This window comes from Festucalex cinctus, chromosome 5, assembly GCF_051991245.1.
Source record: "Festucalex cinctus isolate MCC-2025b chromosome 5, RoL_Fcin_1.0, whole genome shotgun sequence".
Taxonomy (NCBI): domain Eukaryota; kingdom Metazoa; phylum Chordata; class Actinopteri; order Syngnathiformes; family Syngnathidae; genus Festucalex; species Festucalex cinctus.
Genome location: NC_135415.1, coordinates 26,644,860 through 26,716,948, shown reverse-complemented (window position 1 = coordinate 26,716,948; position 72,089 = coordinate 26,644,860). Strand labels below are relative to the sequence as shown.

Genomic DNA, 72,089 nt, shown 5'->3' with positions numbered 1-72,089 from the left:
TCCAGGCCTCCTGACTAGGGCAGTATTAATTGTGTCGGTGAACGATGGTTGACGGTGTGTGTGTGTGTGTGGGGGGGAGAAACATGGGGGTTGGGAAGTCCAATTATTTTTCTCTTCTTCTCTTTTTCCGCCCCCAACCTTTTTTTCACCATGTGCTGCTAGCTGCTGGGGGATGGAGGTAGATTTCAGACTCTCATTTGCAGAATGTGGCAGGAGTTCATCATTTGGTTAATTGTAAACATAGACATGACCTATTTCTGTGATGCCATTGGCAATGGTAAAAAAAAAAAAAAAAAAAGTAGTTTTAAAGCCATGGACATATTTGCATATTTCTTTTCATATCCATCTGATTAGGAAATAATTTTTTGCATGTTTATTGGTGGTTGGTTGAAAAGATGATCGACTTTGCTAAGCATTTTCTGTCCCCGCGATTACAAGTGACAGACAAAAAGTTGGTTGGTTAAAATAAAGTTGGGTGATGTAATAAAAAAAAAGAAACTAATAAATCTAGAATCTTAGTATAGATTGTCAACCTCTGAACAAACCAGTGTCTTCAGTTATCTTATGTAAGGTTACTTCTATTCAATATTAGATCACTAGTTAACAAATGTGGTCTTCATGTCATTGGGCCCTATTTTCTGCAAGTCTAGTGCAAGGTGCAGTCTACGGCTATGACTAGTGAATCTTTTTTAAATCCATCCATCCATTTTCTTGACCACTTATTCCTCACTAGGGTCGCTGGGGGTGCTGGCGCCTATCTCAGCTGGCTCTGGGCAGTAGGCGGGGGACACCCTGGACTGGTTGCCAGCCAATCGCAGGGCACACAGAGACGAACAACCATCCACCTAGGGGACAATTCGGAGCACCCAATTAATCTGCCATGCATGTCTTTGGAATGTGGGAGGAGAACGGAGTACCCGGAGAAGACCCACGCGGGCACGGGGAGAACATGCAAACGCCACCCAGGAAGGCCGGAGCCTGGACTCGAACCGGAGTCCTCAGAACTGGGAGGCGGACGTGCTAGCATATGTATGTATGTATGTATGTATGTATGCCATCCATCCATCCATTTTCTTGACCGCTTATTCCTCACAAGGGTCGCGGGGGGTGCTGGCGCCTATCTCAGCTGGCTCTGGGCAGTAGGCGGGGGACACCCTGGACTGGTTGTATGTATGTATGTATGTATGTATGTATGTATTATTATTATTATTATTATTATTATTATTATTATTATTATTATTATTATTATTATTATTACTAGTATTATTATTATTATTATTATTATTATTATTAGTAGTAGTAGTAGTAGTAGTAGTAGTAGTAGTAGTAGTAGTAGTAGTAGTATTTTAATGTATTTCTTTCTTTATTTACTTATTTATTTTTGGTGAAAAAAAAAAAATTGAATAATCTTAACCAGAAACATTTTTATGAGCCATGTATGCTAAAACACCTCCCTCTGTACTGTGCTCCTTCCCTTCCAAGTAGGGACAAGCTCAAAGCCAGCGTAACAACACGTGGCTAACAAAACACGATTCTCTGCACATTCATCTCCACAGTTCACATTCAGTACTGGGAAGGCCACCTAAAAACGCTCTGATTCCCCTTGTTCATCCACACTTAGTCTTTTCGGCTTTCCTGTTCCACCTTCATGCTCTCAACGGTCAGCAACCTCTCATCCTCTTTCAGGCTCGGACTATTAGGACTTTCATCTTTGCTTTTTCATTTACGAGAGTGTTCACCAGATTGTGTTTTACTTAAAATGGGTGAGCCAGACTTTTTTTTTTCTTTTCTTTTTTTGTCTCTTGTAACAAGAGGACACTGGCAGTGAATATACGTACTCAATTCTCTGTGTGGTTTTGGGTCATGCTTATCAGTGCCACCTGCTCTTGGAGTAGCCTCTTAATAAGGCGATCAAAGGCAGTGAAAAGGTGCTAAGTGGTTAGAAGCTGCAGTGGCAGCTACTCGCCTTTGATCCGCCCAAGCCTCTCTTCCGGTCTCATTTGAAATACGGTCGGAAGCTGTTTTTTGAGTTCGCCACTTTACCTTTCATAGACTGCTTTTTTTCTAATTGCATTTGTTTTGATGCAAGTGACTCTTTATGCCTGACAATAGGCAACAGTCTTTTAATGTCATCGCATTGAGAATAACACAATACTCCTTTCGTGTAAAGTTGAAAAGGAATTGGTATTGCTAAGTAATGTGTAAAGTAGGGATGCACGATAGGGATGCACTGGCTCATTAACTCATTAGCTCCCAAAAACGTATAAATACGTCATATTTTAAATGTCTTAAGTGTCCCAAAGACGTATTTATAAGTTTTTTTGTTTTTGGTTTTTTTTATGCCAGAGCATAGAGAAGGCTTTTATACAGTCTCTCTACTGCAGAAAATGGTTGAGTGGCAGCAGAGTATAAGAGATCAACCAGGCCATGTTAAAACTCCCACAGTTTTCCCACAGTTCTAAGCAGAATTGTGAAAAACGATGAAACTTAGCCATGTTCTATTGCTAATTGCTGCACAGTGGAAACAGATAGGAATATACTTTTACCCCTGATAATAGAAGAGACTCTAATCTCTTTATTGGTATGTTCCATATTTTTATAGCTATAGAACATAATATTTCACGGGCCTTGAAAAATCAGTCAAAATCCAGGAAAACACTTAAGTGAAAATGGTTGGGAGTGAATGAGTTAACAAGAAAAAAATTGCAGGGGTCCCACTAATACATTCACTGTGATGGTGAGCAGTGTTGTTGGTAACGCGTTACTCAAAAAAATTTGCTTTCCAAAGTAACTAGTAGTCTAATGCGTTACTTTATTCTACAAAGTAGTCTGATTAAAGCTACTGTCCAGAGATTCAATGCGTTACTCCACATTTTCATGAAGAAGGCAAAATATCTCACTGTTGTAACAGTCACAAACAACTGCCACTAACTACGAAGATGAGGCGGAAGTCATTAATCACCACACTGAATTCAGCCATGGTCTGGTCGTGAATGGTTTGCACATTCAAAAAAAAAGGGATGATACTTTTACTACTAGTTTTATTAACCAACAGGCACACAACGCAACAAAAAAAGTGTACATTATGGACCAGAAAAGTGGTAAAAAAAAAATAAAAAATATTTCCATCCTCCGTCCGTGAAGCATTATGGGATGAGGTCGTCTCTGCCCTCTCGCCAGCGGAAGTGACGTCAGACAAGTCACGTTTTGATGCACGAGTCGACTCAAGTGTACACACTGGAATAGCGGAACAAACAATCGAGGAATTAAGGGGATTTTCATTTTCAACCTGGATAGATTTTAATTTTTTGTTTTATAAAAAGCATTTACGTTACAAGAAGTCAAGAAAACAACAACTTTATTTTCATGTTGAAAATGCACTTTCAATAAAGTATTTGGAACTCCGTTTCTACCGCATTATTTTTATGTTGAGATGGTGTTATCGGCAGCTGCTGAAAGTAACTAAAAAAGTAACTTTTAATCTAACTTAGTTACTTTTAAAATCAAGTAATCAGTAACGCAATTTAGTTACTTTTGAAACCAAGTAATCAGTAAAGTAACTAAGTTACTTTTTCAAGGTAACTGTGGCAACACTGATGGTGAGTTGCTAATGTTTTTTTTTTCTTCCTATGTCAGTCTGTCCAAGTATCGGTATCTCTACTTGTATATGAAAGCAGTCCATGGGTCCGAAATGGTTGAAGGTCGCTGTCTGAGAGTAAACACCAGACCTCGTGCTTCCTGGGTTGCAGACCCTGAGCACTGTCTCCTGTATTAAAGTGCTAAATCTGGTCTAGTCTGGCTTGTGAGCGTCATAGCACTTCTGTCTTGTATTAGTCCAGAGACTGTTTACGAGTAGACCGTGCAGACTTAGGTGAAACAGTCAAAGTCTTGTGTCACCAGATGTTTTATGGGCTTGGCGGCGTGGCGGAGGCACGCATTAAGCATGGAGGCAGAGGGGTGCCGGCGCTGGCTGGACCAGCCGTCAGGTGCTCTGCGTGCCCCTTTATGGCCCAGTCCCCTAATGAAAGTAAGGATCTGGGACCACTGTGGAACATCAGGGGCCACTCTTTCCCGCCAGGCCCGCACCTCCATCTATACAGGAATGTCATAAAGCTTTAAGAGACCCTCCCTTTCATTATTGACTTCCGTCTCCGTTTCCACTCGGCCGGCCCGTCTGCTGATTGATTGGTTTTCATTTCTCGTCAATGTCTCAGGTGCTTGTTAAAGTGTTTCCTCAACGTGACTGGGTTGACACAGGATGGAAGCTATAAGTTAGGATACAGCAAATGAAGTGTGAGAAAGCCCAGTCAAAGTTGTTTGATAAGAGAGGTGAACAGCACAACTGTGACAGAGTTTGGCATATGGTTGTGCTGAGAAGCCGCAGACACATATGGAACAAATCAAGGGGAGTGTTTTTGTGGTCAGAAGAGACGTGACACTTGAGAAAAATTTCGGTCACAAATTACAACCTAAATGAAAAAGGTAAGGTCCTATAAGCGTTAGAGTTGCACCACTAGACATTGCCAACTACCAACTAATTGTTAATGTTTCATATCTTTTTTTTAATTGGATGCAGAAGTCAGTGCACCAGAAAGTATCTTTCAAGGTAGCATGTTCCTGGTCAAGGGTGAGAAGCTCGGTCATCCGGAAAGGACTCAGAGTCGAGCCGCTGCTCTTCCGCGTTGAGAGGAGCCAGCTGAGGTGGCTCGGGCATCTGGTTCGGATGCCTCCTGGACGCCTCCCTGGAGAGGTGTTCCGGGCATGTCCCACCGGCGGGAGGCCCCGGGGACGACCCAGGACTACGTCTAGGGAACGCCTTGGAATCCCGCCGGAGGAGCTGGTTGAAGTGGCTAGGGAGAGGGAGGTCTGGGTTTCCCTGCTAAAGCTGCTGCCCCGCGACCCGACCTCGGATAAGCGGAAGAAGATGGATGGATGGATGGATGGATGGATGGATGGATGGATGGATGGATGGATGGATGGATGGATGTTCCTGGTCAAATACAATACAAAGCTTGTCAACATCCAACTTGATGGATTCCAAAACGATACGATATTTTGTGGACCCGTAGAGGAGCTACGATACAAAATTTACATTGAAAAAAAAAAAGAAAAGAAAAGTGAGTATCGCTGTTGTGCATTAATCAGACGGCACATACCAACACCCTGACACTTCCCGACTTCTGATGTCGGACTGGTGTAACGAGGTCTTTAAACAGCACTGAGCAAGATGGTACTAACTACCGGGAGGAGGGAAGCCAGTGAGACATACAGTATGCCAAGCAAATGGAGGCGGAGCAGCCGACGTATCAAATTCCACAAACGGTTGTAATCAGTGTGAAAAGAAATGGCAAGAACGATTGTAGGGGTAAACTAAACTAATTTGGAGCTGTCGTATTACAACTCTATGACACAATCAGCAATGAAATGAGATGTTTAAAAACCTGATTTGGGACTATACGAACATTAACTCATTAGCTCCCAAAAACGTATAAATATGTCATATTTTAAATGTTTTAAGTGTCCCAAAGACGTATTTATACGTTTTTTGTTGTGTTTTTTTTTATGCCAGAGCATAGAGAAGGCTTTTATGCAGTCTCTCTACTGCAGAAAATGGTTGAGTGGCAGCAGAGTATAAGAGATCAACCAGGCCATGTTAAAACTCCCACAATTTTCCCACAGTTCTAAGCAGAATTGAGAAAAATGATGAAACTTAGCTATGTTCTATTACTAATTGCTGCACAGTGGAAATTGATAGGAATATACTATTTTTCCATGATAAGAGAAGAGACTCTAATCTCTCTTTTGGTATGTTCCATATTTTTCTAGCAATAGAACATAATATTTCGCGGGCCTTGAAAAATCAGTCAAAATCCAGGAAAACACCAGTGAAAATGGTTGGGAGTGAATGAGTTAACAGAAGAAGATGTGAGAGGATATTGTTGAGTAATCTAATTACAACATTTTGAAAAATCAAGTTTTGAGTCATTTTAAGTGCGACCCAGCCAACAATTTTACAATGGCAAAGGCCAAGAATTTCTCAACATGATACGGCTTTGTGTACCATCCTGGATCGTTTCTATCCTGAACGTTTTTTTTTGCCACATCCTTCTCGCTCCCCTCACTTGCCCCAGCACTGTTGTGTGTAAGTGTGCTCAGGGGGTGTGGGGCGCTGAGGCTGAGGGAGGAGAAGAAGTCGGCAGTGCTAGGTCGGTCATGCGAGAGCAGCTGCAGTGCTTGTGGTCATTATCAGAGCAAGTCTCTCTGTTGCCGCACCAATTAGTTTTGACCCAGAAGGAACATTCTGTAGACCAGAGTCAGGCAACATTTCATTACCAGATCCGGATAGACAAAAACATATGTACTGTATCATGTACATATGTGACAACGTAACATTGCTTAGTACAAAGATGCAGGAATACTTGTATCATGAGTTTCACCGTTTGTCTCTACCTCTAATATTTTTTTTCTTATCTTGTCACTCCATTAACTCTCTGTTTGCATGCCCATTGACAGATTGAAGTCTGTTTTATTATGGAACTGCACATTTACCAGAAAGTATCATGTTCAAAACCTGACATTGGGCTTCAGAATATGAACTTCGAAATGGTATTTGAGGATTTTATTTTATGAAATAAACATACCCCCTTGATTATTAATAACAAAAGTTATTATAATTATTAATAATGAACACATTCAATAGTATATCATGTACATATATTCTCATACTTTTACATACACAGATATATATATATATATATATATATATATATATATATATATATATATATATGTATAATTTTATTTTTCTTGTCAATATCAACACTAATAATGCAGTAATAATAACAATAATAATAATGATAACAACAATAACCAATATTACTTTTCATTGACAAGCACTTCCTCTTGCCTATACTTTTCAAAAATGTTGATTTTATATTTCTTTTTGAACTGGTCTATATTTGGACATTGTTGTAAATCAATACTCAACCTGTTCCAAATTTTCACTCAAATATACAAAAAGTCTTCAGTTGTTCGTGAATACATTGTCTTTAAATTTGAGTTGTGCAGCAAAATCCAGATGTTTTTATGCATCTCATGGGGCGGCCATTTTGCCACTTGCTGTCGACTGAAGATGACATCACAGTATCTCGGACAATAACCAATCACAGCTCACCTGTTTTCTGAAGCTGAGCTGTGATTGGTTGTTACCTGAGACCTGAGCAACTGTGATGTCATTTTCACTCGCCCCTGAGATGCATAACTCATATTCCACCAATGTAAATATGAATCAGAATGTCATGCTTCGACGAGTGAGGTCACATATGTCATAGTATTGTCAAGATATCTTTAAGATTGACTGAGTTATTTTAATATATATAGCTTCAAAAGGACCCCAAATGCTACAACATCCAATGAATGTATTGATGAGGTTCCAAGCGCGATCTTGCTTCTCAACTCTTGTCCTTACTCCTGACATCTCTCATGGCTGCCAGCTTGGCCCAGACAAACTCCTCTCTGATTTGTTAAGGTAATGATCTAATCTGTGGCCATTAGGGAGATCAGCCTTTAGTGTTTAATGCGTGGCCAGGTGGTCCAGCTGCCAAGCTCCACAAATTAAAGGTCCCCGGCTCGGCAGTAATGAGTAATGAGCTGAATTTAAAGCTGCCTTACCTGAACCTGCGTGGCCGGGCCTCAATATGGCCTTTTTAAATGAACAACTTGTCTGATTTTTCATTTCCCCAGATGCTCTGAAAGACTGCCACACACGCACGCACACAATAAGATATAAAAATACCTGGGCAAAAACACACATACACAATGAATGAAAGTGCAACCTTGTGGGATTGGAGCATAAAGATAGGATAGGTACAGAAAATGAATGGATGCATGTATGGATGATTGTCTTTTTGCCAGACAAAATCTGTGCATGTGCGAGTGTAAAAAAGAAAGAACAGTCTTAGTCGCATCCTTTGAAAATACACGCTGTAATATTTCAAACCATAATTCCAGAAGAGGAAAAATTGGTTATTTGTAGATTGGTCGCCAGTCAATAACTCATCACATAGAGACTGACCTCCACTCACATTGTCACTCACACCACTACTGAGTTGTATCTGAACCCACTCGGCCTGCACAGAAGTCTGCAAATGAACCACTCCGCCATTCATGACACTGTAAAAAGCTCTATTGGTGGATTTTCTTTAGGTGCTCTGGTTTTGGACATGCTAAGTTCAATTATAAATTCAATAAATCATATCATGCATGTTCCTATGTCTCTAATGTGGCACGATTTAAAAGGTAATAATATATATATATATACATTAGAGCTGTCAAAAGATTAAATTTTTTAATCAGATTAACCACATTTTAGAATTTTGATTAAGCATAATTAATCACTGATTTAAAAAGGCTTTTTTTCCCCCCAACATATTTTGCCCGCTAAATTTGAAGCACACCTGTTATGTGTTAATTTTTTAGACATTTAATGTTATGGCGACATCTTCAAACATTTATATCCACTGCAAACGCTCATCCTGCTTTTTCTAATCAATTAATTCTTTTCAGAATTTAAAATGGGGGAAAATGACCTACGGCATATGTAAACATTTATTAAATGCATGTAGTTATGTTTATTGCTCAAACTCTAACAGCTACCTTTAACGTAACCATACGCTGTCGGCTAAAAAGGATCATCTGCGGTCAAAATTAATAGTGTGATTAATCTGTGGTAATACAATTATTAATGCGATAATTTTTTGTGATTAATTAACTAGTTAACGGTTTAACTTTGACACTAATATATATATATATATATATATATATATATATATATATATATATATATATATATATATGTATTATTACCTTTTATTTTTTTCTTTTTATTGTTATGTTCATTAAAAACAAACCAATAGCTAACCTAAAGTCGATCTCCAGCTTCCAGGTAAGATCACACAGTCAGTGAGAGAAATTCATGTTCAGTTAAAGACACTAAAATGGGCATTCAGTTTTGTTGCATTTAGTTATAAAATACCAAAAAATGCCACTTGTATAATTCTACAGTTTGTTTTATATATGAAATAATCGGATTGTCACCAAAATGTTTTGAGAACCTACCCATGATGAATGACTATATATCTTATGAAGAGGCAAACTAATTTGACATATAAGAGACGTAGTGAAGCACGTTTCTCTGTCTGGGTCAGTGTCTCGGCCCTTTGCAGGGCGTGTTTGAACTCCACTTGGATTTCATGCATGTATGGTGGAGAGCTGTCATTAAGCAATGTGATTTAAATATTCTGATGCCTGTTTTAATTGAAGAGAACAAGCGTTCACACATGGCAGGGCTGGCAGTGTTGTCGGATGCCCGAGGCCTTATCCCTGAGTGGCCGAGACCCATCTGATCACAGCTCAGTGGAGCCCACGAGCCCACCAACACTACGGCACAACCCTGACTGCTTTCGATGCCCCCAGGCTTCTCGCACGTTCACATCACCCTGCGCTCACGCACACACCTGCACAGCAGAGGGAGGGAAGATGGGAGGCGGAGGGGGTTCAATGAAAAAAAACAAAACGATACAACAAACATATTAACATGCATATCTATCTGCCTGTCTGTCCGAGAAAATATAATTAATAGTAATATTCATAAATAACTGTGATCTACTGCTTTTACGAACAAGTTTATTCCTAGACCGTGCTTGCAACTCAAACCGCTAATATCACACCAATATGTAATATGAAAAATTAAGCTTTATGTTTACAACTCGACATTATTGTCCTTTATAAAAACACACATTAACTCATTAGCTCCCAAAAACGTACAAATACGTCATATTTTAAATGTTTTAAGTGTCCCAAAGACGTATTTATACGTTTTTTGTTGTTGTTTTTTTTTATGCCAGAGCATCGAGAAGGCTTTGATGCAGTCTCTCTACTGCAGAAAATGGTTGAGTGGCAGCAGAGTATAAGAGATCAACCAGGCCATGTTAAAACTCCCACAGTTTTCCCACAGTTCTAAGCAGAATTGTGAAAAACAATTAAACTTAGCTATGTTCTATTGCTAATTGCTGCACAGCGGAAACGGATAGGAATATACTTTTTTCTTTTTTTTTCCCTGATAATAGAAGAGACTCTAATCTCTCTTTTGGTATGTTCCATATTTTTATAGCAATAGAACATAATATTTCTCGGGCCTTGGAAAATCAGTCAAAATCCAGGAAAACACTTAAGTGAAAATGGTTGGGAGTGAATGAGTTAATAACAATGTGTAAAGAATTAAGCAGTTTGTGCACCATGATTATTCAATGGGCATTGTGCTGCTCATTCTGGTATGCACGCCTTGGCCACCAGGGGGCAGTATGATAGAGATATTGTACTGCAGGTCGATAAATGGTAAGATGAAATACAGAAGACCGTCTAAAATAAGCTGCTATATTATTTGTTTTAGGATGAATAATATATGCATTAGCATATTATTATATGTTCTATTTGCATATGTTCATACCGTTTGTATCATTAAAAGTTAATGTCAGCCCATCTATGGCGATTTGCATTGTGTGCAAATTTGCATTGTGTGTTAGCATTAAGCCAGCAGACTTTAAGCAAACAAAATTAATGTGAGTTGGTCAAACACACTTTTGTTATGTTTAGGTTTGAAATAAACTCAAATAAACAGCTTTAAGCAGGCACTTGCCACCACACACCAAAAATTGTTGACTGCCCAATTAAAATTATGTTGTTTTTACGGGGGAAAACCGGAAAACCAGGGAAATTCTGTAAAAAATACAGTGGAGAATTGTAAAAAACTTTACAGAGCAACTTGTTTATTTTAATGGTATTGAATGTACAATAAACAGTAACTGTATGTACATTTTACAAAAATTCAGCAGCAGTTATTGTTTATTGTGCATTCAATACCAGTGAAATAAACAAGTTATTCTGTAAAGTTGTTTACATTTCCCCACTGTATTTTTTTTACAGAATTTCCTGGTAACCACAGCTGCTGGTTCAACGGCATTTTTTTTTTTTTTTTTTTTTTTTACAGTGTACTTGTTGCTAAGTTTGCTGGCTCCAAAAAATAAAAATAAATAAATAAATAAATAAATAAATAAATAAATAAATAAATACAATTGTTGTCTTTTACTCAGGATTAAAACTCATCCAAGCGAGTGCTTGCATTCCAAAAACTCAATACTGTCACTTGTAAATGAAGGCACAGCAGTATAATAATAATAATAATAATAATAATAATAATAATAATAATAATAATAATAATAATAATAATAATAATAATAATAATAGGGCGGCACGGTGTGTGAGTGGTTAGCACGTCGCCTCCCAGTTCTGAGGACTCTGGTTCGAGTCCAGGCTCCGGCCTTCCTGGGTGGAGTTTGCATGTTCTCCACGTGCCTGTGTGGGTCTTCTCCGGGTACTCCGGTCTCCTCCCACATTCAAAAGACATGCATGGCAGGTTAATTGGGTGCTCCAAATTGTCCCGAGGTGTGCTTGTGCGTGTGGATGGTTGTTAAGTCTCTTTGTGCCCTGCGATTGGCTGGCAACCAGTCCAGGGTGTACATCGCCTACTCCCCAGAGCCGGCTGAGATAGGCTCCAGCACCCCCACGACCCTTGTGAGGAATAAGCGGTCAAGAAAATGGATGGATGGATGGAAGTTAAGGAGAGGGGTGAGTGATGCTGTGGGTCTTCTTTCCAAGCACCTCGTCACCCCGCTGCTCTTGCGGCGCTCAGGCACCTCTTGTCCACCACAGATCACCCTCCCCCTTCCTCGACTGTATTAATTGGCTGTCAAAATGTGCTGAATTAACAGATTAATGAGCTTGGATTTGAATCTTAAATTTGGCAAACGCGGGGATGTATCCATGTTGCGGCACAAGGCACCCCGTGCCTCCCCTGCTCGTGTGCGTAGGCCTGTTACAGATATGCATCCAGGACATTTGAGCGGATTGCATTTCATTAGTTTGATTTGAGCGGACAGCACTAAGCTGCTGAGGGCTCTGCGCTGACAGCTAATTACAGGAATCAGCCCTGTCCACTGATAGAGAACAATGGGCTGGGATGAGCCCGCCTAGCCAGGGGGACTGGCCCTGCATACAAAAACAGCATTTGGCTAATATAGTACCCACAATAGAGAACCATTACTCCTTTTAAAAAGATATGGAAGCCTTAATTGACTGCTAACCTGCCTCCTCACTTCCAAGCTAGATGAAAGTAGATGAAAGTAAAATGTCCTTTAGGTCCACCTGAAGTAGTAGCCCCCCCCCATTTTAAAAACTCCCCTTCACTCACAGCATTTTCCATTCTTTTGTCCACGTCTCCATGCAGGCTGTGTGGATAGATATGTCTGCTGCCCTAACTTTGTCCATCTTTAAATCATCAACTTCACAATAAGCAGCTCACTCATGTGGACACTTTCCCCTTTAAAAAAAAAAAAATTAAGTGGATTATCGCAAACGTCATTAAATTTAGCGCTGCATTACCCTTGCAACGTTTACAAATGGCAGATTGCAGTCAGACAACTGGATCACTTGAGTTCCCGCTCAGAGTCTGACATAATGATTTGTCCTGGCAAATGCACACACACGCACACGTTGATAAATGTGAGTGGATGTGCGCACCCCGTTGACAATGACAAAATGTTGGCTTAATAACTACATTCAAGTATTTCTTTTTAATCTTAAAATGGCTTACCTTTACCAGAAACCAGATTTAGAGTGAATCTGCAATGGACAAAACATGTTCTACATAAGAAAGTCTCATTTATATTAAAAATCAACAGATTGATCACATTTAACATGCTGAAAGTTGGTTAAAGTTGAAGGAATTGTGTATTTTAATCGTTTTTTATCATCCATTTTTAACTCTTTTTTTTTTTGGTGTGAATTTGTTTGATTGTCCAGTCTGCAGTCATGATGTTTGTTATTCAACTCTACATGAGGTCACAATATTGTAATACCCCCCAAAAACTGTAAACAAACGTAATAAGTTTCATAATATATATTTTAAAAGAAGTTTTATGTATAAAACATACACAAAGTTGAAACTATATCCATCCATCCATTGTTTTAAATTATGATTTAAGATTAGTCTCTTTTTTCATCAGGAAAAAAAAAAGTATATTTCTATCTGTTTCAGTTTTGCAGCAATTAGCAGACTATAAATAAGTTTCATCATTATTCACTAATCTGTTTAGAATTGTGGGGAAATCAGCTTGTTTTCAACATGGCCCTGGTTGATCTCTTATACTCTGCTGCCACCTGCTGGCAATTTTTGTAATTACTACCATTGCTTCTCTGCCGTTCAAAGGCTGCATTAAAAGCCTTCTGCATGCTCTAGCATAAAAAATAAAATAAAAAAAATAAAACCGTATAAATACGTCTTTGGGACATTTAAAACATTTAAAATAAGACATATTTATATGTTTTTGGGAGCAAATGAGTTAATAGACACCCATGATGGAACTTTAGCGAATTAAAAAAAAAGTAAACCTTGCAAAAACCGTTTGAGAAATGTTCTATTTTCAAAGTCCTTGCATTGCTTTTTATAGCAAGGCTTCCCTATATTGTTATATGCCGACCATGCTCTGAAGTTTTCTTCCTTTTTAGACTCCAATTATCGAGCCAAGCCATTGTGGATCTGTTGTGCTCCTTAAAAGTTACATTTCTGGGATAAAGACCATTTTTTGACATGATAGGTTTTGTTTGTTCTTTTTGTCTTGTTTGTGGCTGCTGATATGGCCAGTGGCTAGTGGCCAGGTGCGCTGACATTTTTCAGGGCTGTAGCACCATCTCTGAGCTTTTTGTGCCATTTTCAGGTCAGACCTTTAGGTCATTTTCTCCTACTTTTTACCAGCCATTTCTTTCTATCCGGCTGATGGAAGGTAATGACTTGGGAGGATGGCTGCGTCCGCATGTGAGCATGTCATCTCAACTCAGTGACAGGATCTGTGGTGGCCGGCGTCTGCCGCCAGGAAACAGGCAACATCCCAATACATGGTGCAGGGGGTCAATGCGAGGTGGCCTCCGCGCTGACTGGCAGGACAACGCGGTTTGTTAGGGAGATTTGTCCCTGCCACAGATCCCCTGTCTGCCTGGTTGTGGCACTCGTGTCAATTTGCACCCCACGCGCGTCTCGAGTCCAGCTGACAGGTGAGCAACGGCATGACGCGCCGTCCCCCCTAATTGTATCCCGCAGTCCGGCCTGTATATTGTTCGGATGCCGAGTGGTAGTAGCGCCCGAGTTAGCCTAGCGGCCAGGCCCAGAGCAGCCTCCGCAAAGATGGGAGTTAATGCAAGGTGAGGGTCTGTCAGCTGGTTGTCGCCATACTATGACGAACCAAACCAGATATGCATTCGGAGCCTTCTGCCTACGCATGATGGTGTGTATAGAAAACTAGTGTTGTTCCGATACCAATACTGGTATCGGCAGAGGTGCCGATACTGCATAAAAACTAGGGGTGTGCTCAAAAAATCGATACGGCAATATATCGTTGCGGGCCTCATTACAATACACGTATCGATACGCAGGCGTCAGAATCGATATTGCTTGTTAACTTTGAATAGGCAGTTCACGTTTGCCTTTGCAGCTTGCATTGTACCTAAAAAATAAAAACCAGCAGCGTCTTTGAAGTTAATTGCCTTCAATTAATGCAAAAATAGCTCACCAGTGATTGGACACTGTGTCTTGCTAAGAAAAATGAAAGCAGAGGAAGAATATTAACATTTATTTACTTATAAACTTAACATGGCACGTGTCTCAGTGTACCGATTTTCCTATATTTTGTTTAAAAAAACGAAATAAAGTGTGTCTTATGTGGAATACATATGTATCGCAATACGTATCGTATCGTGGCCCCTGTATCGTGATACGTATCGTATCGTGAGGTTGGCGGCAATACCCAGCCCTAATAAAAACAGTGGTATCGGTATCGGTGACTACTCACAGGTAACGATACCATTAATTCCAATGCTAATATAGGATTTTGGATGCAGCATCTTGTGTCTTGCTTGTGCACAGCATTCACTGATATATGGCATGTTCACTGCATGCCGATCTAAGATATCCTATTGGCCCTTGAATGCTCTGAACCAATGGCAGGACAGCTTTTTCATGTTGAGGAAAAAAAAAAACCTTAAGTATCGGTATGGTATCGGTATCGGCCGATACTGCAAAGCTGGGTATCGGTATCGGGAGCCAAAAAACGGTATCGGAACAACACTAAACGGTATATGAACAACACTATAGAAAACATAAACGTAAACACAAACACCCACGCGTAACACATGCAAACAATAAATCAAACTGTGTTTCCATGAAATGCGCAGCGCGGTAGATATATACGCATGCATCTATGCCGTGGTAGCTCGATTCTTTAGGGAATTCGAGGATCTGCTTTAAGCGTCTGTGTGCTGGTGTGAGGGTAATTGTCAAATTGTCCATCACTGAATTCCCCATAGAACTGTTTATGTAAATATAGTCCACATAATTTTCAAACAGTATGCGTGATGAATGGACAAAAATAAATGCCACAGGACTCAAAACATACCCTCATTCAATAGACAGTAATCCAGAAAAAAATTTTTTTTACAATTTTGATCCATGTGCGTTAGTTGATGAGCAGTGTGAAAAAATGTGTGTGCATCTGTGTTTGGGGGTTAGGTGGGCTGTCGTCGTTGAGGTGTGCCATTTCCTGGCTCACGGAGGCCTTGGTGCCAGATGCATGGGGCTGGTGTTGCTTCCTGCGGGCAGATGCCTGCAGTGCTGCCTCCATGATCCCAGCGCTGTTCCTGTACCAGCCCTACAGTCTGCTTCGTGCCTCTGGGGGGGGCGTTTGGTGTCACGGGCAGGAGGGTGGGTGAAGGGAGGGCGCATCGGGTAATATACTCATAAACACGAATCTCTCCAGTGTGTCACACAAAAAGCACACATTACTGCAAGAATGGAAATGCACACTTGATGTATTATATACACATAAACACCTCTGAGGCTCTAAATAATTAATTTGAAGCCAGCCACACGTCTTCCCCTATTATATGCATTTTTTTCTTTTCTTTCAAGGCTATAAAGTACACTTCTACTTTCACAGCGCACATTACGGAGGATTGAGAAAGTGCAGCTGGACCCAACAGCAAGGAAAGGACAGTTTCATGACTATTTCTTAACATCAGCTCCTTTATTCCAACCAGTCCGAGCACTGAGCTCTTCCATGACACGTTCGCTGTCGCTCTGGCCTCTTCCAGCATATTTACTAGCACCACACTGGCATCCAGAGGCCATTTTGAGTACTGCACGCACTCAACCAGAGCGTCCTGCCATTATCCCAATCCCATCCAGTCTAAAAATAGACAAATGAAATACAACAGAGCACATTGAGAGAAATTGTTCGAAATACAAGAGTGTAATATGTTATCATTTAATCATTAGAGTTGGTGCGTTCCTGGCTGATGTTGCAATTACAAATAAAGAGTTCAAATGCAAGCACAGGCATCTCCATTTTTTTTCTTAAAGAATTGTACGATGCTTTTTACCTTAACATTGGTCATAATGGTGGTAGTTAAAATGCCAGGTATTTCATTTTAAAGCTTTTTTTTGTTTGTTTTATGTTTGAGAACCACCATCACAAAACAAAAGGAAGCAGAAAGTTGGATCAAATTGACCCATGTAGCGGATCGATCCAATTTTTGACCACAATAGGTTAGCTGGCAAAGTCATGTATAAGATCAAGTATAAAACATAGGCTAATTATTTTTAATATACACAAAAAAATCTATTTTTCACATTGGCATTTGGCATACAGTACAGGTGGCCCAGACTTTTATTCCCTCTTCATGTTCTTTGTCAATGAGACCAAGGAACACGGACAATTACACAAATCCCACTCTTTGAAGTGGAACTGTCAAAATTAATCAATTAATCAATCAAGCAATCAATTATCAAATTAATAGACAGCTATATTAATTGTCCAAATCTTCTGATTTCAGCATATCAATTGTAATTGTTCACTGATTTCTGTCATCCTTCATGAAAGAAGATTGATTATCTTCTGTGTTTAATCAAAATAAAACATTTGCAAACATCTGTTTTGTTTTTGTTTTTTTACTTTGGAAAACAATGACAGAACCGGTAACATAGTACAACATCAATCCCCCCCCCCACACACACACACACATTTTTTTATTTTTTTTTAAATCACTACACGAATATGAAGTAAAAAATAAACACCAATCAAAGCTACTGCAGAGCCCATTTTAGCGACTGACACTTGGACGTTGTAAACAAATTTCCCGCGCACTTTTAAAAAGATCTTTCATTACAAGGATGAGATCATGTGTATTGATTGAACCGAGTGGAAGTAGGATAATCAAAGTTTGGGTTTGTATGCTTTGAATGTGTTAGGAAGAAAAGCAAAGTGGCAAAAAAAAAAAAAAAAAAAAAAAAAAGATATTAGTAATTGCAATTAAAAAAAACTAAAAAAAAACTAAATTAGATAATAAGAAGCTACATTAATCCAGCGTGGTAAATGTTTGTTTGTTTTTGCAATGGGGCAGGCTGCTAAGGACTGTGGCGGCTGTCTGAACGTGTTTGCCCATGTGGGTCTGAAACGCTCATGATGAAGTGATTTCCAATAGGTCTTCACCTCCTCTGCTGTTCTTGGCCTGCGGCTCCTTCCGCTTTCTCCTTCTCTGTGCTCAATCAATTGACTAATGCTGCTGACCAGCTCCCACAGCTCATTGCCAAGGGAGAGATGTTATTGGATTCGTGTGTGTGTGTTCGAGTCCATAAAATATCTCCGATGGGGAAAATTCAACCATTAGACAGGAAAATAATGTGATTTTTAATTTAATATTGTATTATTCATGCATGTGATACAGGAGTATATGCTTGAATCATACATTCATCCATCCATACATCCGTCCATCCTTCCATCCATCCGTCCGTCCGTCCGTCCGTCCGTCCATCCATCCATCCATCCATCCATCCATCCATCCATCCGTCCATCCGTCCGTCCGTCCATCCATCCATCCATCCATCCATCCGTCCATCCATCCATCCATCCATCCGTCCATCCGTCCGTCCGTCCATCCATCCATCCATCCATCCATCCATCCATCCATCCATCCATCCATCCATCCATCCATCAATCCATCCATCCATCCATCCGTCCATCCGTCCATCCGTCCGTCCGTCCATCCATCCATCCATCCATCCATCCATCCATCCATCCATCCATCCATCCATTTAAAATAGTTTGGCCTACATTTTGTTACTTTTCACAAGGTATTCGTTTTCTTATTTTGTATTGAGCTGAACACTGACTTTATTTAATAATCGATTATTCACCTATGTCAATGCGTGTGTGAATATTGGTATCTTATGACTTCCACTTTTGACAGCACTCACAGTTACACCTGCAGTCTCATTGATTTTTCAGGTGAATAATGTTGGTGGAAATATGCATTTGCTAGTAGTAGTAGAGAAGTACATTATGACTGGCATTGAGATGTTTTTTTCTGTTGTGTCAGGTCCATCAGTGAGTCAGGGGAGCTGCCAATAGCAGGTGTGTGACATCAAATACCATCCTTGGAGATCACAAGGTGCCTGCTGTCATGGCCACGAGCACAGGTGTGTGTTAGCTTGTGGTCCCGCCCCCACCCTTGGGAGGCCCATCAGCTGTTGTTCCATGCCGAAGATTACATATCTTAATCAGGAAGATTGGGTGCAGCTGATGCTCAACATATACACGCACGCACACATTCAAACGTCTCACTTTGCACTCACGTTGGCCTCGTTACCTGCCCTGCACACCTGGGGAACATCAGATACACACCAGGTAAGCATTGCACAAGCCCATACGTGTACAGTGCCTTGCTCCACCCCCAAATGAATTAAAATGACCACTGTAAAATGTATTCATTCAAGCAGCATTTATTTATTTTTTAAATTAAATGAGGATATTAACACATTCACTGCCAGCCCAGCAAAAATCCCTTATTTGACGTCTTTTTCCGTCAATGGCAATCAATGAGTTAAGATGAGATGTAACCAAAATTGACGGATTTTTAAGCAAAATTTGCCTTAAAAAAAGAAAAAAGGATGCTGCAATATAATCACAAAATATATTGGCACATTGTGTTTAACACATTCACTGCCAGCCCAGCAAAAATGCATTATTTGACGTCTTTTTCCGTCAATGGCAATCAATGAGTTAAGATGAGATGTAACCAAAATTGACGGATTTTTAAGCAAAATTTGCCTTAAAAAAAGAAAAAAGGAAAAAAGGATGCTGCAATATAATCACAAAATATATTGGCACATTGTGTTTAACACATTCACTGCCAGCCCAGCAAAAATGCATTATTTGACGTCTTTTTCCGTCAATGGCAGTCAATGAGTTAATTACAGCAACTTGAGAACTTGTGCATAGGAACATATCTTGTACATTTGCAAATCACTTCTTAGTTTGTGACTAAATTTTCTCAAATTGAATTTATAAATTCAACAAAAAAAAAACATGTCGCTAACTAGCTGGTTGACTAGTTCGTTGCATCCGTCCTTCCCTCCCATCCATTTGACATTTATGTATCCTGTTCTGATTCATGAGGAAACTAGAACCCAAGATCAGCTGTGTCCATCACTACATTACCCATGAACACACGACACGACAGACACAATATTTCTTACACAACAATGGAATGTAATTGTTGGTAGCCCTATTAATATTAAAACATCATCAACTTTATCTGGTGTGGTATGGGAATTTTACTGGACAGGACAGGGATGCTCAATCACGATCAATCACATTTTTATTTATTTTTTTGCTGCTGCACGTCTCCTCCTCCTTTTTAAAATGAGCATAGCCAGAGATTTCTTTTGCAACACTGAAAGATACATCTTGGCAAGGTACAAAATACTGTACATTAGGGGTGTAACGGTTTTTGTTTGCCCAACTATCTCGGTTCAGACGTCACGGTTCGGTGCATACACTCAAACGACGAATACACAAGTTAATTGTTGTATTCGTCCTCCAAACCAGGTGGCAGTAATGCGCCTAAATCAGTTTGCCAACTAACAGTTAAAAAAAAAAAAAAAAAAAAAAACGGAGACAAAAAAAATGTTGTCGTCTATGCCAAGGGGGAATGGCCATTTTTCACGCAACGATAATAAATTGGCTCTTGGCTCTATACCTAAATCGCTTTGTGGTTATAAAGACTTGTTATCACCTCAGGATGCAGTTCAGACACAAAAGCGATTGGCCTGCATTTCTTTTACTTCGTGCAAGTGAACGAAGCGGTGATTACTGGAAATTTCCATTGCACTTTTGCGATATATTTCTACCACCTCCTGAGAGCGGAAAAACTTTTTGGCAATATTTGACAGTACTCCGGTCTCCTCCCACATTCCAAAGACATGCATGGCAGGTTAATTGGGCGCTCCGCATTGTCCCTAGGTGTGCTGAGTGGTTGTTCGTCTCCGTGTGCCCTCCGATTGGCTGGCGACCAGTTCAGGGTGTAACCCCGCCTACCGCCCATAGCCAGCTGAGATAGGCTCCAGCACCCCCTGCGACCCTTGTGAGGAGTAAGCGTTCAGAAAATGGATGGATCACTCAGCATAGTTTTTAGAGACATATGACACTTTGTTGAGTACTTAGAAATTCAAATGCAAATCTGTTTTTTTATTTTTATTATTATTTTGTATCTGTCTGTTCTTTTTTTTTTCTTGCTAGGTTTCCTCTATATTTTTCTTGCATATGCAGTAAGAATCGCAGGACAGACTTTAGCAGCAGCAGCCCGACCCGCCAGTCAAAACGAGATGCAACAGTGATGAGGTGAGGCGGTTGCCGGTACCTGCCAGGTGTGTACAAGTGTGAAATTTGTGTGTGCGTGCTGGCGGTTCGGGCCGAGCGAGTTGCAGTGGACTGTCAGATCTGAGTGTTTACTATTACTGTTATCGTCATAGCTGGAAGTGGAATCTGTGTGGGCTCCAGTCAATCTCATCATCACCAAGTTGTCAATTTACTGTACGCTCCACTCAAGAGGTTCCTCACGTGTCACTCTGCTGAAGACTTTCAGTCGCCTTCTGTCACTTTTTTTTTTTTTTTTTACTTGATTCATCTTTGTCCTTACTTTCTTTATGAACATTATGTGTTTGTGTGTGGGAGGAGGAGGTCAGTAAGGCTGGCAGTAGAAGACCAGTTTTTCAGGCCTTAATTGAGACACACTGTCAGAGTGACAAACACATTTGCATTTGGTGTATTTTTCACGATGTACTTTATCAGGCTGCTCTCTGTTAATAAGCACTCGAGCTCTCGGGCGAAATGTGGACACGCATGCACACACGCACAACTGCATAATGAGTTGTTAAGACTTCTTGTCTGTCCAATATAATATGGCAAAAAAGATGAAATAGATACGGATACGAATACGAACCATTAGCTTGATATATTGACTCTTCAAAACAATATTTTTCAACAAATCTGCCAACCGGCATTTTCACCGCAGTCGCAGGAAATTCAGGTAGACTAAAAATTGACACGAACAATTTTGCCTTCTCGTATGTCATCTGTGCTGTCCTCACGACACGGCGAGTTATGTGAAGCTAGACGACCAGAAAACTAATCGACAACACTCTGCACACAAGGCATTAATTTCTTGCTTCTGTGGACGGCTGTTGTATTTATAGATAATGTAATTTAAGGTAGTAACTGAAAAAAAAAATCAGAAAGAAATGCATTGTATATTACTAATTAAATTGAGCAATTGGTGGCTGAATATAGGTATGGTCATAAAATTTCACAGATAATTACACAAAACCAACATTATCAGACAGCTCTTTTAAAGATAAGCGCAGTAATATACAATAAGTATTGTTTCTCTATAACAAAAATAAAGGAAGGTAATACTCTTAACTCATTTGCTCCCAATAACATGTAAATACGTTTTTTTATGTTTTAAGTGTCCCAAAGACGTATTTATACGTTTTTGTGTTTTTTTGTTTTTTATGCTAGAGCATACATAAGGCTTTGATGCAGCCTCTCAACTGCAAAGAACGGTTGCAATGGTAGTTATTACACAAACGGCCAGCTGGTGGCAGCAGAGCAAAGGAGATCAACCAGGGCCATGTAGAAAAAAGCTAAATTACTTAGAATTTTAAATGGATTTGTGAAAACGGATGAAACTTAGCTCTCTTCTAATGCTAATTGCTGCAAAACGGAAACAGAAAGAAACATACTTTTTTTTCTGATGAAAGAAGAGACTTTAATCTTTCTTTTGGTAGGTTCCATGCTTTTATAGCAATTGAACACAATATTCTGTGGGCCTTGCAAAATCAGTCAAAATTCAGTAAAACAGCCGGGCGCGAACGGGATTGCGAAATGTGAAAATGGCTGGAAGTGAATGAGTTAAAAAGCAGTGAGAATGGCCAACTTAAGTCAATGGGGTCAAAATTTCAGTTATGAACCCGTAATTCAATTGAAAAGACTGCTGTAATTGGAAAACTTGCAGACAAACAGACAACATATAAAAGTGGTGGTAATTAATAATAATAATAATAATATGAATAACATTAATAGTTTGACAAAAGTCATTATAATTTGACTACTACAATGAACATTACAACAGAAAATAATCTGAAAATTTCCCTCGAAAACCTTAATTATAGACATTTTACTTTGGATGGCAAAAAAATGTTTCTTGAACTTATATGTAGTTACCTCGCTCTCAAGCATTGTGTCTCCCTTTTTTTTTTTTTTTTTTTTTTTTTTACCTCATGAGTGGAATGGATGTCCCTTGTCCCGTCGTCCAATTCTGAATCCAAGAATACAGACAGTTTGATACCAAATGGTGTTTTTTTTTGTGAGCTGCAACTACAGTCGTGGCTTTTCACACATGCTGTTTGAGATTGTAGAAGACACAGCAGAAGCGAAACTCCCAAGTGCCAGTTGTATTGATGACAGAGAAAAGCTGAAACTGAAGTTTAGGAGTTTAACTGCCCCTTTGAGCAAAGCCCACCATTCAAGAAACGGTAGGAGGCAGCTTGCTGCTGCCATCTAGTGGTAATTATTGGGAACTGGCACAAAACTGTAATTCTAAAACTCTTAGGTTGCAAACTAACTAGTGAGAGTTGTCAGAATGGGAAAAAAAAATTCAATATATATGCATGTGTATACCCTTTTGCACATATAACAATCTTTGTCAGATCCAGAAAATTAGTGCATGTGACACTCAAAATTACAACACCATTTTTTTTTTTAATAATGCTTGCTTGTCATTGTTGTGCTGCTGAAATTGTTCTTCTTGTGTTGGTTCATTGTAAAGGACCAAACGTGATGACAGATTGACACTAAAGCTTCAAATCTGGAAAATGGATGGATGGATGGATGGATGGATGGATGGATGGATGGATGGATGGATGGATGGATGGATGGATGCATATGATGGTGATAGATGTTCAAAATAGAGTCGTCATCAGGCCAAGTAAAGTGAGTTTCTGAGGAAGCCCACCTGCTTAACTCATTTACTCCCAATAACGTATAAATACGTTTTTTAATGTTCTAAGTGTCCCAAAGACGTATTTATACGTTTGTTTTGTTTTTTTTATATGCTAGAGCATACAGAAGGCTTTGATGCAGCCTCTCAACAGCAAAGAACGGTTGCAGAAATGGTAGTTATTACACAAACGGCCAGCAGGTGGCGGCAGAGCAAAGGAGATCAACCAGGGCCATGTAGAAAAAAAGCTCAATCACTTACAATTGTAAATAGATTTGTGAAAACTGATGAAAGAAGAGACTTTAATCTTTCTTTTGGTAGGTTCCATGCTTTTATAGCAATTGAACAAAAAAATCTGTGGGCCTTGCAAAATCAGTCAAAATCCAGTAAAACAGCCGGGAGCGAACGGGACTGCTTCTGTGAAAATGGCTCGGAGTGAATGAGTTAAATGAAATGCAGTGTTGTCAGGGATTGGGCTGCCGTCTAATCGCACGTATGTCAGTGCTGACAAATCTCAAGGTGCACATCTAATCTCGAAAATCCAATCTCCCCCTGCAACTAAAACACACAAAATGACACCCTGCACAAATATTAAACTCTTCGCAGACGTATTCCGGAAGCATCTTTCCTCTCACATCATTTTATTCTCCACAATCTCCCTCTCTCTCTCTCCTAATGTTCCATCCATCCCGTCTTGATGTTGTCTCCTCAGAAGCCCTGGCAGCCGGATCATCTGTGTCTCTTAGTGTCAATTAAAAGTGAAATATCTGCATTTGTCAACATATCATTTGAGGGGGGCTGTGATGCACCGCTGATTTGTCGATCAATCCCTGACACGGGGGAGTGAATGCCGAGGCAGCCGTCTCCCTCATTAGACCTGGAGCTGGCACTACTGATGGCTGACGCCGCTGGGAGGCTTCGTTCCCCTCTGACATGATACTAACTGGAGAACAGGCCTCATCTGTCAGTCCTCTCACTTGCCAGCCAGCGATCCAGTCAGGGGGAACGCGGGCTACATGGGTGCAGGGGGAGGAGGTACATGAGGGTCACTGGTGCATTCTCAAGGCATGGAAGGTGAGACTATAATGAAGTTGAGTTCAACACAATGCCACAATTGCATTTGATGGTGGACAATTGAAGTGTGTTGACAGCATACTGGAGGCTGGTTGCTTCCGGTTACATTTTTTATTTTTTTTTGGTGGTCATTAGGGATGTAACGATGTCCAAACATCACGATACGATATTATCACGATATGAAGGTCACGATACGATAATTATCACGATATTGTGGGGGCGTCGGCGATATTTAAAAAAAGATCACAATATTGTAAAAAAAAAGAGAGCTCATACTAAAAAAAAAATAAAAAAAAAAAGCACAATATTGTGCTTTTGTACATAACAGCAATGCATATAAACTATATAGACTTGACTATTGATCCCTTTGGGATGGCTCCCACTGGGAAATTTACATGTCCAGCAACAATAAGAACAGATAATAAAAATTTAAAAAAAATCAATCAATCAATCAATAAATAAGGTTATTACATCCGAGATTTAATTAACAATAATAATAATAATAATAATAATAATAATAATAATAATAATAATAATAATAACAGATTTTAAACATAGAAGGCCAAAACATCCCTCATGAAAATTAAATTCCTATTTGTTGCAGAAGAATAAGAAGTTCCCTCAATGGTCGAATTGCAGCCACAAAATGGCAATCACTATTTCTTTATTATTCCTTCATCAATGTGTAGTAAAACATACATTTCATTTTGTTCACACAGAGAAACGATTCCAAATATACATACAAGTATGTGTGACTATCGATTTTGGGGATTGATCATTTTTGATGGGCAGCAGCTTTCTGACACCTTCTGAAATGGTCAATCTAAATGAAAACATCAGTAGAATCGTTCCGATTAGTTTTTACACAGTTAGTGTTAATGTGGTGCTGAAATTTACAATTTGCAATACAAATTTACAAGTGGTACAAACTGGATACTTTGGATTCACACTTCCAAATTTTAATTGTACTATACATTGTGCAACACTGACAAAACAACTCCAGTGGGACGTCACTACCTTAATATACATTTAATGACCTAATTACATTTTCCTGTATTTTGTAGAACAGTGTTTGACTTTACAACTGTAATAGACTTAAACTTGTGGGTGTGGAATGAGACAGCTGTTTTTTTTTTTTTTTAGTTGAACAGGAATAAATACCACAATAAATGTCACAGGATGTTTGAAAACATGAAGGCACAACTTGCATCTCAATATACACAAGACAGACCTGCGCAGTCCCCTTTGGCATTTTTCAAGGGAACTACGGTAAGTAATCACAATACCTTCATAATGATGCCTTCTTGAAGTCAAGAGGAGTAAACAGAAATTATTGTATGTTAGAGATACGAGTACAATGATGGATCACATCAAGCAATGGAAAGTCGGGTGAGAATGCCAAACAACAAACAACACGTTCAGTAATTTTGCATCAAAAAATGACTTCAAGCAATTTGCGCTCATGCTGATTTTATGGAAAGACGCATTTGTAACTATTTGCTGTATAAGTAAACAATGTCAGGACTGACCTGTGTATAGCATGCATATATGCCTTTACTTCCAATTGTGAAACCTCCAGAAAATCGTCTCGTGAAGAACATAAAATGTGTGATAATGTCTTCTTTCTCATAAAGCAACTGTGGAAGTGAGATATTACTGTTAGATCTCTGTCATGAGTCTTTTAATTACCGTATTTTCCGCACTATAAGGCGCACCTAAGATCCTTCAATTTTTTCAAAAGCTGACCATGCGCCTTATAATCCAGTGCGCCTTATATATGGATCAATATTGAGCCGCAACAGGTCTCGCTGTCAAGACGCTATCGGTGACTCTGCACGATCGGTGACGCGCATGCGCGGAAGATCCCGCCATCTTGGATCGCTAGCTAATACGAATACTTTACCTCAGAGAAAATAATAAAACAGATGTTTATTCATTTTGGGAGTGAATGGAGTTGTCAGAAAGCTGGTTTGTAATCTATTAACTCATTTACTCCCAATAACGTATAAATACGTTTTTTTAATGTTCTAAGTGTCCCAAAGACGTATTTATATGTTTTTGTTTTTTTTTAATGCTAGAGCATACAGAAGGCTTTGATGCAGCCTCTCAACTGCAAAGAACGGTTGCAGAAATGGTAGTTATTACACAAACAGCCAGCAGGTGGCAGCAGAACAAAGGAGATCAACCAGGGCCATGTAGAAAAAAAGCTCAATTACTTACAATTTTAAATAGATTTAGGGAAAACTGATGAAACGTAGCTCTCTTCTAATGCTAATTGATGCAAAACGGAAACAGATAGAAACGTACTTTTTTTCCTGATGAAAGAAGAGACTTTAATCTTTCTTTTGGTAGATTCCATGCTTTTATAGCAATTGAACACAATATTCTGTGGGCCTTGCAAAATCAGTCAAAATCCAATAAAACAGCTGGGAGCGAACGGGACTGCTTCTGTGAAAATGGCTGGGAGTGAATGAGTTAATAAAGTTTGACTGACCTATCTGACTGTTTTGTTGACATTCCCTTAAGCGCAGCGCCATCTAATGGATGCATAACGTAACCCCAGCCTCTACTGTAACGCCTTATATATGGAAAAAGTTTTAAAATATGTCATTCATTGAAGGTGCGCCTTATAATGCGGCGCTCCTTATAGTGCGGAAAATACGGTAAATACTACTGGCTTTGTATATGTTACAAAAATTAGAAGACAGGAAATGCTGCATATTACAAACAACACGCACACACACACACAAAAGAAAAAAAAACAACAACAACAAAGCATTTATATCTTAAGTACATACATGAATTAATGTTGACCACATAAGGCTCCCCCTGGAGTCATGTTACAGCAGTTCTCTACACATGTTACGTCAGTGTGTGTGTATTCAAACCTTTCCTTCACTATTTTCACAAATTCCACTTTTAAGACACGTGAGAAGATGAAAACCAGCTAAATGTGTTCTGAGGGATCATTTAGTGGTTTAAGTCAAGCACAAGTGATTTTTCAGACAATATGCTCTTGTCAAGTTGTCTTTAGTTTGACAGTCATTTCTGTTGGATGTGGCATATTTGGGCAATAAAAAAAAATAAAAAAAAAAGTGGCATGGGGAACCTCTAATCTGCATGCAACAAGAACAAACTTCTCATTGAGCATAATTCATAACAAACAAACAAAGTAACATTGAAAGCTTCCAAGTTAACGATGACCACTTATTCAATTAAATTGGGCGAGAAGTGGCTGCCCCTTAACAATAATATCCCAAGATTTTTTTCCTCCCCTTTCAAATACCGGACTGGGGCCATTTGGCCCTTTGCTTTGAATGAACATATTGATGTCTTATAACGGTCATACACTGTTGACATGTAAATGCGGATGTAACTGTCTACACAGACATTATGCAGGAATGTAGCTGAGCTGAGCAAAGGTGATAATTCAAATGTTAAATGTAAAAATGTGTTGCTGTGTAAAGGGAGAATATTTGATAGGCTCCTATGGAAGCCCCAAAGTGTCAAAATTTAATAAATAAAAAGGCCTTTTTGATATAACTATCCTTTTGATAAATAACAGACAATTATGTAATATGGACATTAAATTTTAAAATGAGGTGTTAGTATTATTATGAAAAGTGTTATGCTATTCTTTAATATGTAACAAATATTTTATTTTGATTAAATGATTATTTTTAACAACGTCATACCTTTTAAAAATAATGACATTTAATTTATTTCCAAGGTTTTATAAGATAAGAAAACGTTTTACAAAGTCCATTTTTATCTCATAATGTCCTTTTCCACAATGGTCTTCTTTTACATAATGGCGTTTTCATAATCATTATGAAATATTTAACCAAAATAAAATATTTGTTACATATTAAAGAATAACATAACACTTTTCATAATAATACTAACACCTCATTTTAAAATTTAATGGCCATATTACATAATTGCCTGTTATTTATCAAAAGAATAGTTATTTCAAAAAGGCCTTTTTATTTATTGAATTTTGACACTTTTGGGCCTCCATAGGCTCCAGCTCATGTATTGAATTGTTGTATTGTGAAGATGGTCAACGTTATGCCTGGTTGACATGCAAGTACGTCTTCTCATATTGTCACACCACATCATGTAAAAAGGAACAAGGAAATTTCTTTTTGGCTGTGATGTCCACTAAATCTACACATCCTTGATTTTTGTACATATTGGTCTTTTGCTCACTGGTCATACAAATACAAAAATTCTATGTAAAGTGGATAAACACCAAACAAAAATCCAGTGTCACTTTAGTCATAATTCAAACAATTAGCATGTTCGGACCTGGCATAATAATGCATCCTAAGTCATCCGATCTCAATTGGAATAGTCAAACTTGTGCCATAAAAAATAATGACATTATCCGTTTTCTATAGTTTTTTGTTTTTTTTCTAATCACACATAAAGGTTTAGGGATAGAAAACGGCAAATCGCACAAAATCATGTGAAAATGCATTTCACTATTTACAGAGTAGCAAAAACTGTGCTTCATAGAAGCAATACAGTGTAAATTCAGTGCTTACTAGAAATACCAATTTAACTTTCAACATCAAATGTGATCTGAAAAATGAAATCTATATTCAATAATACTGATCTTTCTTGTCTCTATACAATCATAGCATTAATGTGGTCATAGTAATTTAGGCCAAACATCTTATAGGTTCTATATTATTGTTTGTTCAAAACAGTGTAGCATCAAAATAATACGGAAGATGCTTGAGATCATTTTATATACAGTATCAATATTTGGTATTTAATTCAATACTAAAATGTCTTCATGTACAGTAAATTTCGTACAGTAAATTTTATTCTAAAATAGACTGTATTCGGTCCCAGTCTAAACAGAGAAAATTTTACACTTTACACTTTACACAGAGAATTACCTCCAATACCTTATTTATTTATTTATTTATTTATTTTTGGTCTCTTTTTGGACACACCAGCAGTAATACATTAACATACAGTTGGCGTGGCATAGTTCAAGTGGTAGAGTGGCTATTTCCCATGCTGAAGGTTGTCGGATTAACCCCAAACCTTGAGTGTCTTTATTTTTTTTTATTTATTTTATTTTTTTTATACTGTAATGTTTTACTCTGTTACAAGTGTAAAGTTTACTCCGTGTAGATTGGGACCTAATATAGTTGGTTTTTTTTGGAGTAACATTTACTCCACGAAATTTACCATATGGGATACTGTCTAAGTACAAAAAAAAATTATTAACAATAATTATTAATTACGATGGAAGTTGGTAATGTTCTTTTTTTACTGAGAATTTAAAGAGTAGAGTGGGCCCATCCATCCATCCATCCATCCATCCATCCATCCATCCATCCATCCATCCATTTTCCGAACCGCTTATTGCTCACAATGGTCATGAGGGGTGCTGGAGCCTATCCCAGCTGGCTTTGGGCAGTAGGCTGGGTACACCCTGAACTGCTCAAATTATATATATATATATATATATATATATATATATATATATATATATATATATATATATATTTTTTTTTTTTTTTTTTTTTTAAATATAACATGGACTATTGCCGATTTGTGTAATAAATAACTAAAGATAATTGTCCACTTGTGAGTCAGGACACATGTTTTGAACTAGATGCCGATGTAAAAGAAAATAATAATCATAAAAAATACACAATATTTGGAAGCAATTCATTCTTTCTGACAGCAGGGCATTTTCTTTCTTGCTGATGAAATCACTTATGGATATATGAGTGGTCCATAAGTGAGAAGGAATTAATTTGTGTTCAAAATTGGAACATCTTTCAAACATCAAGATTGTCTTTGTGACTTTTCACATCTTCGCAAACACGTCTTTGTCATATCCTCTCTTCTGATCGGCTTTTACCTTATCCAGATCTGGATCTTCAACATCAGTAGTTTTTCTTCCCACGGTGGAACATCAGATATTTAGATCCATCAGACATACCCCCGATCATTTTTTTTTTTTTTTTTTCAGTGGGGGGGGGGCAAGGCCTTTCCGACCTTTCCTTCTCTCTACTACAGTTCCACACAACCACTAATAAGAGGCTGCAAATGTCAGATTAGCCTCTCCTCAGGCGGCACTTTGAGGACGCTGCCCATCTCCAACCTGGCTCCAGCCACCTCCTGTGAGCTGGGGCTGTAGGTGCCCTCCGACTGACGCTTCTTCCGGGCCGTCATGATGAGGAAAAAGGTCACTAGGATGGCTAATAATACGCACAATGTGGTGAGGGGGATGGTCACCACCAGCCAAGGGATCCTCTCCTTTTGCTCGTCTTTCTGCAAGAGGACATGAGAATACTTGTTTGTTTTTTTTATCCACCCCTCCAATTTTTAAGGAACATATATTACGAAGGTGTAACAAGCAATAAGAAAAACCTGTACTTTAGGTGCCGTTATTCAGAATCCAGTCGTCAGTGGGGTTATTGATTTGGGTTGACATAATCATTTTTATTATTTGGAGAACTACAGCTACGTTACAGTCAAGGAGGATGTCTGTGAGGAAGATTTTTAACTCGTTCACTGCCTTTGACAAGTATACTTGTCAATTGTATTTTTTTAGAGCGGGGATAAATGGGGGCGAATCTGACTATGCTCCACAGTCAATGTCAAACTTGGAAACAACTTTACTGATGCCCAACCACCGCTAGATGACATCATTGCCCCATTTTATAGGAAATAAACACAGTTTCAGAGTCCATGGGAGAAATGGCTGTATTTTGGCAAACCTCCATTTTTCTACTGTCAATTATAAAAGAACGGGACGGGACAAAATGTAGGCAGTCTATTCTGTTATTTGGTAGATTCGGTTTATATATAATTATTGAGCGCAATATCACATGGGTATTGAAAATTTCGAAATTTTCTAAAATGGCTGGCAGTGAATGAGTTTTAACTGGAAAATGTTGTGCATCAATGGACTGTATAATTTAAGCATAGAGGAAAAAAATTTTGGTACCAGCTTTGAACCTGCATTTAGAAAAGATGTAATGCAAGGAATCATTTTTAAAAATGTCAAAATTTTAGCACATACAAGTAACAAAGCATATATATCACGTGTGTCGGCATAGCGTGAGACCAAAACCTTGTACCTGCAAATTTGTCAGTTTTCAGGACACCGAAAACACGTTTTTTCAACCATTGACGTTGCATCAATGTATTTCTTTCTTCACTACTTCTTATTTATTTACTGATGTAAAATGTATTTACTTGTTAAAAAAAAACAACAACCTGTATTCGCACTTCAAAATGTTTGCTTTGTTCTTGTTTACTGCAAAAATGATGTTTATGTACAGCACTTTGTATACAGCAACTCCTGTTCTTAAAGTGCTTTATAAATAAAGTTGAGTTGAGTTGAGTTGAGACATTTTCAACACTTTCAATTGGTCAATAATTCATAAAAATGACACCCACACCGTTTTGTCCGATATAATGTATAGTGGCATATTTCAAGATTTCATGATCACTTACGTTGCTTTCACACAGTGTGCCACTATAGCCTGGCACACATACACACTGGAAGTGGTTGAGTCTGTCTAGACAGGTGGCACCATTTAGACAAGGATTGGACTCACATTCGTCTATTTCTGTCTCACACCTGAAAGACATCAGCAGGGCTTTAATACAACAAGAAGTGACACACACCTTCACCAGCAGCGCTCACAAATAAACACTCCTGACCTGACATGGTGAGACAGTCTAAGCCTCTCTCAACGGCATGTTTGGAGTTTTGTTTTTTGTTTTTTTTGTTTTTTGTGCTGAGAAAAAAATAGGGATTTTAACCTTGATTATAAAAACTCAAAATAATGTGACTGCTCACCATTTCCTTGTAACTGACCTGATTTAAAAAATAAAATAAAAAAATAAAAAAATAAAAAAACATTACTGTATTAAATAGTAGATGTCATTTTTACATTTTTGCTGACCAACAGATTTTCATTACAAAAAAATGTACCGAATGATGAAGTTTTCATTCTGGGAAGCGTTATTAGGCTATATAAAAATGATCTAAATAAATAGCTGTCTGGATTGGTTAACTATCTACAACAGTGGTGTCCAAACTGCGGTCCGGGGGCCATTTGCGGCCCGCCGTCCATTTTTTTGTGGCCCGCGACATATGCTAAAAATGGCATTTGACTCGGTCCAAAATAAAATGAAACAAAAATGTTTGGAGATGGTCAAAGTAAGAAGGGAGGGTGTCGAAAAACACAGGTGCCATTAAACGTTATTTTAGTTAACGAAAACTAACGAAAAAAGTAAAATTCAAAAAACAATTTCGTTAATGAAATAAAACAAAAACAAAGATGCTTTTTAAAAAAGAAAACTACCTGAAACTACATTTTATGTTTACAAAACTAACTAAAATAGAACTATAATTATAGCAAAAATGTCCTTCGTTTTAGTCTTTGGTAATTGAATGCATGAGCCTTTGGGGATGATTTTAAATGTGATTTTTAGTAGATTTATTTTTGATATAAAGCAGAATAATGACGTCGCGCCCATGGTGTTGCGCACTAGTAATACACATTTAAATAAATAAATAAATAAATAAAATAAAATAAAATAAAAAAACTAAAACTAATACTGAAACTAACTAAACTAAAACTAAGCATTTAATAAAGAACTAAAACTAATAAAAAACTAACACAACCTCCGTGAAAAATAATTAAAACTAACTAAAAAAAACAAAAAACAAACTCAAAACAAAATAAAAACTAAAATGAAAAATTCCAAAACTATAATAACCCTACTGTCATATTACAAATAAATTGGTTTATATACTGTAGCATTTTTCTAAATAAGCAAAATCATAAATCAATTATTTGTACAATTTTAGGACTAAACACAATTTCTCTTCATAAAATTATGTGGCCCTTGCATCCTTCTGATTTTCTGTATGTGGCCCTCAAATGAAAAAGTTTGGACACCGCTGATCTACAAGAATACATTTCCGTTCAGATAGATCAACGACGTGTCTTGTGTGAAATACTGCATGTGTGAGACTCTCACCTGGCACCAGCGTAACCTGGCTTGCAGGTGCAGTTGCCACCAGTGTCCCCCCCAATGCAAACCCCTCCATTCAGGCACTCGGTCTTGGCATCACATGCCACTGGAGGAAATCGCCACCTGTTGGGCACAGAAATAGAATACAAACGTCTGTACCAGTACCACACTGGGTGGTGACTTTAAAGCTCGGTGCTTCCTGTCGGTTTAACTTATTTCTATTTTATATATGCATCCAATATTAGCAGGCATGGATATTAATAATACAAGTTGCTGTGTGCCACTGTGTGTAGGTCACACAGACTAATTAATTATATTAACAAGGGGAACGTAATATGCTTGTGAAGCGAGTCGATAAGTGGAGGAGCTTAATGCGTGTTTGCATTAGCAAGTAAGTGCCTCAATATTAAGTGTTACTAGAGATTGTAGGTTGTTTATATGCATTGCTGTAATGTACAAAAGCACATATTATATATTGTGTGTATTTTTTATTTTTTTCTCTTCTTTTTTATTTTTTTTATTTTTTTTAATTTTTTTATTTTTTTATATTTTTTTTACAATATTGTGACCTTTTTTGTATCGCCAACCTCCCCCACAACATTGTGATAATTATCATATCGTGATGTTTTGATATTGTTTGATCCCTAGCAATTATGTTACACAGCACATAGCTGGTTTGTTTTCTTATGCTACGAAGCTGGTGGTTCTGTCCAGGCTGCTCAGTGCAATACTAAAAAGTAAAAATAAATAAATAAATAAATAAATAAATAAATAAATGTGTTTTTATGTCTCAATATTAACATTCATTAACTTCCTAGATGATGATGTTTTGACCCTAGACTGGAATTCATTTGTCATAAGTACCTTTTTATATATTTTATGACCAAACCAGCAGTCAACCACCATCCCAGAACAGAGTGTACTCGATCCGAAAGCTTTCATAGTTTTGACAAGTTTGTTTGAACACACAAGATTAAGTTTTAAACGAATGTGGCTGCATGTGTTCTTCCAATACTTCACATATGACTTGGTAAAAGACAATGGTATGACTTTGAACACAAGCAGGAAAATTATCATTAAAAAACAACTATTATGATCAACATTTGTGTAGCAGGGCGGCACGGTGGGTGACTGGTTAGCACGTCGCCTCCCAGTTCTGAGGACTCCGGTTCGAGTCCAGGCTTCGGCCATTCCTGGGTGGAGTTTGCATGTTCTCCCCGTGCCTGCGTGGGTCTTCTCCGGGTACTCCGGTCTCCTCCCACATTCCAAAGACATGCATGGCAGGTTAATTGGGCGCTCCGAATTGTCCCTAGGTGTGTGTGTGAGTGTGGATGGTTGTTCGTCTCTGTGTGCCCTGCGATTGGCTGGCAACTAGTCCAGGGTGTCCCCCGCCTACTGCCCAGAGCCAGCTGAGATAGGCGCCAGCACCCCCCGCGACCCTTGTGAGGAATAAGCGGTCAAGAAAATGGATGGATGGATGGATGGATTTGTGTAGCACTACCTTACTTGAGCTGGAATTCTTGGAGGGAAAACTATTGGTTTAGTAGTCTGTCCAAGTTATTTGGTAAAAATTGAGGTACCGTATTTTCCACACTATAAGGCGCACCTAAAAGCCTTCACTTTTTTTCAAAAGCTGACCATGCGCCTTATAATCCAGTGCGCCTTATGTATGGATCAATATTGAGCCGCAACAGTTCTCGCTGTCAAGACGCTATCGGTGACCCCGCACGATCGGTGACGCGCATGCGCAGAAGATCCCGCCATCTTGGATCGCTAGCTAATACGAATACTTTACCTCAGAGAAAATAATAAAACAGCTGTTTATTCATTTCGGGAGTGAATGGAGTTGTCAGAAAGCTGGTTTGTAATCTATTAATAAAGTTTGACTGACCTATCTGACTGTTTTGTTGACATTCCCTTTAGCGCAGCACCATCTAATGGATGCATAACGTAACCCGAGCCTCTACTGTAGGCCTTATATATGAAAAAAAAATTTAAAATATGTCATTCATTGAAGGTGCGCCTTATAGTGCGAAAAATACTGTAATATAAGAGCAACCGACCAAGCATTATAAGCCATTTAATGCTATAATGATAAATGAAGTCCAAAATGACTGATGATGGAAGGAGTCTCACATGCTCTAAAATTATATAAAAGACAAAGATGACCAACTTACTGACAGCGTTTGCCCACGTATCCAGGAAGACATACACAGGTATGAGTAACAATTGTTTCCACACAAGTCCCCTCATTCAAGCAGCTGAACTCCAAACAGTTATCCACTTCTTCCTGACAGTTTCTGCCTATGTATCCAGGCTCGCAGTCACATTGGTAGTCTGCCAGAAGATCTCGACATGTCCCATAGACACAGGGTTCAGGAGAGCATTCGTTTATCTCGGCCTCACATAGTTCTCCCTCCCATCCTGGTTTGCAGCTGCAGTTAAACTCATTAAAATGGTCCTGGCACACGCCCTCATTGAAACACGGCTGAGGGTCACAAACCGGGGCACCCTGGCATCCCAAGGTGGCCTCATGTCCGCTCAGTCTGGAGAAATGACTTGTCTGAGGGGTTTCTGGTACACTGAAAACTGGCAGGTAGATTCCACCAACTCGTACTTCCCCCAAACATCCAGAATATTTCTCCGCCAGCCAAATTTGGGTATCATTAAGGAAGTTAAGGTTGCCGCCAACTCCAAGGCTAGAACCGGCTGACTGCCCATCCACAGTGAGACGCCATCGGGACACTGTCTGCGCGGGGTCGATCATGGTCAACTGGATGCGATGCCACGCTCCATCTGCGATGGTTCTGTCACTGGTGAACGCGAGCAGGTCCGCACTTGTCCCGGTGTCCATTTTGACCAGAAGTGTGGAATTAAGGAGACCCAGACAGAACACCTCAGATCGGTTCTCGGCCCGCAACAGGATTCCGTTGTCGTCTCGTGTTCTAATGTCCATCGTGATGTTTGTTACCGGGCTCAACAGGGAGCTGTTGGCAAAATACTCGAGAGCATTGTCCTGGAAAATGGCTTCAGTCAAACCTGTGGGGAGCAAAGATAATGAGTTTTATTTAGATCCTATGAAATAACTGACTTTACTTTGAGTGGAGAATAGGAATTTTTAGACACAGTAAAATATTCCGTTTGGGGCTTTTATAGCATAGCTATTTTCTAGGGGTGTTAAAAAAAATCGATTCGGCAATATATCGTGATATTAAATCGCGCAATTCTCGAATCGATTCAATAGGCGGCTGAATCGATTTTTAAACTTCCATTTTCAATGTAAAAATATTCAACAAAACGTCTTACTTCGGGTTAGGGTTCACACTAGTGTTGTTCCGATACCGATACTGGTATCGGCAGAGGTGCCGATACTGCATTAAAACAGTGGTATCGGTATCGGTGACTACTCACAAGTAACACTAATATAGGATTTTGGATGCAGCATCTTGTGTCTTGCTGGTGCACGACATTCACTGATATGTGACATGTTCACTGCATGCCGATATAAGATATCCTATTGGCCCTTGAATGCTCTGAACCAATGGCAGGACAGCTTTTTCATGTTCAGGGAAAAAAAACTTGGGTATCGGTATGGTATTGGTATCGGCCGATACTGCAAAGCTGGGTATCGGTATCGGTGGCCAAAAAACGGTATCAGAACAACACTAGTTCACACCTTAAGCATGGAAGAATGTTATATTAATGGAACATTAAACCATAATATTTTTATTTCATTGCTGTTCAAACATGAAACAGATCACAACCTGTATAAGACTTAAGTTTCAGATAAATAAAGAATACATTTTCATACAAATCTTACACTGGACTAGTTTACTGATTAGTATTTTCTAAATTTGAAGTAAAAAAAAATAAATTGCAACAATCGACTTATAAATTCGTATCGGGATTAATCGGTATCGAATCGAATTGTGACCTGTGAATCGTGATACGAATCGAATCGTTAGTTACTAGGCAATTCACACCCCTACTATTTTCTAATGTATTTTTCCTATTCCTGTATCATTGACCATTAGTTATGTTTTTTTATGCTGACACCAATTGTATTGAGACTAGTGTTGTTCCGATACCGATACTGGTATCGGCAGAGGTGCCGATACTGCATAAAAACAGTGGTATCGGTATCGGTGACTACTCACAAGTAACATGCCGATACCATTAATTCCAACGCTAATATAGGATTTTGGATGCAGCATCTTGTGTCTTGCTCGTGCACGACATTCACTGATATGTGACATGTTCACTGCATGCCGATATAAGATATCCTATTGGCCCTTGAATGCTCTGAACCAATGGCAGGACAGCTTTTTCATGTTGAGGAAAAAAAAAAAAAACTCAAGTATCGGTATGGTATCAGTATCGGCCGATACTGCAAAGCTGGGTATCGGTATCGGGAGCCAAAAAACGGTATCGGAACAACACTAATTGAGACTCTTGACATTGCAGAATGCCTTTCACCTAAAAGACAAAAAGAAACAAAAAAACTCTACTTGAATTTCTATTCTTAGCTGGTATCCGATTGGTCGGTTATCCAAACCATTAAGTGTTAAATTACGCTTCTCTAACGTTTTCCTCAGGTGACTTTTATCTTGGAGAAAAGATGACTCACACTCATAACCATCCCATAGGTCGACACACTGCCCTCCTTTGAAGCAAGGGTCTTCGACACACCACAAACGTCTCTCGCACAGCCGTCCCGAGAAGTTAACGGGACAGTCGCACTTGAAATCGTTCCAGGTGATCTGACACTTTCCGCCGTTGGCACAGGGCTCGCTCTGCGTGCGCACAAAACACGGGTGCATGGATTAGATTCTCACTTGTGAAAGCGCTAACCCAAGATGACTGCACAGGTTCAGAACGAGCAGCAGAGAAGATTAAGAGGTAACAAACAGATCAAAGGGATTCACAACCGGATCAATGTCAGTTAGGTTGACGCACAGCCCGATTGCCAGAGTGCACGGGAGCATTGCAATACCGCTTCCCTCAGCTTGGAAATCAAAACACCAGCGGTGGGGGTGTGGCATTAAAACGGCTTTGTAGGGATCAATGTGTCGTTTTTTATACAGTACCTTGCATGTATTGTCACTTTGACATCCTGGCAGAACATTCTTCTGTGCAGTTGCCTGATAAATTTCCACCTCTTCTTTACGGTCCACGATGGTCAAATGCTTCATATCCAGTCGAATGTCTTGTAGGCAGCCTTTAAATTTTCCACCCCAGTTATTCATATTTTCACCTACAGGGAGTCCTCCAACATACACAACATCCCCTGCCTCAATGCTCACGTTCCCGATGGCGCGATGGTTGCCCGCTATGGGGAAGAACACGTGGCCGTAGTTTACTTTTATCGTCACCAAATGATTTTTTCCATCTGTGACAAACTTTGCCTCGGATAAGAGTGTCGTGTAAGGGCTGTAGACGGCAACTGTAGCTTCCTTCAAGTAGATTGTCAGGTAGGACCTTTCCTCTCGGCGAAACTGCAGAAGAAGGCCATTTTTTTTCAGAGAGCGCAAAATGAAGGAGATGGTGAAATTTTCTCCATGTGTTTCGGTGATGTTGAAGGCAGCGTAGCTTGTAGTGTTCTCATGACCAAAGGTCCACGATGGGTATTCTACAAAGACAATGTTTACACAGATTTGTTACACAAAATAATACTAGGCTTACTATAATAGCTGCTGTTGAGGCAGGAGTAAAACTGTGCTTTGTCTGTTTTAGGAACTAAAAATGGAATTAAACTGCCTCTCGTTACAATTAGGGATGTCATGATAAGAGCAATATTGTCGTCGTCATGTTCACAATATTTAAAAGGAACACATCTGTCAAAAAAGTCAGGTTGATTTCCATTTGTGCAGTTCTAGCACCCTCTAGTGGCTAGTTTATTAGTGCAATTTAATTTTCATTAGGGATGTTTTGGTCTTCTATGTTTAAAATCTATGCTAATTGTCGAATGAAGGGGAACCGAATCTGCTTGTGAAGCGATCAACGTGTGCTTGCATTAGCAAGTAAGTGCCTCAATATTGTTATTAGAGATTGTAGGTGGTTTATATGCATTGCTGTTATGTACAAAAGCACAATATTGTTTTGTTTTGTTTTTTTTAATTATGAGCTCACTTTTTTTTACAACATTGTGATCTTTTTTAAATATTGGCAACGCCCCAACAATATCCTGATAATTATCGTATCGTGACCTTCATATCGTGATAATATCGTAATGTGATGTTTGGATATCGGTACATCCCTAGTTACAACAGCTATCTTAACAGATAGTTTCAGACAGCTTAAAGACGAACTCCTTGGCGCCATCTAGTGGCCACTACGGTGGCTCAGAGAGACCACATTTCGCAATCCTACCACCAATTCTTATTTTGCGTGAGCAAATGAGCATCTCGGATATCAACGGCGACTTGGCAGCCGTTGTGAAGCCCGGCGAGCCATGCCGAAACACCGAGCGAGCGGGAATTAGCCGGAGCAGCTAACAAGTGTGGTTAGCACTGGGGTGACAAAACTACGGCCCGGGGGCCATTTGCGGCCCGCCATACATTTTTTGGCGGCCCGCGGCAAACACTAAAAATAATTTTTCAATGCTGTTTAAAAAAAAAAAAAAAAAAGAGGGTGGATTAAACATTTCTAGCTACGCAAAGACACAAATTTACAGCTAATAATTCAGTTTCAGAAATAAAAATAGTTTCATCCACTTGTTGCTAAGTGTCAAGGTCCAATTTGTGAAAACATCACATTAAATTAATGGTTCTTAAGTGTGGTCAGTCTACTACCGATTGTTCTTGTTGTGGTTCAGAATGTCAAGTTGGGATTCAGCTGCTGCTCAGTGGAGAGGCATATCTATTATAGTGGCACACAGGGGTCACAATTTGCCTTGTGACTGTTAGCAGTTTTCAATAAGTAACGGTACATTATATCAACAATTTATAATTGCTTCATTGATTTTTACCATGTTTAACTCATTCACTGCCTTTGACGGAAAAAGACGTCAAATTATGCATTTTTTTGCTAGTCTGGCAATGAACGTGTTAATAAATAACTAAAAAAAATCAATAAAAAAAATCAAAGTGGCCCTTGCAGCTTTCTAAAAGTTTGGACACCCCTGGGTTAGCAGGAGTTAGTCAGAGCCATAGGCTGGAGTGGCTAACAAGAGTGGCTAGCGGAAAAAAAATATAAATAAAAAAGCTAGTAAAAGCTTGTGTGAGCAAAGCAGAAGGTGACAAGCGACGACGGGCCCGAAACACGGGAGTTAGTGAAAAGTGGCGACCACCTGCAGGCCCCAGGTGTGCAAGGTAAGCTGCGGTCGACCCACACTCAATGCAATATGACCCGGGCTCACTACATTCGCAAAGTTGTCTTTTGGGCATCCGTCGCAGGAAGATGGCGGAGAAACATGGCAGCTCTACTAAGGTGATACTACAGCCATGTAATATAATTAGAGATGACTAGGCCTACGATTATATATAAAAATAAGTTTATGATCCATTGTCTGCATTCTATAGACATAAACAGTCATTTTTTAAAATGAATGAATTATTAGTTAACCACTAGATGTCGCTAGGATCACTGAATATCCATTTAAAAAGCAGTATAATATCACAATTGGAAAAAATCTCACCATTTTCACACGTTTCTCCAAAGTAAGGTCGGTGACACTGACATTTGGCCACAACCCACAAGTCCACGCAAAACCCAAACTGTTTGCAAGGGTCGTCATGGCACAAATCTTCTTTGACACATCCCAATTCCAAACTTATGTTCTCCTCTCTCATGAGGTCCTGAGGCAGCAGCAAGTTATAGTCAACTCGAAGGTCTTCCATGCAGCCAATGAAGCTCCTCCCACTTAACGTGAGTGTCAAATATTCCTTTGGCGCTCCTCCTACATACAGCTGTTGAAAAGAATTGGACTGGAAGAAGATCAGATGGTTGTACACTTGATTTTTCACTTGACATCCTTCCTCGCAGCCGGGTCCCTCGACAACCATAATCAGTCGCTCGTCCATAGTCACGGTGACTCGGTACCATTCGCCGTCATTGACGGAACCCGGATAAATGACCTGTAGCAATCGGCCAGATTTTAACCTGGCCCGGAGTGAACCCCGCACTAACTCCAGGGAGATGTAGTGTTCCGTGGTACCGCGATGGTACAGCAGCATGTCAGGCAAAGTGCTCCTGAATCTGAGCTGCATATGGAGACCGTAGCTGTAGTCATCAGTACCTTGTCTCACTCTGTTTTTAGAAACGGGCAGCTGCATGTGGACGTAGCCCTCGGAGTTGAAGGAAAAAGTGGTGGAGGTGTTGCAGAGCTCTCCCGTCCAGCCTGGCCCACAGAGGCACGTGTAGCTATGCTCGCCGTACGCTGTCAGCAGAGGCATGCAGATGCCGTCATGTTGACACTGGTGCTGCTGACAGCCCACCAGCAGAACATCACAGTCGCGCCCGCCCAATGGCTCCCTGCCAGCTTCTGCTTCAGGACAATGGCATATATAAGCGTTGGCAGCATCTTGACATGTGGCACCGTTCTGGCAGGGATCGCTCTCGCACTCATCAATATCCACTTCACAATGCACACCTGCATTCAAAAGAAAACATACACACACAATTATAGTCAGTCATCACATCCCGACGGCATTGCCGCATATCATCAATGAATTTAATCAGATTACGCAAGTTGATAAATCAAACATCGGCCACTGTGCTGGAAAGTGGCTGATCCGACGTCCTTAATTAGATGCAGAGACAAGCCTGCCTGCATGCAGCCTTCTAAGCAGATTTGATTGAGGCGGCGCGTTATCTTGTCATTTGGCAGATGAGGAAGCCGGGAGAGGAAGTTGCATTCGGGTAACATTCAATTTACAATATTCCGAACTGCGCTAATTTGATGGAAAGCGCATTGACTTTTTGGACTTTGCGGCGTTGACTGTCATACGGTGATTATAGTACGTGTTGGTCGGTTCATTTTGGAATATTGCAGCCTTACAAATAGTGTTGTTCCGATACCGATACTGGTATCGGCAGAGGTGCCGATACTGCATAAAAACAGTGGTATCGGTATCGGTGACTACTCACAAGTAACATGCCGATACCATTAATTCCAAAGCTAATATAGGATTTTGGATGCAGCATCTTGTGTCTTGCTGGTGCACAACATTCACTGATATGTGACATGTTCACTGCATGCCGATCCAAGATATCCTATTGGCCCTTGACTGCTCTGAACCAGTAGCAGGACAGCTTTTTCATGTTGAGGCAAAAAAAAAATTAAAGTATCGGTATGGTATCGGTATCGGCCGATACTGCAAAGCTGGGTATCAGTATCGGTATCGGGAGCCAAAAAACGGTATCGGAACAACACTACTTACAAACTAGGGGTGTGCTCAAAAAATCGATACGGCAATATATCGTTGCGGGCCTCATTACAATACACGTATCGATACGCAGGCGTCAGAATCGGTGTTGCTCGTTTACTCTAAATAGGCAGCTTGCATTATACCTAAAAAATAAAACCCAGCAGCGTCTTTGAAGTTAACTGCCTTCAATTAATGTAAAAATAGCTCACCAGTGATTGGACAGTGTCTTGCTAAGAAAAATTAAAGCAGAGGAAGAATAGCAATATTTATTTACTCATAAACTTAAAGGAAGGCTCCTTTAATTTTACATGTATGGCTTGATTGGCAGTAAATAGTTAGTATAGCTACGAAACATGCATAAGAGCTGAAGAATACACTCCTATATTGATTTATTTAACTTTTTTCAACAAAGAAGTACTTCCGTGTTGCAACGCCCCCAAGTGGTGACGTCACTAGTGTGTATACTCGCTTGGGGAACAGTAGTTCACGCAGACATAACAACGAGGAAGACACAAACGTCAGTTATGCCTTACTGTATTGCAAAATTTTGCAAGGCGTCGGCAAGGAAAAACCCGCGAGACCCCCCCCCCCCCCCCCCCCAAAAAAAAAAAAAAAAAAAAAAAAAAAAAAAAGCTACTTGAGTAGACAATGGTTTGTTTGCTAAGTGCTGTCAACCTCCCGAAGGACAAGCAGGCGTGCGCGCAGCGAACATTTCAGGCATGAGGACTTCGAATATATGTTACAATTTGAGATGGGGTACGCCACACGCCTAATACTAAAGCCCAACGCAGCACCGAGTATCTTTAAAGAACCAGACGTGGGAAATAATCAAGCCGATGGAGGAGCCGCAACTGCTAGCAACACGGAGCCTTCACTCTCACAACAGCCGACACAAATCGAGGTCTTACTACGGCCACTGAAAGATCTCGGAGAAGCGAAGCAAATTTAAAGCGAAAGGTAGGCATGTTTCGGGGGTGGGGGGGCATTGGTTATTATACTGCACGGACTGTTTTATTTCATAATTCATTTGAAGGTGGCCAACGCAGGGGCACGTCGGCACGTTACCGTAATGCACAGTATTAACAATCGTTGGGGCGGCTGGCTTGACTTCGTCTTTTCGAGTGGCGGCTGGCCTGACCGCAGTGGGACGCTACGCAAAAAAGAAAAAAAAAACAGCTAGGGGAGGTTGGGTGCTGTAACGACGATACATTTAATTTTACTATTTTTTCTTTTTCCTGAAATATTTCGTCAGTTCCACACGTTTTGCATTGCTCGTACTGTGTGTCACTTTACCTGTTGGATATTTGCTCCTCCAAGACTTTTCTTCTTCACATCTTTCATCGCAACCAAAGCTATCCTGAGAATGTCTATTTAGTATTGCCATGTTGAATGTCTGATGTTCCAGGATGCAGTTGAGATTGTCCGCAAGGAACCGATCCTCGAGTTCTTTCATTTCCAGACAGCACACATTCATTAGCGGATTGTCCATTCCTGCAGCTCCCGCACGAGCACCACTCACCCCCCGCCTGATTCACTCGTTCGTCAAAGTTTATTTTGTGCCCGAAAAGACCATCTGGCGCCACAACTTTCACATCCAAGGCAGACTTTCCTTCGGTAGTGTTATTTTGTCGTGTTGGCTCGAAGCGATAAGGTTTAATCCTTCCGGGTTTGACGCTAGATGCACGGCTGCGTTGCATAGTGCTTCCATAGTGTAGCGTTTACACACTAGTGACGTAAACATCCGGGTTATTTAGTCACGTGTAACAAACATGCCGGCGTTCGATTCATTTTAACAATGGTTTAAAAGTTATTAAATGTACATAAAAAAATAATCACGTCACCAAATTAATTATTGAAAAAGTAGCAACTTTTTGCTGCTAAAAATGGATCAATAAGTAAAGTGTCCCTTTAACATGGCATGTGTCTCAATGTACCAAATTTCCTATATTTTGTTTAAAAAAACGAAATAAAATGTGTTATATGGAAAAAAAAATGCTGTTTTTATTTCCCCAAATATTTCAAATAAGCACATTTTAGAGCTGTAATTTACAGAGCGTACACATTTAGACCAGGCATGCGCGCTTGGTGGTAAACCAGAAGAGCTACTAACAAAAAGATTGTTGTCATCCAGCATAATAAACATATCCTTTAGGTATACATATGACTGTTATTATAAAATGCAAGTAAACGAATGTGAAATATTGGGATACGTATCGCCTTGAATATCATGTATTGGGATACATATGTATCGCGATACGTATCGTATCGTGACCCCTGTATCATGATACGTATCGTATCGTGAGGTTGGCGGCAATACCCAGCCCTATTACAAACTACGAGCGGGAGTAAAGCATGAACGCATTTCAAAACGTTTATTTAGCTATCCGTGTTACTATATGTCAAGGTGATGTCTTCTGTAATAGAAGCACCATTTTATTGCTACAAAACATATTAAAAGTGCTGTACCATGCTGTACCTGTCAGCCGCCATGGCCCACAGCAGAAACAGAGCAGCAGCAGCAGCAGTAACCTCCTTCCTCTCATGTTCCAATGAGTTTACGCCAAAACACGCACACGCTCTTACACTGCTGGATGGCACAATTCTCGCTCTTTTTACTCCTTAAGCTTAAAAAGTACAAGTGTCTTTATTCCTCCACTGTGATCCTTGCGGGCAGACAGGAGTGATTACAAGGCAGCCCTGCCCACCTTTTCTTTTCTTTTTTTTCCCCCGTCTTCCATCCGTCTGTCCCTCCCTCCCTCACACCCTGCGCTCCTGAATGCCTACAGCCCATCCCGAGCGAAGTAATAAGCCTCCAGCCTCCAGCTGGCTCCTGTCAGTATTTGACAAGAGGAATGCATTCCTGATCCCTGCACTGGTTGTGGCAGGTGTTTCTGAAACCAACCTGTAGGTGGCACTGCAGGCCGATGGCGACATGCAATCATGGCCGTCCGGTTAAACGCACGCACACGTGTCAAGATCCGGTCCTCGACGGTCCGAGTCCTGCGTGTTTTCGAGGTTTCGCTACCCCAACGCACCTGATTCAATGATCAGGATAACGAACAGGCTCATGCAGAGCTTGCTGATGAGCTTAAATGTGAATCAGCTGTGTTGAATGTGGGAAACCTCGAAAACAGAGGTGTCCAAACTTTTTTGCTTTGAGGGCCACATACAGAATAACCAAAAGATGCTAGGGCCATTTTGAAATTGTCTGACGTTATTAACCCCTTAAAATTCGGATGGTCTCTAGCGGGCAAACATTCTTAAAAATATATATATATAAACTATGCCGATACTCTAAATGGTTCGGGAACAGCTTCAAACATATTTTGAATGCAACTTTTTTTTAAAGCATTTTCGTCAAAATTGCTCGTATGATAAGGGGTTAAATATGCCTGCGATTGGCTGGCAACCGGTTCAGGGTGTACCGCGCCTACTGCCCAAAGCCAGCTGGGATAGGCTCCAGCACCCCCCGCGACCCTTGTGAGGAAAAGCAGTTAAGAAAATGGATGGATGGATATTAAACATGGTAAAACAATGTACCATAGTTTATTTGTTTTGTTTTGGTTTTTTTGTTATTTTTAAACAGGACAGTTTGGGATTTTTCTTGATTTGGGGGTGGTGCACACCCCTGTATCCCACAAGAATAGATCCGCCCCAGCCCTGAACCAATCTTCACATTCAGAATCAAAGGAAAAGTAATCGGTAATAAAATAACCAATTTTAGCAGTTTTTACTTGATCTTAGTTCATCATTAATGTGATATGTTCACAAATCAGTCCTTGACACAGACAGCGGAACATGGAAGAAAACATTTTTGAAATATCTGACTTAATTCGTTAAATTCCAAAAGAGAAATATTTTTATTTTAGATTTAAATAGTTTCTTTGTATATCTAGAAAATCAGGCTGTGTCGAAAGTAATTTTTTGACGTGATGGAGATATTTATGAAGACGGAATGTCTTCATATACAAATAAATGTAAGACTACTCGCTGTTTTAATCTTAAAATTGAGAGATCAACAATAAAACAATGAATTTCTCCTTATAGTCAATATGATTTTGTTTTTCTTGCTATCGTATTGTTGAACAGTGCTGTATTGACCGAAGCATGCTTAAAAACTTTGAAAACAAATGTTTCACATATATAATATAATCTTCTATTTTGAGTGTATATTTTTATATCTGACTGTAGAGGCGTCATTGCCTCACCAGTCATGAACCTCAACCGCACATCACTGTGCACCTTGCACTTTCGAAAACCTAAGTCAAGTTTTATGGGATGGCCGTCCATGCGTGCAAGGTGTGAGCACAGTTATTGTGGTGACGACCTCTTGCATTTGGTCAAGTCAATCGAGCACACACATATGGAACTTAATAGGATTATGTTTAGTTCCATATGGAGTTTTCCATTATTTTTAAACGAACGCATGAGCGATGCATTCCCAGCAAATCATCTTTTGAAATGTTATTAAATAAAATGTAAAAATGGTAAATAACAGATTTGCACATACGCACATTTACGGCATTGTCCTTTTGTTTTTCAGCAGATTTGAAACAGGCTCCTAAGCAGCTTTATCATAATCTCCTCTCCCCTCCAACAATTGCTTTGTGGTCCTTCTTTAATACCCAAGATGAACATATGGGGCCATTTATTGGCTTTGTTGTTTTCTGCTGTCCTTCTGGAAACCATATGCACCCCCTTCTGTTTGCTGTGGCCTAAGAGTGCTGCAGACAAGAAATTTGCTGTTCGCTGTTGGTATATCACTTCCATTTTGTTGTTGGATGGTATGGTCTTCATTCTTATATTTTCCTTGATCTCAGATGTGAGGTTAGTATGAAGGTTTGGCCGGTCCCATGACCAGTGTAATTGACCATACTTTCCAACAACCAGTACAATTTCCATGCACTGTACAGCAAGATTAAAAATGTGACAACCTCCTGCACCATTTGGTAAAAATTGTGACTCTTTGGAGACATGCAGTGACAACTGCTGTGACTAATTCAGTGAGGAATAATAATTTGGCCATGTTAAATGATCAGCAGAAATAAGTCACTTGCTCCCAATAACGTGTAAATACGTTTTTTTAATGTTTTAAGTGACCCAAAGACATATTTATACGTTTTTTTTTTTTTTGTTTTTTTTTTACACTAGAGCATACAGAAGGCTTTGATGCAGCCTCTCAACTGCAAAGAACGGTTGCAGAAATGGTAGTTATTACACAAACTGCCAGCAGGTGGCAGCAGAGCAAAGGAGATCAACCAGGGCCATGTAGAAAAAAAAAGCTAAATTACCGTACTTACAATTTTAAATAGATTTGTGAAAACTGATGAAACTTGGCTCTCTTCTAATGCTAATTAGATTAGATTAGATCTATTTTTTTTTCCTGATGAAAGGAGAGACTTTAATCTTTCTTTTGATAGGTTTCATGCTTTTATAGCAATAGAACACAATATTCTGTGGGCCTTGCAAAATCAGTCCAAAACCAGTAAAACAGCCGGGAGCGAACGGGATTGCTTCTGTGAAAATGGCTGGGAGTGAATGAGTTAATGAGGCATTACTCAGTGCAGTAATCACTCACTCACTGAGAGTCTCTTATCAACTTGCTTAGTTCGGTCCAAATTTTGACCTGTTCTTTCTGAGGTCAAAAATTTTACTTCCAACTTATTTTAAAGGATATCTGACTGAGACACGTGTGTGGTAGCAAGCAAAAGCTTGGTACAGAAATTTCCGACCAATGTTCTTGAGGCACGATTACTACAGATAAGTAACAATAGATCCGAAACACTTTGCAACACATCAGTGAAGTAACTGAAAATCCAAATTCATTCATTCAACAGGTTACAGTTTCAAGCGATGCTAAAAAAAAAAAAAAACTGAGTGATTCTTTTGTCTTTCCTCAGCAAGAGTCCTGCTCCTAATATGCCACATAAGGTATCTTGGGTTCCTGCAATTGGCTGGCAACCAGTTCAGGGTGTACTGCCCAAAGCCAGCTGAGATAGGCTCCAGCACCCCCTGCGACCCTTGCGAGGACTAAACGGTCAAGAAAATGGATGGATGGATGGATGGATGGATGGATGGATGGATGGATGGATGGATGGATGGACAGACGGATGGATGGACGGATGATGGATGGATGGATGGATGGATGGATGGATGGACTGATGGACGGATGGATGGATGGATGGATGGATGGATGGATGGACGGATGGATGGATGGATGGACGGACGGACGGACGGATGGATGGATGTATGGATGGATGGATGGATGGATGGATGGATGGATGGATGGATGGATGGATGGATGGACGGACGGATGGACGGACGATGGATGGATGGATGGATGGATGGACTGATGGACTGATGGACTGATGGATGGATGGATGGATGGATGGATGGATGGATGGACGGATGGAAGGATGGATGGATGGATGGATGGATGGATGGATGGATGGATGGACGGACGGATGGATGGATGGATGGATGGATGGATGGATGGATGGATGGATGGATGGATGGATGGATGGATGGACGGACGGACGGATGGATGGATGGATGTACGGATGGATGGATGGATGGATGGATGGATGGATGGATGGATGGATGGATGGATGGTATCTTGGGTCACAACTTGACACGATCAAAGGACATTTTTTGGCAGCACTCTGCCGGTTGTAATTTCCAACTGATTGACTGACTGATGTAACTATTGACCGGCTTTTGACCACGAGGACAAATGTTAGTCAAAAGATAGCATTACCGTCAACACAGGTCACGTATTTGTGTGTATTACAAGTGAGTGTATTATAAATGATCCAAATGGTCCTACCTGTGAAGCCATCAGAGCACAAACATTGATATGAGTTAACTAAATCCTTGCAGCTTCCACCATGCTGACATGGAGCAGAAACGCATTCATCCACATCAAGAGAGCAATTTTCTCCTGTAACAACAACATATGTGTCCATGTCACTTTGCTGACCAAACAATGTTAAAAGGAGGGGAAAAAAATGCTTACCCGTGAATCCAGGTTGACAGTGACAAATGAATCCAGCCGCTTCTTCATAGGAAAAATTGGCTGCACTGAGTTCAGGGAGGACCCCGTAGTGCTCAACATCTGAACGCTGGAAGCATTCGCCGTCATTTTCACAGGGGTACAGCTCACACTCGTCTTCATCCACCTGGCAGTCGTCTCCCTTGTAACCTGAAAACACGGAGATGAATTCATTTGCAAAAACATGCTGACTTCCCGGGTGGAAGGCAGTGTTGTATTTTTATATCCTGGTATATGTTATTGAAAATAATAAAACAGTGCATTGTTTAACACGATCAGCCCATTTATTGAATGCTGTATAACTTTATTTGTGTTTCTGTAATCGTGTATGACAGGTACTAGGGGTGTGAATTGCCTAGTATCTGACAATTCGATTCGTATCACGATTCATAGGTCACGATTCGATTCGATACCGATTAATCCCGATACAAATTTATTAGTCGATTGTTGAGATATTTCTTACTCAAATTTAGAAAATACGAATCAGTAATCCTGTACAAGTACATTGTAAGATTTGTTTGAAAATGTGTTATTTATTTATCTGAAACTTCAGTCATAACTGTCAGCCATATTCAACAAACAGGTTGTATTCTGTTTCTTGTTTGAACATTATTGAAATAAAATATTAAGGCTTAATGTTACATTAATATAACATTCTTCCATGCTGAAGACGTAAGATGTTTTGTTGAAATGTTTCCATCAAAATGGATGTCTAAAAATCGATTCAGCTACCTATTGAATCGATTCGAAAATTGCGCGATGTAATATAACGATATATTGCCGAATCGACACCCCTAACAGATACTATTATGTGTTGAAACTCGTAGTTTGCGAGGTGAAATTAAGCAAACCCAAAGCTTTGGTTAAATGTAAAACATTGATTATTGAAAGTTTGAAAATACATTTATAAGTAATAAGTAACACTTAATAGATTTGCATTCATCTGTATTCGGTGTTGCTATTATTAATAATCTTAATAATCACCACAATCACACTGTGCTCTTTTGGCCCTTCGTTCTGACCCCAAAGTATTTAATTCTGTTGTTGATTTAGATTTAGGCGTGGGAAACAGCCAGTCTGCAGGGGTATTAAGCCACATTAGCAAGAATCCTTTAATTCGCTTGCCATATTGTGATTTTGGTGCTGTTAAGATGCACAGTGGAACGTATAGAAATGCATCTATAAATAAATAAACGTGCAAGAGAAAATGTTTGCGAATTGAAAGTTTTGCTTTATTAGCAAATCAGAGTTAATGACGTGGACAATTGTATACCTGGCCAACAGAGGCATGTGTACTCGTTGATCCCATCCAAGCAAGTGCCTCCATGCTGGCATGGTTGTGAAGCACATTCAGGAATATCCTCCTCACAGTTGTGACCTTCAAAGCCTGTCCCCTCACAGTCACACTTATAGCTAAGGAAGGACGAGACAGTTATAGGTTGACATTGTTGGTGGGATCATGTGCAGCCGAAAATGTGTCAAACTCATTTTTGTGACGCTTTTGCTTTTAACACATTCACTGCCAGCCCAGAAAAAAAACGACATCATTTGACGTCTTTTGCCGTCAATGGCAGTGAATGAGTTAATTAAAGACTTGATGCAGCGACACGACAAAAGTTTCACTATATGCAAAGTGGTCAAATGGTTCAAGTGGCGTTCAAATGCAAGCTAACTTTATTCGACATTAAAAAAAAAAAAAAAAAAACGCACTCGGATAGGTGAATCAGTATGCTAGCGCTAGCAAGGGCAGACTAGATCGCCGCAATTTAACTTTTTCAGGGGATTTGGACTTGACTAGGACTTGACTTGGAGTCGTAGTCTGGGACTTGAGACTTGACTTGGACTTGGCCTGAGAGACTTGTGTCCATCCTAGGTTTAATCATGTACCGTATTTTCCGCACTATAAGGCGCACCTAAAAGCCTTCATTTTTTTCAAAAGCTGACCATGCGCCTTATAATCCAGTGCGCCTTATATATGGATCAATGTTGAGCCGCAACGGGTCTCGCTGTCAAGACGCTATCGGTGACCCTGCTCATGCGCAGAAGATCCCGCCATCTTGGATCGCTAGCTAATACTAATACTTTACCTCAGAGAAAATAATAAAACAGCTGTTTAATCATTTTGGAGTTGTCAGAAAGCTGGTTTGTAATCTATTAATAAAGTTTGACTGACCTATCTGACTGTTTTGTTGACATTCCCTTCAGCGCAGCACCATCTAATGGATGCATAATGTAACCCCAGCCTCTACTGTAGCACCTTATATATGGAAAAAGTTTTAAAATGTGTCATTCATTGAAGGTGCTCCTTATAATGCGGTGCACCTTATAGTGCGGAAAATACGGTAATTGTATTATTCCATATCGCTGGCTTCCTTGTACCTCCAAAATACGCACTTTTCAGGAGACCTCAAAAGCAGCTTGTTTGTTCAACCATTAAAAAATGCATCATCAAAGCGAGCAAGTCATTTTTCACACTTTAGATTGGTAAGTTATTTGTAATGCCTGCTGCCCAAAGCCAGCTGAGATAGGCTCCAGCACCCCCGCAACCCTTGTGATGAAGAAGCGGTCAAGAAAATGGATGGATGGATGTAAAAGGGGTAACAACAAAAAAAAAAATGCAAAATCGCAACAACATTATTTATTACTCACGAAATTTTGCTACAGATTTGAGCAAGGATTATGGAAATTGACGCAAATGATTTGCTTTTGCGGGCGACATAAAAAGATCATTGGTCATTTGTCCAAATACTACGTGCTAGTAAGTTTTGCTTGGGTAGAGCAGATTGGCATCAAATAAACTCCAGAAGTGATTACAAATTAGAGCACATGGAGGTCAACCCCATGTTTCATTATATTAAAGTAATGAAAAAAACTCATGCAAGAATGTTTTTATGAACCTTTTTTTGTGCACTACTAGGGCACAATCATCAAAAAGGGACTTTGAAGAAATGTTCCCGCCGAGTTGGAAGCAATAGAGTTGCACAAAATGGCTCAGGAGCAAAGCACAAGTTTAGCTCAACCTCTCATGTCTTACAGTAGTTCGCAATTGATTCAAGTGTGTGCCCAGACGCACTTTGCATGACCTTCATCTTTCTCACTCACTTGAGTTGATCTGTGTTAAGTATTCCCAGCATCTCTAGTCAGCTAATGACTCATTGAAATGGCGGCGAGAAATTGGGTTAATTCTTATCCCCGGTGAACTCTACACTGTGGCCTGTGTTGAAGCACACGGGCACAACACGACACAACTTGATTAGCTTGAAAAAGTTACCGTATCAATGTTGTCCAGTGTTAAAGACACTACATAAAGGAATGTTTTAAGTTTTTAATTGCGACGAGACGGGCCTCTTTTTTTTTGGAAAAGATGCCTCGCCATACCGGAAGTTTCCATGAAGTTTCAGAATTTGTTGAAAAGAATCGCCCAGAAAAAGTGTTCACCTGTCGGGCGTTTGCTCACTAAGATGATGTTTGCCTTGGACATTTCCCAAGGATTGTTTAAAAAAAAAAAAAAAAAAAAAAAAAAAAAACAAAAAAAAAAAACATCCATGGATCAGTTCTTTACAAAACACCAGGCAAAAAAAAAAAAAACACTTCAGAGAGAGGAGAACATGAACCAAAGAGGGCAAAAAACGATGAGGACAGCAGTTAAAAAGATAAATGACCCTCATTTTTATTCTTTACTCTATTCTTTGTTTTTTACATTATGCACAACTCTCGTTTATTGTGCAATAATCTAATTGTAACATGTATTTGTTACGTTTTGATGCATTTTTATGCTTTATAAAACATTTATGTCTGAATTTTGGGAGGCTTGGAACGGATTAGGGCATTTACATGGAAAATGCGTCTCTACTTACAAAATTTTCTACTTAAGAACTTTCTTCCAGAACCAATTAATTTTGTAAGTAGATGTACCACTGTATATGGAAAAAAGTTTTCAAATATGTCATTCATTGAAGGTGCGCCTTATAGTGCGGAAAATACGGTACTAGGATTTCTGCATAAATTTGTCAAAATCTAAAACTATACATGGCATACCTACAAACATTGCCGAGATTGCACTGTAAAAAAGCAGACCATGTAGACCCCTGCAGTTTCTTTGGAATGAAGCAGAACCAAAAAGGTTTTATGATGAAAAAAAATTTGTATGTTATGTTGTTTTTCAGTGGACCCTACCTGTTGACACCATCAATGCACCTGCCATCATTCAGGCACGGCATGCTGACACATTCATCAATGTTGACCTCACAAACTTGACCCTGGAAGCCGTCCATACACTCGCACGTGTACATGGCAACGTAGTCTCGGCAGGTGGCGCCGTTCTGGCAGGGTTGTACCTCGCACTCATCAATCTCTACTTCACAGTTCATCCCTAAAGAGATGGCGGTGGGCCAAGATATGAGCGTCACAACATACTTCATTTATCTTAGCGCACAAACATTCAAATCAACAACACAGGAGCAGACTAGCTAGACACACCAGCACCACAGATTATATATATATGTATATATATATATATATATATATATATATATATATATATATATATATATATATATATATATATATATATATATATATATATATATATATATATATATATATATATATATATATATATATATATATATATATATATATATATATATTAGGGGTGTTAAAAAAAATCGATTCGGCGATATATCGCGATACGACATCGCGCGATTCTCGAATCGATTCAATAATCGGCAGAATCGATTTTTTTTTTGATTTTTTTTTTTTTTTTTTTTTTTTTTTTTTTAGGATTCACACCTTGAGCATGGAAGAATGTTATATGAACGGAACATTAAGCCTTAATATTTTATTTTAATGCTGTTCAAACATGAAACAGATTACAACCTCTATAAGACTGAAATTTCAGATAAATAAATAATACATTTTCATATAAATCTTACACTCTACAAGCTTACTGATTAGTATTTTCTAAATTTGAATGAAAAAAAATCGCAACAATCGACTTATAAATTCGTATCGGGATTAATCGGTATCGAATCGAATCGTGACCTGTGAATCGTGATACGAATCGAATCGTCAGGTACTAGGCAATTCACACCCCTAATATATATATATATATATATATATATATATATATATATATATATATATATATATATATATATATATATATATATATATATAATTGCTAATTTTCTAAGTTTCATATGCCTGTTAACATAAAAGGGGAAAAATAATTTGTGGCTGCATCTTTTAGTCATTGATACAATAATTTCATAATAATTCCCAAACTTTATTTAAAATTAAAAAGATGTGCTGTACTGTAAAGAACAAGTGGGATATTGATTTGTGTTGAGGTAATTTTTCTGCCACTAGATGGCATAATTGCATTTGTAAGATGTTGGTGACAGCTCATTCCATTTTTTCTTTTCATATTAAGAACTATCTAATCTTTAACAGGGGATAACTTGTGAATTTCTCCACATTTGTAAAATTGTAAAATACAACTTGATCCCAGTCTCCACAAAATTATTATTAAATTCATGACTGCTAAATTTTGACGTGGATGTGTCTGCTGCCTTGCAGTTGGAATTTCCCAAGTACAGGCTTTCCAATCAAGGGCGATCATTAACTCATTTTCTCCCAAGAACGTGTAAATATGTTTTTTTTAATGTTGTAAGCGTCCCAAAGACGTATTTATACATTTTTTTTGTTTTGTTTTGTTTTTATGCTAGAGCATACAGAAGGCTTTGATGCAGCCTCTCAACTGCAAAGAACGGTTGCAGAAATTGTAGTTATTACACAAACGGCCAGCAGGTGGCAGCAGAGCAAAGGAGATCAACCAGGGCAATCTAGAAAAAAATCTAAATTACTTAGAATTTTGAATAGATTTGTGAAAACTGATGAAACTTAGCTCTCTTCTAATGCTAATTGCTGCAAAATGGAAAGAGATAAAAACATACTTTTTTTTCCTGATGAAAGAAGAGACTTTAATCAGTCTTTTGGTTGGTTCCATGCTTTTATAGCAATTGAACACAATATTCTGTGGGCCTTGCAAAATCAGTCAAAATCCAGTAAAACAGCCGGGAGCGAACGGGATTGCTTCTGTCAAAATGGCTGGGGGTGAATGAGTTAATCATGCATTAAAAAAAAAAAAAAAAAAAAAAAAAAAAAACTAGTGGCGTTAAAGTAACTTCAAATTAACTCAAAATTAATGCACTAATTTTGACACCCCCTAATATATATATAAACTTTAGAATTCACAGAAGAAAAGTTTCTGGTCATAGAAGAGCAGAGTGATTTTTGGCCTACCTTTGAAGCCTTCAATACAATCACAACTGTATTGGTCCACCTCATCGGAACACGTGCCGTTGTTTTGACACGGTTGGGAGGCACACTCATTTATGTCCAAGTCACAGTGGAAGCCTTGAAATCCAGGCACACAGAAACACTGGTAGGCATTGACCCCATCTTTACAGATGGCGCCATTTTGACAGGGTGCAGACTCGCATTCATTGATGTTTTCCTCGCAGTTGTCCCCTTGGAATCCAGCGTGACACTGACAATGATGCCCGACGTCGGGAATGTCTGCGCAGGTTCCGCCATTGTGGCATATTTCCTCTGAGCAAGTGGTGACTTCAGCCTCACAGTATTCACCTCCAAATCCACGAGGGCAGTGGCATGAGTAGGCATTGATTTTGTCGATGCAGGAAGACCTGATACCTTTACAGGGGTTGCTTTCACACTCATCTACGTCCTGAGTGCAGTTGAGGCCCGCGAAGCCATCCGGACAGTGACATGTGTAATTGCCGCTTCCGGGACTGCTGGTACAGTTGGTGCAGGGTGCCAAGATGCAAGAGTCATACAACTCATCGCAGTTTTTGCCCATGTACCACATTGGTCCTTTGGGACAGAGGCACACGTAGTCGCCCAGATGTTCAAGACATGTGGCACCGTTGTTACAAGGTGATGAGAGACACATGTCTGCTGCCGCCGTACACAGAAGACCTGCAAATGGAATGACATAAAAATACGGCGGATTTAACTCATTTGCTCCCAATAACGTGTAAATACGTTTTTTTTTATGTTTTAAGTGTCCCAAAGACGTATTTATACGTTTTTTTTTGTTTTTTTTATGCTAGAGCCGGGGGCCATTTGCGGCCCGCCATCTTCTTTTTTTTTAGTGGCCCTCAGCATTAAAAAAAAAAATAACAAATACTTTTGACGCAGCCTGTTTTTCTAGATATGCAAAGAAACTATTTAAATCTAAAAACAGAAATATTTCTTTTTGCAAATTAATGAATTAAGTCAGTGATTTCAGTTCCAGAAGCAAAACTGTTTTCCTCCATGACTGTGTCAAGGTCTAATTTGTGAACACATTACATTAATGATTAATTAAGATCCTCAAGTGATTTAAAATTTGTCATTTTATTACCGACTACTCTTCCTTTGATTCTGAATGTGGAGATTGGTTCAGAGATTTTAATTTGAGTGCTGTAAAAGGAATCTGTGGGTCTGTAATATTTCACAAGTGAAGTGAATGCCACCTTTTGTGTTAATTATCCAGTGGTGAAGATGTTAAATTGTTTACGTTGCTTCCCTTTTATCTCTGAAGTTTGAAAGACGTGTCATTTCCTTCACCTTGCGTCGTCTCTTCACATCCTCCTGAGCCTTCACTTTACTGTTTAAATCATGCTAAAGACCACCCTGTACACCTGTACAAAGGAAATCCTTCGGAGTAACATGTACTTGAAACTGGCCCCACTCGTAACGTGATTGATCTCCAAAGGGGGAGAGCTGACAGCGGCCGCAAGGATCTCCTCACTCTACACCCCTCCATCCAGAGTCCATCAACTCCTCACACATTCCAAGGAGATGATAACAGCGCCTCCTAAGCATAGCCCCAACCCCCCCCCACAGTCACAGAGCACGCTGTAGATCATGGTTACGGTGAGACAAGCTTGATCCGTGGCACTGACTGGTACCGCTATATCAGCACAGTGATAACACTGAGCAGAGCCGGTCACTGCGAGCAGGTACAAGTTGTTTGGCGACTGACGCTGTCCAGACTACACCGTGTCCCTGCTAGAGATTTACATTGAGCGCCGATCACCTCCCGCTGCTGTATAAAATGGAACTTTTTTTTTTCTACAATTTGGGTGTACAAGTATTTGCAGGTTAACCCAAAGTGGAATGGCCATTACAATTTTATAACATTATAGTCAATGGACAACTAGTATCTCAATTGCTAGTCTAACATGAGAATTTATGTGATTCCAAGTTAGTTAGTTAGTTAGTTAGTAGGGGTGTTAAAAAAAAAAATCAATTCGGCAATATATCGCGATACTACATCGCGCAATTCTCGAATCGATTTTTAAACTTCCATTTTTAATGGAAAAATATTCAACAAAACGTCTTACTTCGGGTTAGGATTCACACCTTGAGCATGGAAGAATGTTATATGAACGGAACATTAAGCTTTAATATTTTATTTTAATGCTATTCAAACATGAAACAGATTACAACCTCTATAAGACTGAAATTTCAGATAAATAAATAATACATTTTCATACAAATCTTACACTCTACAAGCTTACTGATTAGTATTTTCTAAATTTGAACGAAAAAAAATCGCAACAATCGACTTATAAATTCGTATCGGGATTAATCGGTATCGAATCGAATCGTGACCTGTGAATCGCGATACGAATCGAACCGTCAGGTACTAGGCAATTCACACCCCTATTAGTTAGTTAGTTAGTTAGTTAGTTAGTTAGTTAGTTAGTTTTCAACATTTTATGTAATGTTATCCATTCCATTCATGCAGATGAATCTATCACTGCCTCAGTAACATACAATAAGAAAATGATCCGAAACATAAAAAATAAATCTCCAATAGAATGGTTGAAAACTAAACATATCCAGCTGTTGGATTGACAAAGTCCAGACAATTAATCCAGTTCAGAATCTGTGAAAAGATCTGAAAACTTCTGTCTACAAAAAAAAAAAAAAAAAAAAAAAAAAAAAAAAAAAAAAAAAACCTCCCCATCTAATCTACCTGAGCTGGAACTCTTATGCAAGGAAGAATGGGCAAAAATTTCAGTCTCTAGAAGCGCAAAAAAAATATAAAAAATAAAAATCGCAGTAAAACCTTTGTTCTGCAAGTTATTAATTCAGGGCTTTTGGAAATTTCCGTGCAACCTACTTTTCAAATTTGTATTTGTAAAAAAAAAAAATAAATAAATAAATGAAAATGTTTTTTTTAAAAAAACAGATAAAATAGCATATAAATATTCCATTTCATAATTGTGTCCCACTTAGTGTAGACTCTTCACAAAAAAGAAAGAAAATGATTTCTATATTTTTATTTTTAAATGGATACTTATTATACTTATTTTGCCATTTTTGGCAGTCAAACATTTAATATTTTGCCTATAATAAATTTGATATTTTCATTATTTTTCATGTACAGTTCGTACCTTTAAAAAGACATTTTTTTTTACTTTATTGACAAAATTGTAAGCAAAAGCCAAACATGTCAAATACAACACAAAAAAAAAAAATCATCACACAAATACTAAAGAGAAAGGGAAAAAATAAAAAATAATAATAATAAAATAGAAGTTGCCAGGGGTCTTAAACTCAGAAACATTAAAAATATACATCAATCTCTTTCATAAAGAGAAAATAAAATAGGTTTCGATTTTGCACATTTACATTTATGAATATAAAACTTAGACTTTAAAAAAGACATTTTGCAACTTGCTGTCGACTGAAAATGACATCACAAGGGCCGGGGTAACCAATCACAGCTCAGCTTGTGAATGTCACATGACCAAACCTAGAAAACAGGTGTAATTGGTTACCTGAGCCCTTGTGATGTCATTTTCAGTCGACAGCAAGTTGCTAAATGTGTTTTTAAAAGTACTAATTGTATGTGAAAAATAATGAAAGTATCAAATTAATTATAGACAAAATATTAACTTTTTATTGCTATAATGGGCTAAATAAGTGAAGTATCCCTTTAAAGCCTGAAATGTGGCAAAAGATCAACAAAAGTTGAAGGGGGCTAATACTTTCACATGGACTGTAAATATAATGTAATATCATAACGAACCAAAATTCCTGGCAGGTACCACGTCACAGCAACGGAATGAGAGGAAATAGTGTTGCTGTGACTCACAGAGGGTGAAGCCCCCAGACAACAAGTTGAGCGCCGAGCCTTTTTATTCACCATCAGACACTGGCAGGTCTTCTGAGTTCAGCTTTGTGCTCCAAAGTCTGCCCAGCAGGTGGCTGCTTTGCTTTTTACAAAAATGTCCAAATCCTCTGAATGAGTCACGCTTGCACATCGAGTCAGACAGTGGCACGCATGCTTTTGTTCCTTGTGCAAACTGCATAGTTACCGTATTTTCCGCACTATAAGGCGCATCAAAAAGCCTTCAATTTTTTTCAAAAGCTGACCCTGCGCCTTATAATCCAGTGCGCCTTATATGTGGATAAATATTGCGCCGCAACAGGTCTCGCTGTCAAGACGCTATCGGTGACCCTGCACGATCGCTGATGCGCATACGCAGAAGATCCCGCCATCTTGGATCGCGAGCTAATACGAATACTTTACCTCAGAGAAAATAATAAAACAGCTGTTTATTCGTTTTGGGAGTGAATGGACTTGTCAAAAAGCTGGTTTGTAATCTATTAATAAAGTTTGACTGACCTATCTGACTGTTTTGTTGACATTCCCTTTAGCGCAGCACCATCTAATGGATGCATAACGTAACCCCAGCCTCTACTTTAGTGCCTTATATATGGAAAAAGTTTGAAAATATGTCCTTCATTGAAGGTGCGCCTTATAATGAGTATATGTATAATGTATATGTAATTCCATATCTAATCTTTGTGTCAAATGGAAATAACGGCCATGTGGGATCATACATTTAAATCAGTTTGTTTTGCATACAACAGTTTCAAAAGCAATCAATAATTTGTAACACTTATCCGGTTACTCCTTTTCAACATTTACACTGTCATGTATTTATCTTTCATCTTAAGAATGCATTCAACATGGTTTAGTCAGAGTTTTACACTGAAAAGATAATGCACCTGCGCTTGACTGAGTCATCTGCAGACGGCAGCCATAAGAGGTTCACGGAGGCGACGGAGGCTTTTGTTGAACATATCATTTCATAATGTGTTGTTTTGGTTGCCTTCGCATATTTTCTTTACAGTACTCTTTCACAGTTAACTTGAACAAAGACATTTCTATGCGTTATTTGTCTTTAATTCCTTCGTAGCTGAGGGTGCCAGGTCACTAACCATGCGCCTTAATTCCCATCACCACCCCCCATTTTAACACTGAGACAAAAAAAAAAAAAAAAAAAAGTGCAGCAGTGCAGCCGGACGCTCAGCTTGTTGCCATGGTGATCTTTAACAATGCCACCCAGCTCCCCGGCTTCGATTCGCCGCCGTCTAAATGAGCTTCAGACGCTGCACACAAATGAGGGTCACGGGGGAAAATGGGTCAGCGTGGTATTCAAAAGGTGGAGGGGTCGCCCAGCAAAGTCCCACCACCAACCCCCGCGCACACCATGGGACTGGTGGAGCCGGGGGGTTCGTGCAGGGGAAAAATATTGCTAATTAGATGTTATTAGTAAACTATCAGCACACATGTCGACGTCACTATTTTTGTTCAGACGCAAACTTTACAATGCCCCTCGTGGGATAAATAAAGTTGTCTGAATCTGAATCTTTTGCATTTGCAACTCAAATATTTTAAATGTTATAGTCATGTGATGCTGCAGTGGAGGAGGCAGTGCACCAATGACATCCATGATGCTGAAACACACTCATTTTGTAACCTATTCGCAATGCACAAACACAAATAAAACGTACTATTATTACAAAGTAGCCTAAAATGACTGCAACTAAAATATTGAGAAAAAAAAAAAGAACAATTCTACTCTTGCTAAAATCCAACCAGCCTTACCCAGTTTGAACATCATCATGGTGACCAGCAGTGTCCGCTGATGTCTGGACCAAACTTTTCCTAACTCCATGGCAATGCAGGCTTGCAGAAGTTTCCAGTCAGTGTGGCACTACGCTGTCACTCCTCAGGTTTCTCCATCCAGCACAGTGCGGCACTCCATCCATGCTTGCTCAAAGTTAGCCGAGAGTGATGAGCGATTCCTCCATATCTGGCCACTTTGGGCACTAGTATCTGCTGGGTCTTGTTTTTGTTTGAGCAATTGGCATGTGTGCACGAGTAGTCTCTCTGGGGAACAAAGTGGGACAGAGTAAATCAGAATAATCACCCCAGCAGAGAGTGGCCGTAGAAAAACATGAAGTGGAGCTCAGGACTGAACTCCGCCCACTCCGTTCGGGTTCAACAAACGCAACTCCCACTCCACTTTTACTTTGACATATTTAGATTTAATTTGACTTTTTTACCTGTTTTCAATATTAGCTGTATGGAACAAATCATACTGTATTATATATGTCTAAAAACAATTGTATTCACTTATGCAGACACAGATTATATATCAAGTTGTGACAACCTCAAACACCATATGAAATTTTATAAATTGCTATGAATTGAGGAAACCAAGAAAATGGCATTGAAATGGTTGAACCATAGCATTTCATAAGCAGGGGTCACCAACCCTTTTTGAATAATAATAATAATAATAATAATAATAATAATAATAATAATAATAATAATAATAATAATAATAATAATAATAATAATTAGTGTTGTTCCAATACTGATGCTGGTATCGGTAGAGGCCCCGATACTGCATCAAAACAGTGGTATCGGTATCGGTGAGTACTAACAAGTAACATGCCGATACTATTAATTCCAACGCTAATAAAGGACTTTGGATGCAGAATCTTGTGTCTTGCTCGTGCACGACGTTCACTGATTTGTGACATGTTCACTGCATGCCAATCTAAGATATCCTATTGGCCCTTGAATGCTCTGAACCAATAGCAGGACAGTTTTTTTCATGTAAAGAAAAAAAAAAAAAAAAAACCTTAGGCATGGTATCGGCATTGGCCGATACTGCAAAGCTGGGTATCGGAATCGGTATCGGCCGATACTCCAAAGCTGGGTATCGGTATCGAGAGCCAAAAAACGGTATCGGAACAACACTGACAATAATAATAATAATAATAATAATAATAATAATAATAATAAGAAGAAGAAGAAGAAGAAGAAGAAGAAGAAGAAGAAGAAGAAGAAGAATGATAATAATAATAATAATAATAATAATAATAATAATAATAATAATAATAATAATAATAATAATAATAATAATAATAATAATAAATTTTATTTGTATAGCGTTTTTCAGAAAGACTCAAGACACTTTACGAGAATAAAACTGATAAAAACTACAGAGTCAAAAGAAAAAGGTAAGGACGAATTCTAAAAAATCGTTGTAATCAACAATTCTCTTTGGGAGCTACCAGTGGGGACCACGTTGGTGACCCCTAGCATAGCGTAAAGCCATTTAATGAGTACGGTTCAGTCATTTGACAAAATAACACACATGTGGGAACTGTAATGGGATCTGTGAAAAAATATTAAATTGATCACATTTTAACGTAGGACGTTTCAGCCCCAACACTAACAATGTATTTGCAATATAACGTAAGTTTTCGTTGCATGATCAAAGCAATGTACTTTCAAACATCCATAACCATATCCAGTCGCGGGTCACAGAAATACTTTCAAAAATGTCCAACCTAAATGTCCTTTTAAATAATATATAATATTTTCCAAGGATCAAGCTGTTTTCCTCATGGATGTGACTGTATGCACTCCAGGCAGCTTTTTGAGGTGATGTGTGCTCACTGATGTCCGCTGACATGTTTGTTTTGGTGCGGCAGCTCTCACAGGACCTGGGCCGGGAGCCCACTTCAATATTATCACTGTAAGAGTGTGAATCTTGGATCAATGGATCGTTGCTCCATAGTCCAAATCACACCCCCATACTCGCTTTGGAAGTAGGTGGAGGGATTTATTTGGTGGAGGCACCCGCTCCGTCCTACCCCCAACCCAAGATCTTAAGCCCGGCATTAGAGTTAACTCCACCCTGCCGCGTTCACAACAACAAAAAAAAGTTAATTAAACATTGAGAGCAAAGCAGGCGTTTTGAGAGAGACACGCATCCCCACTTTAGCGCCTTCAAAAAGCGACGCGTTAGATACCGGGGGTCACAGCAGTTCCACATTCCTGAGAGAAAGGCGGCTGCATTCTATAAAGCTGTTACACAATAGAGACTGGGCTGGCTGACATGTTGTCTCAGCCATGTTGGCTTTCCACAGAGCAGGCCTGAGGAGCCGGAATCGGACAATGCAGACACAGAAACTTGTTAAATGTACACAATTGTGTTCATTTTAGATCATTTTACTCATTTATTGTTTTGTTTTTTTTAAACCATTTTTCGTCATTCTCACATGGTACACATTCAGTGTCAGAGTTGGAATTTTTCAAAATGTAAAAAAAATTTAAAAAAAATATTTAAAAAAAAATCACATTTATTTAATTTTATCAGTTTTCTTCTCATTTCTGAGGCATTGAAAGCAAGAGTTTTTTTTAGTGGCAAAAGAGGTCAAATATGTAGTTCTCGACCAACTACAATTTTAAGACTTCTTCAAATTACTGAATTGTTTTATTAAAAAACAAAGAACCTATATGTGGTGTCCAAACTATGGCCCGGGGGCCATTTGCGGCCCGCCGTCCATTTCTTAGTGGCCCGCGACATATGCTAAAAATGGCATTTGACTCAGTTCAAATAAAATAAAAACAAAAATGTTTGGAGATGGTCAAAGTAAGAAGGGAGTGTGTCAAAAAAAACACAGTGCTAGTAAAAAAAACGAAGATGCTTTTTAAAAAACGAAAACTAACTGAAACTACCTTTTATGTTTATAAAACTAACTAAACTAAAACTAACTATAATTATAGCAAAAACATCCTTCGTTTTAGTCTTTGGTAATTAATTTAATGCATGAGCCTTTGGGGATGATTTTAAAGGTGATTTTTAGTAGATTTATTTTGATATCAACCAGAATAATGACGTCGCGCGCATGGTGTTTTTTAAATATTGCGCACAATACTACACATAAAAAAAACTAAAAAATAATACCGAAACTAACTAAACTAAAACTAAGCATTTATTAAAGAACTAAAACAGAACCACCCTGAAAACCAATTAAAACTAACTAAATTTAAAAAAAAACCTCAAAACAAAATAAAAACTAAAATGAAAAATTCCAAAACTATAATAACCCTACTACCAAATTATAAAAAAAATGGTTTATATCATGTAGCATTTTTCTGAATATGCAAAAGCACAAAGAAATTATTTGTACAATTTTTAGGACTAAACACAATTTCTCTCCATAACATTATGTGGCCCTTGCGTCCTTCTGATTTTCTGTATGTGGCCCTCAAATGAAAAAGTTTGGACACCCCTGCTGTATAGTATGCTTCAGGTCAGCTGAAGTCAGTGTGTGTGGCGATAACCAAATCCCTGTTATTTCTTGTTTATGTATTCTAACACTCTATTATAAGACACACTATGACTTTTCCTTTTGCTTATTTCAATTTTATTGTAACTATTTGTGTCACCTTTTTTGCCCTCTTTCCTTGATTTAAATATAGTCTTCAGCTTGACATTTATTTTACGCTAAGTGGACAAATGAAGGACCGACCAAGAGTACAGCGTGATGACGTCGTTCGCATGAATTAAGGCCCAATTCTCCTCAGCGTAGTTTTGGTCATTAATCGCGCATCACAAAAGAGCAGGTTTGTTTTGCCAAGACGACTGACGCAGCCCCCAAACTATGACTCAAACTGACTGGCAACAAATGCTGGGTGGTCCATTTTTTTCTTAAACGTGACAAAATGTTGACTTTAGGGAGTGTAGCTTTCTGATTTTGCACGGGTAACTATGTTTTTGCCAAAATAGTGGAGCAAAAAAGGATTGTTTGCTAGGCATGAATGATGATGGTCCTTTATGTCCCCGTGTAGTCATTAAAGGGAATGTGGATTATGGGTATTTTTTTTATTCATATGATGAAGTTTTAAAACATGAAGAAGTTTACAAGTAGCCATGGGCTACTTGTAAATCGGTAAGCCTGCATTTGGAAAAAAATATATATATTTTGAGTTTGGCTGGGCTCACCCTGTAGAACTCCAACAAAAAAAAAAAAAAAAAAAAAGAATTTTTGATAATGCTCTTAGCCTGCTGAGATAGGTAGAATACATCTACTTTTTGTGAAATTTTCAATTGTTCATGTGGGATTAAATTTTTCTAATGTAAAATATGTGTCTTAGCTCAATAAAATGATAAACTATGTATTTGGTACCAAAGAATAACATTGCATTGAAGTATTTTTCAGTGCCCAGACATGTATTGCACTTCATTGGAGGTCTTTTACAAGCAGTGTCGTATCTGCTAATGGGAAGCCAACGCTAATCCATCTATTGAATGGTAATTGGGTTTTATGGCCGTCTGTTATTGCCCATTGAACTGTCTCCATTTGCAGCTTTTAGTGACGTTTGATTATTCGGCCGACTGTATTTATTAACACATTGCTGGTGTCAGGCCGAAACCTCATAAGTCACAATTTGGAAAGTTTCACATTTAAAAAATAAAAAAAAATCTATAGTTTTGGTTAGTTTACATGTGTAGGTGTCATTATTACGAATTATTGTCCAATCTAAAGTGTTGAAAATGGCTTGCTCCCTTTGATGATGCAATGTTAACTCTTTGACTGCCAAAAACTTTTAATAACGTTGAGTAAAATCACAATGTGTGCTGCCATAAACGTTAAGTGACGTCAACTATTTATTTTTATTTTTTTGTGAATATATCAGTGGGTCAGTGCACCGTCCAAGTGCAGCGCAGCCGGGTCAATGAGTTGTGAAATCAAAAACACCCACTAACTATGGCCAGCAGATGGCAGCGGTAGCTGCTCGGGCCCTAACTAGAGCTGCGAATTACAATGAAACATGACACAATCTGATGAAATAGAACGATTTCAGGGCTCACGTGAATGATCAAAGCCTTTGTAACATTAAACCTAATTTGACGGAGCGTCACTAAACAAAAAATATTAGTATCAAAGTCACTGTTGTGGAGAAAATGAATATTTTCTTTTCAATTTTCGCTCAATGTCACTCAAATGACCTATTTTCAAATGTTGATTACTAAAGAACGGAATAAGGTAAAAACATTTTTTTTCCTAATGAAAGAATGGAATGCGATATTTCATGTGGTACCCATGTTGTTTATGTAGCAAAAAGAACACAATATTCAGTTTGCTTCGAAACATGAGTTAAAATGCTCGAAATCCGCTGGCATTGAAGGGTTGTTTTTGATAACGTGTGGCAGTAAAAGAGTTAATAGTTGAACAAACATGCCATTTTTGGGTTTTTGTTTTTTACATTACGCACAACTCTCATTTATTGTGCAATAATCTAATTGTAACGTGTATTTGTTATATGTTTTGATGCATTTTTAGGCTTTATAAAACATTTATGTTTGAATTTTGGGAGGCTCGGAACGGATTAGGGCATTAACATGGAAAATGCGTCTCTACTTACAAAATTTTCTAGTTAAGAACTTTTTTCCAGAACCAATTAATTTCGTAAGTTTACAAACAGCGACTGACACAAGTGTGTAGAACGTAATGATCAGACAAAGAAATCAGGGTTGGCAATTAAAAAAAGAGGACAAAGGCTGAAATAATGCCAAAGTCACAAAGCTATTAACTCAATCACATCAGTCCAAACGGAAGCTGAAAATCAACGGCCCTAAACGAAGACCGAGACATCCTGCGCAAATCTTTGTTCAAACGGTGACTTGACAGCTGATGCAATGATAAGACAAATGTGATGACTTACAGTACTGCAGTTCCTCCAAGTGGGAATTAGTGTTGATAGTGGGAGTCCCAGTAAGAGGATTCTGGCCTGTTCAAGCATCTTAAAGAGAAGCGGCGCAAGATACCTGATCCATGAGATTTCTCATTCAAAATGACGTTTGCCTTGCTGCGGTTGTCCGAAACAAATCTCGTTGGTGACTTGACTAATTGCCCTGGCTGTCTCTAATACCTGATTAGCACAATAAAGTGATTTACATGCCAACTGGGGCCTTTCGCGCTAACTGTGTCTCTGTCTGACACCACCACGAGGGTCTTCGGCTTTCTTCTACATCCGAATACGATGCTCAACGGATGTCAGAAACAAAGTGAGCGACGTACTTTGTTGTTGTTGTTGTTGATGTTTACATTACAGGAAGGACATGTCCAGCGAAATCTCAACCTGAGGCAGTCTGTACTTCAGACAAGCAGCTGCCTTCTTATCCGGCCGTAGTTTCTCTCTCTCTGTATGTTTAAAGAGATTGTCAGACCTCAATCTGTCGTCCTACGCTCTGGCCTCCTGCTCGTCGTAATCTCGAAGGGTTCATAAGCCAGAGAGACAGCAAGCCCCAGCAGTGCCCCCCAAGAGGGCCCCCACGACCTCCGAAAACATCCTCTTGTTAACCCTTCATCACCTTTCCATCAAAACACTTCAAAACTGGCCCGAAGGATGCCCACTCGAATGCTCAAGTAATGAAAAGGGGATTTGAGCTGAGCTGTAAGGGATCAAAGAGAACTTCCCCAAGTAATAGTTGGAGAGCAAATCTAATAGTAAAACAATGCATTCCGCCGAGCCATTCAGAGTGTGTCTGTCTGTCAGCTTAACTTTGCCTATTACTACAGCGGATTCACAGCAGGGGGACAGAAGGCAGACCAGACAGGGAAATGTTTTGCTCAGAGGAGGCACATATGAGCCTTTTATTTCTCGCAAACCAAATACAGTTCATCGGCCGTAGCAGGTTGTCAAGGAATCAGAGTATGAGAATATAAGAAGTTTGTTATTACAACACGGTGCTTTAGTCTTAATTATCCTCTTATGATTTCAACGGCTTTTCAAAGTGTATTCATGTTCACAGGAACTGTGGTGCTCCTAAAAACACATGTATCATTAATTGAAAACTGTAATAATCTCAACATATGTCACATGAAATCAACAGGTTTCAACAATTGAATTACAAACTACCGTATTTTCCGCACTATAAGGCGCACCTTCAATGAATGACATATTTTAAAACTTTTTCCATGTATAAGGCGCTACAGTAGAGGCTGGGGTTACGTTATGCATCCATTAGATGGTGCTGCGCTAAAGGGAATGTCAACAAAACAGTCAGATAGGTCAGTCAAACTTTATTCATAGATTACAAACCAGCTTTCTGACAACTCCATTCGCTCCCAAAATGAATAAACAGCTGTTTTATTATTTTCTCTGAGGTAAAGTATTAGTATTAGCTAGCGATCCAAGATGGCGGGATCTTCTGCGCATGAGCAGGGTCACCGATCGTGCAGGGTCACCGATAGCGTCTTGACAGCGAGACCTGTTGCGGCTCAATGTTGATCCATATATAAGGCGCATGGTCAGCCTTTGAAAAAAATTGAAGGCTTTTAGGTGCGCCTTATAGTCGTGAAAATACGGTATAACTTTGGTTCATATTAGGGTTGTAACGATATCCAAACATCACGATACGACATCACGATAAGAAGGTCACGATACGATAATTATCACGATATTGTGTGGAGGTTGGCGATACAAAAAAAGGTCACAATATTGTAAAAAAAAAAAAAGAGCTCATACTAAAAAAAAACACACACACTATTGTGCTTTTTTACATTACAGCAATGGATATCAACAACCTACAATCTCTAATAACACGTAAGGTTGAGGCAATTAGTTGCTAATGCACACATTGAGTTCCTCCACATATTGACTCGGTTTACAAGCATATTACGTCCCCCTTCATTTGTAACCTTGCTCTCACAAGTTGAATTCTCACGGTATTTGTGAGTTCACAAACTCCAGAGAATACATCTTGTGCCGAGCCTGTTGATTTCCACCGACCACTCACAGAGCGACATTGTGTTCTGGGGGCGGGACATGCAACTGTGACGAAACCAGGAAGCTAGCGCCGATGCCAGGGCTAACAAACAAACCTAACATGGACGAAAGGACGCTACAATTAATTCTGTTCTCGCAGAATTTTACTCACCATTTTCTTGTTGAATGTTGAACAGCGAGAGGCGCTTTGTGCATTTCTAGCTGGTCAGATGTTTGTGATCCCCCCCGCCCCCTTCGACAAGAACGATAAACGGACATGAACGCGTTTTCAATCGTGGCCGTGATTGGTTAAAACAAACGTGTACGATGCCGCATCGTCCAATCAGCTCGAATTATTGTACAGAATTGTCCCGCCTTTCCCGAGCAAATTAGCGTGGAGCGGTACCGGATGGATATTGTGAAGAACTCCATTGAGTGAAGTGCAATATCAATCTGGCTATTGTCAGGTTAGCTTTTAACTCATTCACTGCCTTTGACAAGTATACTTGTCAATTGTATTTTTTGTAGGGCGGTGCTAAATGGGGGCGAATCTGAGCATGCTCCACTGTAAACATCAAACTTGGAAACAACTTTACTGATGCCCAACCACCGGTAGATGACATCATTGCCCCATTTTATACGAAATAAAAACACAGTCAGAGTCCATGGGAGAAATGGCTGTATTTTGGCAAACCTCCATTTTCTTACTGTCAATTATAAAAGAACAGGACGGGGCAAAAAGTAGGTAGTCTATATTCTGTTATTTGGTAGATTCGGTTTATATATAATTATTGAATGTAATATCACGTGAGTATTGACAATTTTAAAATTTTCTAAAATGACTGGCAGTGAATGATTAATATCGTGACATGATATCGTTTTAATATTGCGATATTACGATATTGCAATTATCGTTACATCCCTAGTTCATGTATGTAAGGAGAGAGAGAGAGAGAGAGAGAGAGAGGGGGGGGGGGGTGTTAGAGTACTAATAGGCACACACACACGCCCCAAATGACTCCTCCTTCTAGGACACAGTTCATCTGTCCTCAGACCAGCTGTCTGAGCCGTTCTCTTGGCATTGGCACTAATAATCCACTACTAGAGGGCGCCGTGGCTGAGACGTTACTCCAATGCTGTAACTCACCTAAGTCACCAACAGGTGGCAGCATTGGTAGACCAATATGTGTTCGCCCTTTAAGCCCTGAGCTCTTTCTCAGGGTTTTGCTCGAAAATTACATACCCAAAATAAATAAATAAAATAAGATATGTATGCAACCACAAGGTCAATTTGAATAATGTGTGTGTCATAATAAAGGGAACACCTGTGAGATTTGTTCAGATGTGTAAATATATGTGTAATAAATGTGACTGGTTAAAAGGAAATGAAGATGGCACACAGCACAAATGTGAAAAGAACAAAACACAAACACACTTGTGTGCTTTGCATTAAGTAGCATTTTGCTATCTCATGAACAGTCCAGTTCTATCAGAGACTTCACTAGCCCAGGACTCCAACAACAGTGCTTTTTAATGTTGCCTTTGAAAATGTTGTATTTGCCGGTTTAGGGAAAGGGGCTAGCCTGCAAATTGTGAAAATCTGCTTATAGACAAATGAATTGGGGGAGGATAAAAAAAAATAAAATAAAAAAATAATAATCTTGAAAACACGGAGATAAATTTCCGATCAGCATTGGGATCTTTACCCAGATTTGTCATTGTTACTTGTGGATTCGCTCGGTATGCTGTTATATGATTATGATTGTAAATAGCGTCCAATAAAAGCTTGCATAATATCTTACAGGGATTTGAGGACACATTTGCAGTGAAGCATCAAGTCAAGCAAGAACATGTTTGCCTCAGGGCAACAACGGAGGAGCCTTTTACTAGTAGTGTCCTCCTAATACCTCGTGTCTGTCGACTGGTGGAAACCTGCAAGAAACAAATTCACACAAAGGCTGAACACACACGCACATTGCACTCCAGCAGAACCAAAATTCTCCATCAGAAGCATTACACAGAGATTGTTGGATTAGAAAGCATGCCTTTCAATGTAGAATGTTGATTTTATTGAACCTTATTTTAAAGGGTTGCCGAAAATGTCTCATAAATG

At 39.1% G+C, this 72,089-nt stretch overlaps 1 protein-coding gene across 1 annotated transcript; it reads right to left on the bottom strand.

The window, feature by feature from the left end:
• Nucleotides 1-30,091: 30,091 nt before the first annotated feature.
• Nucleotides 30,092-68,123, bottom strand: LOC144019696 (protein crumbs homolog 2-like). The gene is made up of 14 exons (XM_077522919.1): nt 67,931-68,123; nt 62,003-62,287; nt 56,329-57,024; nt 54,199-54,394; nt 51,296-51,435; nt 49,987-50,172; nt 49,798-49,911; nt 41,240-42,193; nt 38,691-39,232; nt 38,231-38,396; nt 35,781-36,642; nt 33,610-33,726; nt 32,071-32,197; nt 30,092-30,879 (listed from the first exon to the last, which is right to left on the bottom strand). The coding sequence occupies exons 2-14, from the start codon at nt 62,070-62,072 to the stop codon at nt 30,658-30,660; spliced, it is 4,392 nt and encodes a 1,463-aa protein (XP_077379045.1). The 5' UTR covers nt 62,073-62,287; nt 67,931-68,123; the 3' UTR covers nt 30,092-30,657.
• Between the last annotated feature and the right edge of the window lie 3,966 nt (nt 68,124-72,089).

Bases quoted from the DNA above. Each gene is read 5' to 3' on its own strand.
- LOC144019696 (XM_077522919.1), bottom strand. From the start codon at position 62,072: ATGGAGTTAGGAAAAGTTTGGTCCAGACATCAGCGGACACTGCTGGTC. The intron at 50,173-51,295 runs GTATACAATTGT...CCGTGTTTTCAG, and splicing joins CACATGCCTCTGTTGGCCAG to GTTACAAGGGAGACGACTGC. The intron at 36,643-38,230 runs GTGAGTCATCTT...TGCTCCCCACAG, and splicing joins CCTATGGGATGGTTATGAGT to GTTTGACTGAAGCCATTTTC.